This window comes from Lutra lutra, chromosome 7 (genome assembly GCF_902655055.1).
Source record: "Lutra lutra chromosome 7, mLutLut1.2, whole genome shotgun sequence".
NCBI lineage: Eukaryota > Metazoa > Chordata > Mammalia > Carnivora > Mustelidae > Lutra > Lutra lutra.
In genome coordinates this window covers 143,758,130-143,827,280 of record NC_062284.1, presented here as the reverse complement: position 1 = coordinate 143,827,280, position 69,151 = coordinate 143,758,130, and the positions used below count along the sequence as shown (strand labels likewise).

Sequence of the window (69,151 nt, the reverse complement as noted above, 5' to 3'; positions counted from 1 at the left end):
TTAAAATTTTTATTCTACTGTATGTAATTGTGGCTTCTGGTTATTTTTATGACTTTCCTCTTTATTTTTGGTTTTTAGCAGTTCAACTATTGTGTGCTCAGGCACTTTAAAAAATTATTATTCCACTTAGAGTCCACTGAGCTTCTTGAATCCTTAAGTTTTTGCCTTTCATTACATTCGGAAGATCTTAGGCATTATTTCTTTAAATATTTATTCTTCCCCATTTTCTCTGTCTTCTCTTTTTGTGCCTCCAATTATATTTATGGATGGCCTTTCGACATTGCCCCACAGGTCCCTGAAGCTCTGCTCATTTCGTTACAACCCTATTTTTCTCTGATTTCTATTGAACTTTTTGAGGTTACTGACTCTTTCCTCTTTTATTCTATTACAATTAATAAACCAGTCCTGGCACATAGTATTAACTAACAACTGTGGTTCATTTGGACTTCATTAGTTTTTACCCAATATCCTCTTCTGTCCCAGGGTCCCAGCCCATTTACTTTTCATGTCTCCTTAGGCTCCTCTTTGGCAGTGAGAGTTTCTCAGACTGTCCTTTTTTTGATGACTTTTGTACTCTTGAGATGTCCTGGTCAGATATTTTGTAGACTGTTTCTCAGTTAAGATATGTCTGATGTTTTTCTGAGGATGAGACTGGAGTTTGGGGGAAAAGACCAGAGGGAGTGCGCCATTCTCATCACATTCTATCAAGGGTACATAGTATCAATATGACATATCACTTGATGTCTAGTCTACCTTAGTCACCTGGTTGAGTTATTTATCAGAGTCCTCCATTGTAAATTCAACCCCCCTTTTCCATAGTGATTGTAGAGAAGGATGTCACCATTCAGCCCACACTTAAAGAGTGGACACTTATGCTTCCCCTCCCTGAGGGTAAACTATATGAATTATTTGGGATTCTTCTGCAAGGGAGATTTGTCTCTTCTCCCACATTTATTTATTCAATCTTTTATTTATATCAGTATGGACTCATGGAGATTTATTTGTACTTTGGATTATAATCCAGTAGTAATCAATCTTGTTGCTTCAAATGTTTCAGCTTTGGCTGTTGGGAGCTTTTTTAGTTGTCTCCTGTGTCCTTTGGATATCTCTGCATCAATGCAGGTAGGTTTTTGTTTATTTATTTGTTTGTTTTAGCACTTCTTACTTTCTGGCACTACAAGGTGCCCCAGGCTCATTTCATATATTTCCTGCTCCAGCTCCAGAACTGGTCATGTCTTCAAGTTTCCTTTTACTGGAAAGTGGTATCAAAAACCAAGATCTGGATCTTGGATGTACTCATGGTTGTTGCTTCAAGGCCATCTCCGTTGATGGAGTAAGGGATATAGACATGTATAGGAACCCATGTATACACACATATCCATATGTAAGCGTCTGTACCTATCCTAAAGTCAACATGCATTCATGCTGATGCCTCCAAATCCAATCCCTTACCCCACGGATCATTCTAGCCTCCTCCTCCTGCTTATCTGTAAATTCCCAATATTATAGCTCCAAGAGTGAGACCTGGATTCTACCACCCATCATCATTGACTTAACTGTGCAGTTCTACTGTACATGTACAGCAGAATCAGAATCAATACTGTCTCACCATGGGAAACTGGTCAACAAGAGGACAATGTTACATGCAGTTCCTTTTAGAGTTACAGACTCTACTCAACTCCAAACTTATTCTGAGTTAGCCTATTTTCCCTCCATCCCTTTCACCAAGGTTTTTTTTATTCATTTGACAAACACACCTAGATTCTGTTCTTGCAGTCCCATTCCTTCCTGGGATCCCCTGAACCCCTACATGATTTTAAAAATTGGCATGTATTTGGTTTCATTTTTTATGCTGTATAGTTTTGTGGGTTTTGGCAAATGAATCCTGTCATGTATCCACCAACACAGTATCATACAGAATAGTTTCAGCCGAGTTGATTGATAGCACTGTTCAGGTCAAGTATATCCTTAACTGATTTTTTGCATACTTCATGTATTAATTACTGAAAGAGGGGTGTTGAAATCTACAACTATAATAATGGACTTGTCCATCTCTCCATGTAGTTGGATGGGTTTCTTCTTCTTGTATTTGGATACTTTGCTATGAGTTGCAAACACATTAAGGATTGTTACACCTTCTTGAAGAATTGACACCTTGATTTATCATTATGTAATATCTTTCCTTATCCCTCATAATTTTCTTTCCCTGAAGTCTGCTTTGCCTGAGATTAATAAAGCTACATCAGCTTTCTTGATTTGTGTTAGCACTGTATAACTTTCTCCATCTCTTTTCTTTTAATTTATATGTGTCATTATATTTAAGGTTGGTTTCTTGTTGATACTGTGGAGTTGGGTCTTGTTTTCTCAATCAACTTTTAATTGGTGTATTTAGGGCATTCACATTTCTTTGTTTATTTATTTATTTTTTGAAAAAGATTTTATTTATTGATTTGACAGACAGAGATCACAAGTAGGCAGAGAGGCAGGCGGTGGCGGGGGTGGGGGGAGGGAAGCAGGCTCCTCGTTGAGCAGAGAGCCCGATGCGGGGCTCGATCCCAGGACCCTGAGATCATGACCTGAGCCGAAGGCAGAGGCTTTAACGCACTGAGCCACCCAGGTGCCCCTAGGGTATTCACATTTAAAGTGGTTATTGGTAGAGCTGGATGAATATCTACCATACTTGTAATGGTTTTGTATTCATTGCACTCATTCTTTCGTTCTTTTTTCTTCTCTTTTTTCTACCTTTTGTTTTGATTGAGAATTTTTTATGATTCTATTTCTCTCTTCTCTTTAAAAAAACTTTAGTGATTGCCCTAGAGTTTTGCAATATACTTTTATAACTAATTTAAGTCCACCTCCAAGTAACACTATACTATTTCACATGTGGTACAAGGACTTTATAACAGATTATTCCCAATTTCTCCTTCCCATATCTTTTAAAGTTACTGTCATTAATTTCACTTATCCATATGCTATAAGCACAAGATATATTGTTACTGTTACTAATTTAAACACTTATTAGATTAAGAATAGGAAAAAGAAAATATTTTATTTTACCTTTTAAAAGTCCTTCTCTGATGTCCCCCTCCTTTTCAAACATAGGTTCAAGTTTCTGACCTATACATATATATTTTTTTCTTTCTCCTTGAAGAACTTCTTTTAACATTTCTTGCAAAGCAGATCTGCTGGTAATGAATTCCTTCAATTTTTATTTGTCTGAAAAAGTTTTTATTTCTTCTTCATTTTTGAAGGATAGTTTTGCTGGATATAGAATTAGAGGCCAGTGAGTTTTTTCTTTAAAAACCTTTAAATATTTCACTCCATTTTCTTCTTGCTCACTTTCTGAAGAGAAGTCTGATGTAATTCTAATCCTCTTTTCCTCTCTAGGTAAAGCACTCTTTTCCTCTTGCTTCTTTCAAAATTTTCTCTTTTTCTCCATTAAAAATAATGTGTTTAGTTATAGATTTTTGGGTGTTTTTCCTGCTTGGTGTTTTCCAAGTTTCCTGGATTTGTGGTTAGCTGTCTTTCATTAATTTTGGCAAGTTCTCAGCCATTATTACTTCAAGTATTTCTTCTGCTTCATTATCTCTTCTCCTTGTGGTGTTGCTGGTATGCGTCTCTCTTCTTGCAGTGTTGCAATTACGTGTCTTTTACACCTTTTGAAACTGCTCCACAGTTCTTGGGTGTTCTGCTTTCTCTTGTTCATTCTTTACATTGTTTTCCTCTTTACATTTCAGTCTGGGTAGTTTCTATGGGCACATTTTCAAGCTCATTAATTATTTCCTTGACTGTGTCCAATCTACTGATGAACCCATCAAAGGTAGTCTTCATTTCTGTTATAGTGTTTTTCATTTTTAGCATTTCCTTTGGATTTTTTTTGAGTTCCCATCTCTCTGCTGATATTACCTATCACTTATTGCATGTTGTCTATTTTTTCCATTAGAGCTCTTAGCATATCGATCATAGTTATTTCATTTTATTTTATTATTTTTATTTTTTTTAAAGATTTTATTTATTTATTTGACAGAGAGAGATCACAAGTAGGCAGAGAGGCAGGCAGAGAGAGAGAGGGGGAAGCAGGCTCCCTGCTGAGCAGAGAGCCCGATGTGGGGCTTGATCCCAGGACCCTGGGATCATGACCTGAGCCGAAAGCAGAGGCTTTAACCCACTGAGCCACCCAGGCGCCCCAATCATAGTTATTTTAAATTCCTGATCTGATGATTCCAAATCTGTGTCATATGAAAATATAACAAGTGGGTAATAGATGAAGAGACTGTACTTGCAACACCCCAAACAGACTGGGGATTAATATCTAGAATAGACAAAGAATTACAGGAAACATCCTGGAAACCCACTGGAAAAATCAGTGATCAATAATCATCTATATGGTGATCAGTGTTTTCTAGGCACTTACACAAATGTCAGAACAGAACCCAGTAGGACCTGTGAGGATCTTAGGGAGGGAAGCACCACACCTATTTTTGGGTGGGTGTGGTAGGGATTGGGAAAGGATATCTGTATGTGTTGGCCTCTGAGGAAAAATGAGAATTACCTGGGGAAGAAGCTGTGGTACAGGTATTCTAGACTGCAGGAAGCCAAGGAGATGTGTGGAGAGAGGGAGGTGCAGGTCAGGTTTTCCAGAAATACAAGGGAGACAGCCGCAAGAGATAGAGACAGAAAGGCAGAGTTAGGGCATGATCCTATAGACAGTGTTGGAGCCTAAGGAGGTGAGAAGAAGAGAAGCAGGTGTGGCTGGAGGTGTAGGGCTGCATCCTCAGGCACCTTGGCCATCTCAGCTGCATGACTGGGGCTCTGGTCTCTTTGTGGTGACCAGATCTGAGGCCAGAACAGTTGTCTTCTATTTTCTGGGCCTGAGAGGCCAAGCCAGAGTGGGGAAGTCCTGCCTGAGCCAGAAATCTGGCACATGGAGCAGCATAAGGTTTAGATAGAGAAGATGCCCCAGGACCACCCCCTCTGGAGAGAGAGAAGAGTAAGGGCCCCACCCCAGGGTCTTCATAATTGTTCCTCATTCTGCTGAGCAGAGGGGTCTGGGCTCAGCTCTAGGTACCCTGTGTGTCCCCTGCACCTTCCCAGGGTAATGTCTGGGGGTGGCCCCCAAGCGCATCTGTGTGAGCCAGAGCTCTGTGCAGGTCTTGATTTATGCCTCGGTCTCTGTCCTCCCTACCTGGACCCATCCCTTCTGCAAACTTCAGTGCTCCCCCCCTCCCACCTGAAACCTCTCTTCATCCATTTCCTCTTCTCCAAGGATGAGAAAGCCTGCTCTTATGACTTGCACAGTTGACTTCCCATGTAGACCCATTTTTTCTCCTGTTCAACCTGCCCTCCCACCTCTCCTGCTTCCACTTCCCTCCTTGCTGGAACATGCTGAGGCCGCTCTGACTCTGAACCTTCGCCCTTGCTGTTCCTGCTGCCAGGAGCGCCCTTTTGCCACCGCCCAGGGCTTACCCAGGCTAGTTTAGATTGTCACCATCACCCATACCCTCTCTTTCCCCTTTTAGCTTTGTATCTCTGCACCTGTTCTCTTGTTTGCCTGTCAGACGAGTGTTGGTGTGTGGCTGGACCTTCAGCTCTTGCTGCCATTCTGTTTGTGGGATAGAGCAAATTAAAATTTTAACTTCGAAAGACCATGGGAGGGGCGGTCTTGGATTTTGTGACCCAAATCACGCAGTGAGTTTAAGAGTAAAACCATAAAGCTATGTGGTCTCACGCCTTCTCCACTAAGTGTATATTTGGACTGAGAAATTTGGTTTATGTTTGCTGATTAAACTAAGAGCCACAGAGAGAACTTCACTGTGAATGGTTTTAAACATGATGTTGGAGAGATACTTCAAACATGCCATTGGGAGAGTTTCTGATAGAAGTTCCTTAGGGAGGCTGGAAAAGCTGGAAGTGTTTAAACTTTCAGGGAAAAATTGATCTGACTCATTCTCTGTGTCCTCTGTGGACAGAACCAGGGCTGGGGTGAGGGTGGAGAGTTATGGGGCAGATCAATTTTAGCCAAAGGAAAAACTATCTCTCTGTGAAGAATGAGTCAAAAGGCCATGTGCCTTCAGGCCCCTGAAAGTATGAAATTTTTACCAAGGGAGGACTGAATGGAGAGGAGATTGCAGCAGAAGGGTCCAGGAGACAGGAAGGCCTCACAGCCTTAGGTCTGGTGAGGTGGCCGGCAGGGCCCCAACACCTGGAATTTGTGATTTGTGGCTTCTGTAGGGACTTGGATCTCAGAGCCTCAGGGGCAGGGGTTGGGACCCTCCTCGAGAAGCAGAGCTCGGATCCTGCCTACCTCCCTCTCCTTTATCTTCCTTCTCCCTCTCTCCTCCCTCCTCTCTCCTTCCTCCAGCCTCCTCTCTTCCTCTCCTCCCCCTCACTCCCCCTTCTGCCCTCCTCCCTCTCCTCTTTTCTCCTTTGTCTTCTCTTTGCTGGTGGTCCCAGCCATGAGGTCAGACACCCAGGGTTCAGGCTTTGCCTGCAGACGAGGCTGAAGAACTCCTGTGGGGAGGATCAGCCCTACCATCAGGACATAAGCAGGGGAGGGCGTGGGGTGGGCCTCAGAGGCCTGGGCTGTCCTCGAATGCCCTCTGTTCCCTTCCAGGGCTCACAGTCAATTCAATTTAGCAGAAGGCTGCAAGTGGATATGCAGTGCTTAAAGGTCCTGGTAACCTTGGTCCTTGGGCATCTCTGCCGGGTCACTGCTTTCAGGGTCTGGGTGTCCCCATCTGTAAAATGGGCACAAAGTCACTTGCTCCGTCCATCTCTCCCTCTTCCCCTTCCAGCCTCCTTCCCAGGCTCTGGTTCTAGGTTTCCAGCTCAGCTTGTGGGGCTCAGGGCCAAGTGCACAGTGGGACCCTGGGATTGAGCTCCCAGGGCAGCCCCACCGGGGCCTGCAGAGTGTACTCTGTTTCTAGACAGTAGAGACTGTACAGACGGCGGCGGCCCCTGGTACAGAGAGAGTCGGGTATGTCAGCCACCATGCCAGGATTCCACGGGTGCCTGCCTGTCAGGACTCACTGGGTCACCACCACCCTCCCCCCCAAGGAAGCAGCGCAGCTTTGAGGAGCATTTTCCAGAGCCTCCCACCGCTGTCCCCTCTTAGCTGTGCTGTCTTAGGCTGCCTGATGCCATTCCTGCACCCCGACCTCTTCCCCTTCCATCTCCCCAGGGCCTGGGAGCCAGGATGCCGCCCTTGGTTCTTTCTTGCTCTCAGTCCTCCCTCTTAGATCCTTTGCAAGGGTGAGCCGTGGAGAGGGGTGGGGGGGCGGTTAGAGCAGCAATGGGTGCCGCCCTTGGAAGGAGGGGGCTGTGTCGTGGCCTGCCCAGGTCACTGGGCACTTCCAAACCTGGGCTGTCCTTGGGTAGGGCAGGATGTACTGTTCCTGTGTCACAGTTAGGGAAACTGAGGCCCAGAGGGGCAAGGTGCTCTCGAGACCTCTGAGCTATGGGGAGCTGCTGGGGGGTGTAGGTGGGTCTGTGCCTCCTCCGACAGCCCTCTCCCTAGGCAGACACTGGGGACAGAGGGGGGAGGTCTGTGCCTGGCCTGACTCCCAGAGGCCCTTCTGTCTCTGGGCCTTCCTGCTACCTCCTGCGCACCCCCCGCCCCCGGGACTCTCTGATGAGGGTGGGGGTGCCCAGAACACCTGGCCAGGAAGGCTTGGAGGGCGTGCACATCTATTGTTCGAGCATGACTCGCGGGGCAGACTGCAAGTTGGAGCAGGAGCCCTCAGCTCAGCAAGTGGGTGCTCTGGGGTTGGAGGCTCCCGTGGGGAGAGCTTAATGCTGAGCGGGGCATCTGCCAAGCCCGTGCTCCTTGTGCACCACCCTCCCAGGCCATGCCCTACAGGGCCTTTGCACACACAAGGCCCTGCCTGGAACACTTCCTCCTTTGGGAGGCCTGGGGAAGCCCAGGAGCTCCCAGCCACTGTTACCGCTGGCGCCTGCCCCGGTCCCTTTCATCCAGGCTGACCTATATGCGGATCGATCGTGTGCATGGCTGCCACCCCTGTGACATGTGGGGAACCTGCAGCTCAGAGAACTCATGGGACTTAGCCAGGTTTTGTGTGGAAGGAAGGAGAATGCCCAGGTTTTCCCTGTATAGACCCATAATTCCCTGGGGCCAGACCACTGTTGAGTGAATCTAGGAACATGGGGTGAAGCGAGGCTCACCAGGTGGGGGTGTCTGGGCTCCCGGCATCAGCCCTCTTGCGTGTTCCCTGCTGTGCGCCCTTGCTAAGGCCCCTCACCTCCCTGAGCCTCCTATCCTGTTGTTATGGGACCGAAGTGCTCCCACTACGGGGCGGCCCCAGGCCCTGCCGTCAGACGTCCTATGCAGGCTCAGGGCCTCACCCAGGCCTGGATCAGGTGAGACGGAAAGCGAGTAGACTCACGGGATCGACCACCTGGGCTCGAGTCCCAGTTCCTGGGATCCACAACTATGGGTCCCTGGTGAGCCAAACAACCACCGGTGCCTCAGTGTCCTAACCTGTAAAGTGGGTATGGCTCCTGATGTCTGGCATGGGGCCCAGCACAGGGCTAAGCCCATGGGGGAAGTGGCGGGGTGGGGGTGGGGTAGGCAGTGTGGTTCAGGGTGGCCTTGGGGCGTGCAGGTCTGGACCAGGCCACCAGGCCTGCACGCCCCAAGGCCACCAAGGACCTTGAGGTTTGTGGTGAGGCAGCTGCCTTCACCCTGAGGCAATGGGGAGCCATGGCAGGCTCAAGCAGGGTGGTGATGCCCTCCTATTATCTTTGAAAGGTCATCGCCTGAGGTGTGGAGGCTGCATTGCTGGGATAAGAGAGAAGGCCACGAGGTGGGAGGGGACCGTGGTGGCCAGGCCCAGGGCAGCAGCTGGGGGACTGGAGAGGAGCAAGTGGCTTTGAGGGAGATGTAGAAGTGCAGACCAGCAGAATGGATTTGCCAGTCTAGTGGCCTTGTTGGTCATTCGCTGTGTGACCGTGGCAAGTTGCCTGGCCTCTCTGGGCCTCAGCGTTTTCTTTTTTTTTCTTTCTCTTTTTTCTTTTCAGTAGGCTCCACGCCTAGTGTAGAGCCCAGTGTGGGGCTTGAACTCATGACCCTGAGCTCAAGGCCTGAGCTCAGATCAAGAGTCGGACACTGAACCAGCGGTGCCCCCAGCGCCCCTCAGCTTCGCTCAGCTGTAAATCTGAGTCACGACGCCTTCTTCTTGGGCTGGAGTTGGAGGTCCCTGCGGAAACAGATGCGGACCTCAGGGTGGGCAACAAACACGCAGGAGGGGGCAGCGGCGATTACTTTGAAGGGGCGCGGCTTCACTCCGGAGACCGCCCAGGCTTGCGACCTGGGAGACGCGGGGACAGAGCGAGCGTCGGTGGACATGACTTATAGGTTGGATTGCTTGCGGCGGCCTCAGAGTAACTGTGCCCTAAATAAGGCAGGTACTTCCTTCTCACCCAAAGAGGTCCTCGCTGCGGGTCCAGCTGTGCTCTGTGAAGTTGTCATGGCGCCTACCAACCCTGGTGTCCTACCCTCAAGGCTTGGTCTGCGACCACCCGGGTTGCTTTCTAGTGGGCAGAGGCAGGAGGAGAGGAAAGGCACAGAGTCATGCTGCCCCTTTAAGAGCATGACCCAGAAGTGGAACTTGGAGTGCCCTCCTGCTCACATCCCATTGGCCAGAACTAGTCATGTGGCCACACTTGGCTGCAAGGAAGATTGGGAAATGTAGTCTTTATTTTGGGTGGCCGAGTCCCCCACAAGAATTAGGGGTTCTACTCTCTAGGGAAAAAGAGAACTGAAAGTCTCTGCCAGAGACAGGGAATATGGGAAGAGCAGCAGATTGGGGCGGGGAGGGTGGAGGCGATAGATTCATCCCGGGCCGGCATCCGTTTGAGGATGATTTACTTCCAAGTCTCTGGGGCTGGGCCATGGTGCCCCTCCCCCTGTGTTGCCCTTTCCCCTCGACCTTTTGGCACACACAGCACCTTGCAGCACACAGCACGTGTGAGCCACTCCCTGGGTGGGAATCTAGGGCTCACTTGGTGCCCCCAGGGCCGGGCTATGATAATTCCTAGTTTCTCCATGATGGTCTGTGCTGCTGTCCAATCTTGTGGCCAACAGTTTTTTTTAACTTTTTGGAGTAACTTCAAGGATCAGAGTCCCCAAAGCAGGGCAGAGACAAGGTTGAGCTTCCGTCCCCAGCCTGGTATCCTGGTTGCCCCCACAAGCCCAGGGGCTGTCCAGGGACCTCTGCTCACCTCATCAGCTCCAGAGGTCTTGAAACAGAATCCTGAGCACAGTGTTTCCTTTTTCTGTCCCAACCTGGAAATGTCCACACGTCTGGTCTGCAGCTAACAGCTGAAAGGCTGTTTTTCAGGGGATGGGATGGAGGGTGGCCTGGGGACCTGCAGGAGAGGGAGGTTTTTGCTTGACTCACCTGTAGTGGTGCAGAGCCTGACATGGTGTAGGGGCTCCACAAAGCAGCCGGCAAGAGCCTGGGGCTTTTGAGATGGGGATCTACGTCCACCCTTTCAACTCCTGGGCTGGGGGACCAAGGCGAAGTTACCATCCCTGAGACCCTGACATGGCTCCATCCTGTGGGCAGCGTAAATGTCAAAACAGACTGTGGATCTGTTTTTGCTTTGGCTGCTAGGGAGCTCGGTGCCAAAACTGGAGTCCAGTTGGGCTTTTTTTTTTTTTTTTGCCCTTACTCCTTTGTCTACATTTGTACTCTTCTTATTCTGCCATTTCATGTGACCTCACATCTGCTTGGGAAGGCAGTAGGAGAACCTCACCTTCTTATTGCTAAGGTGGGAAAAGTTTATCTTCCTCTTCAGTTCTTCTGCAAGTAAGGGGCCATGCAGAAGACGTTGGCCAGTGGGTGTTGCAGTGATGTTGGGATGTTGGGAGAAGCAAGTGTGGATTCGGTGAATCCAGACTCAGGCTGTGTCCTCGGGCTGAGCCATCTCTGCAGTGGGTTACCTGTAGCTGGCATGGGGGATTCCACCCAGAGAGGCTCCTGTCCCTGGGGGCTTCCAGAATCTTGATTCTATCTATAGATCCGAGATTGGGCTCTGTGAGGGCTGCCCTGAGTCCAGATACAGCAGTGGGAACCAGCAATGAGTGTTCTCGTTCCCTGCTCCTCACTCCATATCCCTCCTCTCAATGGGGGCACTGATGGGTTGATGGGCTCCCCCATCCAGACCTCAAGACAACCCTCCCCCAGAAGATGCTGTTGGCCTTCTCCCTGTGGCTGAGTACCAGCTAGTGGGCAGGATGCCCCACTCCTTGGGCCTCTAGAACTCCAGAAATGGGGGCAACCCCACTTTCTGGAAAGGCTGTGATGTCCTCATATTTGTAAATTTCCTCACCCAGAGATGGGGTTCAGGGTGAGCGCTTTCCCTCTTCCGCTTCTGAAAGATCTCACATGTCCACGGACATAGGAAACCGCAAAGCTGTCTTTTCACAGAGGAAAAAAGGGCTGCATCTGGGAGCTCAAGAACCTGCAAATCTGCATGTCTGAGCTCTGGCCTCTGACTTTACTTTTTTTTTTTTAAGATTTTATTTATTTATTTGACAGAGAGAGATCACAAGCAGGCAGAGAGGCAGGTAGAGAGAGAGGAGGAAGCAGGCTCCCCACTGAGCAGAGAGCCCGATGTGGGGCTCGATCCCAGGACCCTGAGATCATGACCCGAGCCGAAGGCAGCGGCTTAACCCTCTGAGCCACCCAGGCGCCCCAACTTTTTTTTTTTTTTTAACAAGTTTATTTACTTAAGCAGTCTCAGTGCTCAGCGTGGGGCTCGAACTCACAGCCCTGAGATCAAGAGCCCAATGTCTCCCGACAGAGCCAACCAGGGGCTCCTCTAGTGTCTGACTTGAAGCTCATGGAAGCGGGCCACTGTGAGCTGCTTTCCGTTCTTATGTGAAAGAGCCGGGCTTCTGGAGGGAGGCTGGGCAGGTGCCTAGGAGCAGGAAGGGGATCGAGAGCATCCCCCAGCTGAGAGACATCTTGGGGTTGGGGGAGCTGCTTCTCCAGCTTCTTCCCTCCTTGGCTCCCCGTACTTTGTTTTTCTTGGGTCCCAACACGGCCGAATGTTGAAGGCATGTTGAAGGCCTTCCTCTCGGAGGCCGTGAGGGCCCCCCGCTGTGAGGTCATGAGCCTCGGCCTGGTTGGCTCTGACTCTTCGGCAGCCTTGCCGCCGAGCATGTAAAGGCTGGGGGTGCTGGCACACAGTAGGAGCTTTATAATTGCATGTTGCCCGAGCCGTGCAGGGGAAAGCGAGTCTGAGTGTGGCTGGGACTGCAACTTCTGTTCCCCAGTCAGGGGGGACAGACCCAGTCAGACCCAGGCCACAAACGCTGGAGCAGCTTGGAGCTCTGTCTCATGCCCCTGGGCACTCACCTGGGAGACCCGGCCGCGCTGCAGCTGTCACATCCCTCACTTGCACCCCCAGAAGCCCACTGAGCAGCTGAGTGCTGGGCTCTGGGCTTGCAGGTTCCACTGCCCCGGGGCCTTGTCACCCGGACGGCTCACAGCACCCTCACAAACAGCGCTCAGCCCCTGCCCCAGCCTGCCCGGCCTTCTCCTCTCTCCACGGTGGCACTGATACAGCCTGTGACAAGCCTGACATCCCAGGATGTCCCTCCACACACAGTCCACCACCTCGAACAAGACCGGTGCCCCACTCTGCCTCAGAGGTGCCTATCTCCTTCCTCCGTCCACCCCCTGGCCGGGCGGCCGCTCTTCCTGGGCCTGTGGCTTCCCCGCGGCCCCTCGGGCTGCCTCTCGCCCATCCCTCTCCCTGCGGTGGAGTGAATATTCGGAATGGCAGACCCGACCATGTCAGCCCCCACCCTCTCCTGTCCCCTTGTAAAATCATCAGAAAGAGCCCAAAGCCCTGGCCAGCGACTTGGGTCAGGTAGTCTGCAGGCCAACCCATGGACAGGGCTTGGCAGCTTCGGAGGCGGGAACAGGACTGGGCAGAGGGAGAGGCTGGGCATGGAGCCGGCTCCAAAAAGTCTCCATCAGACCAGCTACTGCCCACTGGAGTGTCCCTGACTAGGCCCAGATGTCCGTTGATGACACAACCCCGCTCTCCTGGGACCCTTTCTATGTGCCTTTAGGGAATGAGAACCTCTAGCTCCAGAGAGCCCAGAGGTATAGGAACAGGAAGCACAAGGTTCCCGGTGGGTCACTGGGCCATGACTTCGGTTCCTGGACTGAGGCACGCATGGGTTTTCTCTACCTGTTGGGCACAGGTGCACTTAACAGGTGGACAGAGCGTGTCTGCAGGTGGAGAATGACCGCCCCATCCTTACAGGGTCCTGCCTCTAAGCTGGGGCTGCAGGGGCACGTCTTAGGCAGTCTGACATTGTCAGGACACTGGGTGCCCTGATCCTGGGCTCCGTCCCACAACTTTTTGGCTAGAAAGTAGCTCCCCAGCGCTGATGTGACTCACACGAGATCCCATGCTGACGGGTTAAACCTTAAGCCTTCAGACAGTGATGCGGACTGAGGTCTGGCGGGCAGCAGGGGCAAACCCATGGGGAGACAGGCGTCTCCTCGTGGAAGAACAAACCACTGGTGCTGCTAGAAGGGAGATGGTCCAGGGGAGTCAAGGTGCCACAAAGTGGTCTCCTACAAGAATGGCACCATGTTGGAGGTCAGCAACGGTTCTGTGGCTGTCACATCGGACGTCTGGTGGTGGCAGTAGATCTGACTATCAGGCTTGATAAGTGGGAGGCCATGCCATTGGACCCATGTGTACTCTGCATTTCTGCCGCCATGGTTGCTCCATTCATGTGCCCCATTGTGCCAGCCCCGGGGGTTGGGGGGCCCATTGCAGAGGCTGGCTGGGTTATTTTGTCTGCTTCATTACTTGGGCCTCTCTTATGCTGGTGGTTTGCTGGTCTACCCTTCACGTCTACTCCCCTACGGGTATCACAGCTCTGCCTCAGAATTCCTCTCCCCTCATCTACCTCTCCCCACCCCACCCTTTTCTTTTTTCCATTCAAGATCCTAACCAAGTGACCAGGCCACCTATCACTGCTCCCGAGTCCATATATAACTTCTGTCTGCTCTTCTTTCCATACAAGGTAGATGACTACCTGAAGTTCTCTGCCAATTTCAAGGTCACCCTTGAGTGAAGGGGTAGGGCAGCTGGCAGTTGTCTTTGGCTTCTTACACTGAACCGAAAACCCATTTGTAAACTGCATTTAAGCACTTCCTGCCTCACATGGGGACAGACTGAGCGGAGGGAGAGGTACTGGGAAAATGCCAGTGGGTGCCATGGTGGTGTGGGCTACCTGTTCCTGCCGTGTGTACCCTCTGGTCCTTCTGGTGTCTGGCCCCCCATGCACCATTTCCATGTGATGGTGGACTGCCGCTTGGCCCAGGTGATCTTACATGTTGTTGTGTCTGATAGAGCATATGGTGGGGGTTAGAGCGGCCGGCCACTTGGTGTAATGTGATCAGGCATCCTGTCTCTATTAGGCCAACTAGCACTCTAGGAGTTGTTCTGCAAAAAGTGTAATGTTTGCTAGCATCCAAAGTCTGTAAAGAACTTACCAAGCTCAACACCCAAAAAACGACTAATCCAGTCAAGAAATGGGCAGAAGACATGAATAGACACTTCTCCAAAGAAGACATCCAAATGGCCAAAAGACACATGAAAAAATGCTCCACGTCACTCGGAATCAGGGAAATATAGATCAAAACCACATTGAGAGACTACCTCACACCAATCAGAACGACTAAAATTAACAACACAGGAAAACAATAGGTGTTGGTGAGGTTGTGGAGAAAGAGGAACCCTCTTACATTGGTGGGAATGCAAACTGGTGCAGCTACTCTGGAAAACAGTATGGAGCTTCCTCAAAAAGTTGAAAATAGAGCTACCCTATGACCCAGGAATTGCACTACTGGGTATTTACCCCAAAGATACAAATGTAGTGATCCAAAGGGGCAACTGTACCCCAGTGTTCATAGCAGCAATGTCCATAATAGCCAAACTGTGGAAAAAGCCCAGATGTCCATCAACAGATGAATGGATAATGAAGATGTGGGATAGATATACAATGGAATTTTACTCAACCATCAAAAAAAAAAATGGTATCTTACCATTTGCAATGGTATGGATGGAACTAGAAGGTGTTATGTTAATTGAAATAAGTCAGTCAAAGAAGGATAATTATATGTTGTCACTTGTAGATGAATTTAAGAAAGAAAACAGAGGATCATAGGGGAAGGGAAGGAAAAATAAAAGATGAAAACAGGGAGATAAACCATAAGAGACTCTTAATCATAGGAAACAAACTGAGGGTTGCTGGAGGGGTGGGGGAGGGGATGGGGTAACTAGGTCATGGCATTAAGGAGGGCACGTGTTATAATGAGCACTGGGCATTATATAAAACTGATGAATCACTAAATTCTACCTCTGAAACTAATAATACATTCTATGTTAATTAATTAAACTTAAATAAAATACAATTTTTTTTTTAAAAAAAGTATAATTCTCTGTTGTAGAAGGCCTGGCCTTGCTTCGGGAGCCCAGGGGCCCATGCTGTGATTGTCCCCCCGTGGCTTGCCACCAGCACCAGTGTCATTTTTCCCTACCATGACTATCTCCACCCTGAAGCATCTGCTGGGTCCCATAGCCCAAGATGCATGGTTGGTTGCATGTGTCTGGGACATGTGGCCTTTTGCTGAGTGCAGGCTGTGGGCAGAGCCAAGTATCCCTCCATGTGGGGCAAGCATGCTGCCTGTAGAACCTGAACTCATTAGGCACTCTGCTTCCCTCTTCACAGTAGGGGGTGCAAGTTGAAACAATTTGTCCTTTACCTTGGCAGGATGGCCAGAATGCCCCTGCTCACCACACTCTTTGAAGGAGGAGGCTCTGGCTCCCCTTGAGTCTTCATGCTTCCTCATTCTATCATGAGCGCATGTGTCATACAAGGCCTCTAGTGGTCTGGCTCCTTCTTGTTTAGGTCCCACTGATGAAACTGATGACCATGAGTTTTTTATGGGACAAGATAGTCTAGACTCTTCAGTCTGTATAATGATGGAGGGCAGGATAGTCAGCATAACCCCGGGGAAACTGTAACTGTAACTGTGGTTCCTTCCATGGGAATGTATGTAACTTTTTTTTAAAAGATTTTATTTATTTATTTGACAGACAGAGATCACAAGTAGGCAGAGAGAGATCACAAGTAGGCAGAGAGGCAGGCAGAGAGAGAGGGGGAAGCAGGCTCCCTGCTGGGCAGAGAGCCCAATGCGGGGCTTGATTCCAGGACCCTGGGATCGTGACCTGAGCTGAAGGCAGAGGCTTAACCCACTGAACCACCCAGGCGCCCTGGAATGTATGTAACTTTTGATCCTCATTTTGCCTGGGATAGAAAAGAACGCATTTATACATTGCATCTCTGAGGCCATGTTAACTTGCTTTAACAAAGGCACTGCCTCTGGCCTGGCTATGTGATCGGGCTGTTCCTTAGTGGAACCTACTGTGGTTTCCATCATCCTCCAGGATCTTCGAGGTCTCTGCAGAGCCCAGATTGGTGAATTGACCAGAGATGTGATGTAGACCAGCACATGCGTTTTTTATTTCCTTAAACTTGACACTAATCTCTCTTGTCCCCTTTCCTGGCATGTGGTATTGTTTCTGCTTTATTTTCTGGACCAAGGAGGGATTTCTTTCTTTTTTTCTTCTTCTTCTCCTCCTTCTCCTTCCTTTCCCCCTCCTCCCCCCCTCCTCCTTCTTTCCTTTTTTTGAGAGAGGGAGAGAGAGAGCGCGCACATGAGTGTGAGTGAGGTGTGGGAGGGGCAGAGAAGGAGAGAGAGATTCAAAGCAGGCTCCACTCCCAGCACGGGACCTGATGCAAGGCTCGATCTTATGACCCTGAGAACATGACCGAGCAGAAACCAAGAGTCAGACCCTTAACTGACTGACCCCCGCCAGGCGCCCCAGGAGGGGTTCGTTTCAAACTTCCATTTGACTTCCCTCTGACAGTTCTTAACCTGCAGGCTGAGAACCCAATGTGGGAAATGCACCCATTGCTAAGTATGTCAACCCCAACCACTCATTTGAGCATTGAAGAAATCACTCGTAGGTGGGTGTGTGGACTCCATGATTTCACGGGAAGGTAGACTTTGGATGGGACTCCATTAGCCCCTGGCCTGCGCAGACCCCACTGCAGTAGGGGCCATAACAACCCTTCGTGTCTCTAGTATCAAATCCATTCTGGACCTGCAGCCAGCAGTCCTCAAAATGTTTGGGTGTATCCTCTCCTCCCATTGCATTTTTAGCTGAGAATGTGGCCGTAGGTCCCTTTGATGGAAAAGCTGGGGGGGATATTACCATGTGTACTTACTGCCGTGGTGGGGCCCCTTCCTTGGCGCTCAGCCAACTCTTTAGTCAACGGGTTCTGCATCAACAGATTGACCCGGAATGGAAATTGGGCAAGGGATCATGAGCTTTTCTTGCTGGGACCTCCCCAGTCTTTGGTCCCTCTGCACGTGAGTTCTTCTGTTGGCTCAGACTGAGAAGTGCCTTTGTCCTGTCTGCTCTGGACCCTGGGTCAGGACACTTTGCAGGCCCTGTGGTTGCTCTCTGAACTGGCCTGCCATCGCAACGCCTCCTGGGGCATCAGGGCTGCCACCTGGCCTTTCCTGCTTGGGTCCTACATCCCCCTTGCTCTCAGCAGGCCAGGTCTGGGGACAGCTCTTCCTGCCATCGGCCCTGGCTCCCTGCCAGAGGACAGCCCCCACAAACGCTTTAGTGATGCCAGCACCCCTCAGATCTCCGTAGACATGTCTTCTAGGCCTTTCCCTGGAGCGTGGTCACCTGGCCGCCCTCTGGCCTGATGCAGTGTGTCCACTCCAGGTGCCCATTTCCCCAAGCCCTGCAGTCCCTTCATCACTGTCTGCCATGGCGTCCTCGAATCTCAGCTTCAATCCAAGTGGCCACCACTGGCTTGGGCTCCCAGAAGCCGCCTGATGGTAAGTCTGCGATGTCTCCTGGGCCCTTGCCGGAGCTGAGCCTGCATCTCAGGAGAGTGCCACCAAATCACTAAACTCCCAGACAACCCAACCTTTCAGCCTCTGATCAAACAGGAGTCTCATCTGTGCTCCTTTGGGCCCCGTCAGGGAGGTGTCCTACAGCCCCTTTGGGGTACAGCCTCTTTCCTCCCTTATCCTTAATCCTCATGGCCAAGGGGAGGGTGGGGCAGATCCCAAAGGGGGTCCGAGTTGCTGGGAGGGGAACAGCCCCCTGCAGGGTCTCGCTGTTAGCTCTTGCTAGGGACCTGTGAGTGAGCTCGTTCCACAGACTCTGAGGGGTTAGAGGAGCTGGAGAGGGGGAACCTTCAGGGGCATCTGCCTCTGTCCCACAAGTCAGGGTTCCTGTTTTCCTGGCCCTGACCAAGCGCTGAGTCCTCCTTGAACTTCAGCCACTCAGACTACTGGGTCCTGGGCTTGGTCTCCAGCTTTTTCTGTCCTGCCCTTGCAGGAGACTGGAGCCTCAGAGAGTCCCCTGGGTTTCACATGGGCTTTGCATCTCTTCTTACTCACCCACAGCCCTTGTCACCTTGCCATAGAGCACCGTAGTGCTTAGCAACAGCTACCATTCCCAATATCCTCATGTCGCCTGTGTCCTCCACGCGTCTCAAATGTGTGATCCGTGACACACATCAGAGCTCCCCTCCCACCCCTGCCCTCCTAATTCTTCCCAGCAGTAGCTTTGACACCCAGGCTGTTGTGCCCCTGCCACCAGGCAGGGGTGAGGGGGGGGGGGTTGGTGCTGGTCATGGGCCTGCCTGGTCTCAACTCTCTTATTTGCAGGTAGATGCCAAGGTGTATTTGGGATGTGAGATGGTTATCAGGGTTGACCCCCATGAAAAGGAAGGGGAAGAAGTGGGTTTGGACAGAGGAGGGAGTTGGCTGGGAGGCAGGACAGAGCCTCTACCTGCCCAGTCCCTACAAGTGTCTGGGGACCTCTCCTTGCAGACAGCACTGGCACAACCACCACGTCCCTGGGCCCAGGTGTCCATCAGCAGGAGATTGTGCAAACCTCAGCTTTTACACTGTCTTAGGCATCCCCTCCCCCAACCCAAACTGGTTTTGTCTTCAGTATTCTAGCTCCAGAAAAGCTACCTGTGCAAGTGTCCAGTCTTCCTGCAGAGTGTGGAAAGTGGGGTCTGGGGATTGAGGTCTGGATGCTGGGGTACAGGCACCTTTGGTATGGTATGCTGGATTGTCCGCAAGGCAGATAATTGGAAGGGGGCCTGGCAGCTTGTTTGTGGCTTCTGGCCTCTGTGTCCACTGAGGCAGCCCCTTGATGGAGCTGATCTGGGGCTGATAGTCAGGTGGTGTTGGGCACAAGGTGCTTTCTCTCTAGGCAGCCGTGCCTCCTCTAGTTACTGTGGGAGTCCTGAAGGGAAGGCAAACTGGCTTGGTTCCAGGGTCTCTGTGACCCACCCCTGACCCTCCCAGGTTCCTGGCCCCTTTTCTGTGCAACCTTGGGCAAGCCCGGGACTCTCTTCTTTTGGGTCTCTGCGGCCTCATCTGCAAACCGGGGCCAGTAATGGCCCTCCTGCTGAGAAAACGCAAGAGTACAATGTAATTCCCAGCCTACAGCTGGTGCCAGAGCTGTAAGATTCCCTGCCCCAAGGAGGAAAAGGATGCAGTTCTTTGCATGGGAGAGTGGTTTGCATGGGAAGCGAGAGACATTTCTCTTTACCTTGAAGCTGGAAGAGGGTGCACAGTGTAGGGTCCCAGCTTTGGGGGTGGGGACAGGGCCAGATGGGAGCTGGCCACACAGCTGAAGTCCCACTTTAGAGTCTCACTGCTCTGGGTTAAGCATTGTCCTCTCTAGGCTCTAAAATGCACCCTCCACCCTCCTAGGGCCAGGGTGATGGGCTCAGAGAAGCGGTGAATGGCCCTGGCAGGCAGGCAGGCAGGTGGCCCCTGGATTCCGTTCTAGCTGACAGGCCCAGCATCCTCAGGCAACTGCCCTTGAATCCCAGTCCTCGTTTTCTCTGACTTGGGAACCTGGGGGCATGAGAGAGAGGTGGGAAGCACTGGACCAGGCCCCTAACCTTTCCAAACATCGTTTTCCTTGATTGTAAAATAGGGCTATGAAGGTACTTGCCTTCTGCGGAGTCGTGCCCATTAGCCGAGGTGGAGCACGTGGCCGGTGCACGGGCCGCCCCCGGGAGTGTTGCAGCTGTAGTCATGACTTCTTTATCATTGCACGTGTCACCATTGCAACAGTTAGGCCGGCATCAGCGGGGACGGGGGACGCGTTGTGGCACCTGCACTGGAGCAGCCGTGCTGTAGAGATACGGGGGAATGACCCCTGTGCCCTGTCCCCCCACTGCCACGTGAGCAGTGATCTGCTCCTGGAACCATCCCGATGGCGTTCTGAGCTACCCCATGCAGGGCAGGTGCCAGGATGTCCGTCTCAGAGGGGTTGGTGGGGGGCAGGAGTGGGGAGGTAAGAGCGGGGGATGCGCCCCTTTGGAGACCAAGCAGCGGCTGGAACCAGGCAGACACAGCAACACAGATGGATCTTGAAAACACCGAGCTGCATGGAAAAAGTAAGAGAAGCATGTGAGCTGCTCCAGAGAGCTGTTTATGTAAATTGAAATGACATGCAGACAAAACATAGAGACCCAGTCTGCACGAGCACATGCGATCAGAACGGGGCTCATCCAGCGCCCGGGGAAGGGCTGCCCTTTGTGCGCGGCGGGGAGGAGAGGCCGGGAGAAGAAGCCGGGGCCCTGCGTGGCCCAGAAAGTAGCATGTGCCATGGGACCTGGGCCCACTGACGAGCCCGGCCTCCAGCAGCTAAGTCTGATAGGAGCATGAAGGGGGTGAGGGAGACAGAGAAGGAACAGAAGAGAGGACGGCAGGGAGGGAGGAAGAAAGATGAGTTGCCAGTCAACCTTGTGGGGTCAGGGCTGGGGAGGGGTTTCGGCCCAGGTGGGAGGTGTGGCAGCAGCCAGGGCGCCCTGGAGAGCCCCGGGGGTTTCCAGCCAGGAGAAGGCATTGACCTGGCTTTCTATGACAACGATGTCCCTCCGCGTCCCTGTCCCTCAGGACAGGGACTTTTATTGGGACGGCTGCCCCCATTTTACAGAATAGGAAGCTGAGGCCTGGGGTGGGTGGGGTGACCCAAGGTTCCACATCAGTCGGGGCAGGAGGGTGAAGGTGCCCTGCCCCAGCGGCTGACTCACCCATGACGTGGCTTGCCCCCGGCCTCAGAGAGCTGGCAAGGCTTGAGCGAACCCGGGCCAGCTCCGCTGCCTCCAAATCCTGTCCGCGCCCCCTCGGAGCTGGGGGCATTCATCGGAATCTAAGCAACCAGCTCTCCCAACAAAGGCCCGACAGCACACGCATGTTTTTCTCTGCAGCTCACTGTACAGGGACAATGGGTATTTACAGCAGCTCCGAAAGGCTGCGCGAGCCTCCAAGGTCTCTAGCATCCACTGAGGGCAGAGAGCTGTTGCAGCAGCAAGAGCATTTATGGTGTTAGCGTTCGTGGAAAAGGGCAAGTCCCCATTATCTAAAGCAGCCACATAGCCGAGCCCAGCACCCCAGTCTGGAAAATCCCTACAGGTGCTTTGGAACCCCATGGACGCCCCCACCTTCTGCCTTGCACCCCTCCGGGCCCGTTTCTGAGCTCCTGTGGCCGGCGAGAATGCGCCCAAGGTCGTCATCAGGATACTTGGGTCCCTGCACTGGTCCAGGTCTCCAGGCTGTCACCTCATCTCCCCCAGCCTCCCCACCTCCTCTCAGGTGCCAGGCCCATGGTTCCTAGAATGGAGCCCAGGCAGGCCTTCCCGGCCCTCCCCGGCCTTTGAGGCTATTGCTTGGCTATTAGGGGTTGCTTTAGGGATCCTTGCAGACACTGCCCCTTGAGCGGGATGGGCTGGTGCGGTCAGGGGGCTCATTTACCTGTCCCCGCGGTGTGCAGACCTGCCGCCACCTGGACATGTGGTGACTTCCCACAGGATGGGGGTCCTTCCTCTGTTGAACCTGTTTCAGGGATGCCCGCAGCTGAAGAGAATTCTGCGAAGGTCCTTCCAGGCCCAGGGACGGCTGGGGCACAGCGAGCAGAGAAGCTTTGGTGACACCAGCATAGGGTGGGGTGGCAGGGTCTTTGCACTGAGCAGAGTTCCCCAAGGCAGAGCCTGAAACAGAGCTTGGGTGTAGGGTTTCATTTGGGAAGTGGCCTAGGGGTGGGAGTGGGGCTGGGAGCTGATATGGGAGAGAGGTGAGTCCCCACCTCAGGTACTGGCTGCTCCGTTGCTCAGGCCCACAAGGTGCACAAGGAAGCTATGATGATGTCTTAGGATCATGTGCCTGCCCCCTGCCCCTGCCCCCACCCCCGGCAAGGGAGAGCGAGTTCCTGACTCTGTCCTGCAGTGGTCAGAGGTCGCCCATAGGGAGCTAAGTGCCCTGGACTTTGAGTTGACACCATAATAGAGAATTGGGTTTCCCGAGAGAAAGCCCAGGGTGGGAGCAGGTAGAGAGACTGGGGGCCTCCACAGATGAAGCAACGTCGGGTGGCCCCAATGCGGGTGAGCTACGGCTGTGTGGGTCTGGTGACCACAGCTGGTGACCACAGCTGGAATAAGAGGGGACCCAAGAGGCTCTCAGATGTTGCCCAAGATGGGTCCCCTACTGTGGGCCCCATGCTGCTTTATTTATTAAAAAACAAAAGCCAACTTGTTCCATCATAGAAGATCTGGAAAATACAGACAGTATAAAAAAGAACTAAGGATTATCTGCAATTGCTCTCACCAGAGAGAGCCGCAGTTAATGTTGTGTTTCCTTTCCATCTCTTCCCTCTGCATATATGTACACGGAGCTGGGCCATATGCAGCCGGAGTATGCATTTTATGCAACTTTATTTTTCCTTCGATATTAACTTCCACTTCTGTAACAAATAAGAGAGAAAATGTATGAAAAGTGTTTAGAATAACTCTGCACGGAGTGGATGCCAGAGCTCTTAGCTCCCCTCTTGAAGGAGGAAAAGGATGCAATTGTTTGCATGGGCAAAGTGGGTCTCATTTATTGTTTGTCTTAGTGCCTAGGACAGACCTTGGCATACAAGCGGTAGTTAATAAATGTCTACCGACTGGGAAAGCATCGCCATAATGTATCAGAGAGACCCTACTGCAAACAATAGAAACACAACTCATACTCGTTTAAGAAAAAAAGAAGTCTTTCTAAAGTGGGAAGTCAGGTCTCTGTGCAGCTCTGGCTTCAGGAACAGATGAATCCAGGAGCTTAAGCAGTGTCACTGGGACTGAGTTTCTCTCTCTTCTGTTTTCCTGCCTGCCTCTCTCTTGGCTCTCTGCACAGAGGGGACAAAAAGGCCTTCGGACTGTATTTTTGTCACAGTTTATGATCCCAGCTAAAGTTGACAGACTTCCCAAGGGTTCACAGAGCAGACCACCAGCAAATTTTCAAGGCCAGGCCTGGGTCATGGGCCTTGTCCCGTGGCTGGGGTCAACCCCCTTGAGCTCCACTGCATGCTGTTCCTACAGGCAAAGGGGTTCATTACTGAAGGAGGGGAGGGATGCTGGGCCAAACGAAAACCACGTTCACTTCCAACAGTTACAATGTGGAGCGTAGGACACAGATCATTGGGATGGGGGAGAAACAAATTTCTGAGGTGTCCTTAATGGTGATCCCCCCAAAGCCATCCTCCCCGCCAAGAAGTGCTTCCACCAACATCCCAGCATCTCGATATCCCAACTGGCCAGCAGGTGACTGGCTCCAGAAAGTCGCATGATCCCGCCCCGCTTGGGCTTCTGGGAAATTCCCTCCCCCACCCAGAGGGCCCCACAGGAGGTGCCCCGCCTTGTCTGGTGGGTGGGGCTGGCCGGGGCAGGGGCGGGGCCAGACCCAGCTCCTGTGGGAGCCCCGCCCCCCTCCCCACTCGGCAGGAAACCCGCTTGTGGCAGAGTCAGCCGGGACTCCAGGCAGAAACCGCTCTAATTGATACCAGCTGTCGTGTTTTCCGTGGCACCGAACAGACCTGAGACTTATGTTTCACAATTTACTAGCTGAGTTCATGAGCTTTTGACAGCTCTGTCTCATTTCCGGAAGTGATAAAAATGTTTCTCCTCCGGGAACGGGGGCTGCACGTGCACCCCGCCCGGCAACCTGGGCGAGGAAGGGCTGGAGGGTGTTTTGCTGCACAGATGGGGTCCCCAGGATGTGCAAAGAGTGTTTATGTGGAAGGAATCCCACTTCCTTTCGACTTCCCTAGAGTTTCGCAGCCCAGATCAGAAGACCTAAGGGAGCTGCCCCCTTCTCCAGGGCTCTGCGACCTTTAAGCTCAGGGGAGGTGGAGAGGCTGGGTGACACCCCAGCGCTTGGGTGAAGGGGAGTCACCACATGGGTCTTGTTAATGATTTCAGCCCCAGGGCCCAGCCCAGAGCGCAGGGTCCCTGACGGGTCTGTCGAGTTGATCGCCTTCGCCTCTGCAGCCAGGAGGGCTGCTGAATTGGGTGGGCGGCCGACTGGGCAGGTGGGTGAGTGGATGGGTGGTCGGTGGGTGGGTGGTGGATTTTGGATGGTCGGACAGATGGGCGGAGCCGCCTGAGTCAAGCTGTTTGATTTGGGAAGCAGTTTTCCAGACCTGGTTCCGGCTCTTCAAAATAAGCCCAATATTTTTGCCTCTACTTGAGGAAGGCAGGCCCCTCGCTCACACCCTGAGCTCTGGCAGCTCTGGAAGAGGGACAGGCGAGGGTTCAGTTTGCTAGCTCAGGGCCCGACAGCCTCCCGCAGACACTCTCCAGGCTCTGTTCCAGAGGGCCAGGGAGGAACAGGAGAAGAAGACAGAGGCCCGGGGCAGGGAGGCAGAGCCGGGACGGATTTACTCCCTGCCCGTTCAGACCTAAGCTTCCAATTCCAGGAATAAGTTCTATTAGGAGTGAGTTCTAGAATCGGGAACAGGGATCAGGGAATTGTTTGTGAAGTCCAGGCCTGAAAAACATAGGGAGACTCTCTGTGTAGATTCTCTTGTGGGTGCACATGTGCATATGTTGCCCGTGATTGCGTGGACCTGCCCGTAGCATGTGCGTGTCTCTGTGTTTGCCTGGGAGCAGACCTGTGAGCGTGGGAGCTGCGTGCGCTAGCTGAGCCGCACGAGTCCTGGGGAGCACTTCCAGCGTCTGCTCTGCACGGCTCGGAACCTGCCTCCGGGCTCTGAACCCTACCTCACGTCTACTTACATCTAACCAAGCAGAGTTCTCAGCTTGCCGTGGACAGCCAGGACACATTTCTGAACTTCTTGGAAACAAGAAGCCACATCGTACACAGTCAAAAGCCACCCAGGCCACAGAGGATGGCTGGTCGGGGACATAGGATGGGGGTGGGTCCGCGGACTAGCCCCAGTTTGGGGAGGGGTGTGGCAGCCTCTGATCCTGGAAGCCTTTGCTGACAGTTCCAGCTCTGAGAGGGGCCAGGTACCCCCACAATGGGGTGGGGGGCCCAGGGCCTCTGACTGATACCCCATGGGGTCCTGGGGAACCTCTGTCCTCAGGGACTCTACAGATCCCACCGATTTCCCATAGTTCTCTTGGAGTGACGGCTCTCCCTGACTCAGTCTCCTAAGACTGCCAGGCAAACAGACCTCCCTGCAGGTAGGAGATGCCTGCCACACACTCCCTCTAACCGCTCCCCCTGCCTTCCCCCCACCGTGGCCAGAATGAACCTTCTAGTGCCACTACAATCCCATGTGGATGCTGGGGCACCCTGCTCCGAGGCCAAGGCAGGGCCTCCCCCATGGTTGGAGTGGGCGAGCTTCAGTGAGCACTTGCTGTGGGAGCTGTGTGCCACGTTAGCAGGTAGGTGCCGCTTTCCATCTGAGTTTTTCAGAGAAATCAAAGCACAGAGAGGTTAAGTCACTTGCCCAAGGCCACACAGCCACCAGTAGGGGAGCATAGACCTGCTTTCCAGGGTCTGGTCTCTGGACAACCCAGATATGCCTCCCCTCTCCTGCCCCACCAGAAAGGTGTCCCTTCCCACACACTGCAGCTCTGTTTCTTGCCTTCCCTGTTCCTTCCAAGACTATGGGGAGTGGCCCCGGACTGTCTCTCGGACTGTAACCGTCCCGCACTGGCTTCCCTGGGCTCCACACTGGCTCTCCAGCACGGCACCGCAGGGTTAACGCCCAGCCCGGGCACGGGCACCCAGGAAATGTGGGCAGGACCGGCTGACCCTGAGCAGTTACAAATGAAACAAGTCAATCAGACAGAGAACGTTTCACAGCCAAAAGCTGGACCCTGTAAGGCACGGCTTTGGGCCCTTGACTTTGTACGGGAGCTCCCAGGCTTATCTGTTTATTGATGGGTGGTATGTTTCTCTCTGAAGACAGACATGTTGTGGACATGGAAACAGTTGGAGTGTAAAGAAACCCCCCTTTACCCCTCCAGGGGCAAGGAGAGAGAACCAGGCGCTGGCAGCTGGGTGGTCCTGTCTCTCAGCCCAGATGAGGGGTATCCCCAGTAGGACGGGGGGCTTAGATGAATTTCCCTTCAAGCACTCTTCAGCTCAGGGATCCAAAGGCTATTTATAACTCTTGGAATTATTTGTTGATACCCCGCCGGCTGCTTTTCCTTCTCAAGTGGCCTGTTCAATCTCCGAAAGAATGAAAGATGGTGTAAAAAAAAAAAAAAGATCCCTTCTGTAAATGATTTATTTTCTAGATGTGTGCTGGCAATTGCAAACACCTCTGCCATCCAGAAGCTTTCAGACCTGGCCTGTATTGTTCATGTTGGGTCTCTCTGCGGAGATTGAGTTTTATTCGGAGGGGAGGGGACCGTGTGGGTGGCCATCCTGGAGCTGAAACAGCGATGATGGCTGACATCTGTCCAGTGCTCGGTGTCCACACACTGTCACACACACCTAGCTTTGTCCACCCCATCGATCCTCATAATCACTCACAAGGCAGGTCCTACTTTTACCATCTGCTTTCCCAGATACAATCAGTTTTTCCAAATAAGGCATATTTATCTATTTTAAAAACAGAAAAGTTCACTGTACGAATGAGGAAACTGAGGCTCAGGGAGGCCGTGATTCATCCTTGGTGACACTGTCCATCGATGGCAGGATGAAGATTCCATCAGGGCAATGTGGCCCAGACACTCGGTGACTGTGTTCCTTCCCTCTGCAGGGAGCACTGGACTTGGATGTCCAACGGCCCTGAGCTCAAATCTGGCCCTTGCAGTTTCTGGACAGTGGGAGCCCCGGATTTTGCATCTGGAAGCCCGCCCCCCCGCCCCACCGCAGAAACAGCAGCTTCAAGATCTGCCTAGCTCCAAGATCTGTGGCACTCTTGTCAAGCCTGCGGTGTCTTTATTACCTCCTAACCAAGGACAACAGTGCCAAGGCCCACCTCTCTAGAAGCTGTCCCACAGAAGCACCCTGGGCAGCCGGCTGTCAAGCCAGGAGTGTGTCTTTGTAGCTGACGTGCTGTGTGGGAGTTGGAGCAGATGGACGGAGGCTCCAGGAGCTCTAGGAGCAGTGACTCCTGGAGACCCCAGCCTGTCCAGAAAAGGGGATGGAGCTGGTGGCCTCAGGCAGGCTCTGGGTAGGAATGTCAGCCACAGGCTGTCTGCATACCCCTAGCACAGATGGAAACACTGAGTCAGGGAAGGAAGGAGCTCACCACAAGAACATTCATGGCCATAAAAGTTTGAGAGACCAGCCCGGCCCCTCCTTAGTAATGGCGAAATCTAGAAGTATTTCTACCAGCCACCCATCACCAAGTTCTTGGACTCCTTTTTTTTTTTTTTTTTAAGATTTTATTTATGTATTTGAGAGAGAGAGAGAGAGCACAAGCAAGAGGAGGGGCAGAAACAGAGGGAGAAGCAGGCCCCCCACTAACCAGGGAGCCGGACATGGGGATCAATCCCAGGACCTTGGGATCATGATCCGAATTGAAGGAAGACGCTTAACCAACTGAGCCACCTGGGAGCCCATGTTCTTGGGCTTTTATGGGCATTCTACCCTCACACACCCAGTGGGGTAGATACTACTGCGCCCCTGTCTCAGAGGAGGGAAACTGAGGTCCAGGAAATTGTAACTTCTCATGCTTTGCCCTTTCCAGTCCGCGTTTGTGCAGATGAACCAGACCTGTCAGCTTCTCAAAGTGGACCCTCTTGTTTCACTTTGTCCTATGCCCGCTGCTCATCTCCATCGCACACCCAGTGCCTGGCACCCAGCTGGACTCTGGAGCCCCAGGAGCCTTTCCCTTTGGGGAGATCCTAGGTCAGCTTCAACTGCACATGGGAGAGGCTGAGGCAGAGGAAGCTCCCAGGACGCCTCTTGGCTCAGGGCCCTCCACCCAGGCTCAGAGAAGTGGTTTGAAACTCCTCTTTACGTATATGTGTGTGCGCTCTACCCTGAGTGCAGGGCGGCCAGGGGCCGAGGTGTGGACTGGCCTGGACTGAGTGTGGAGGGCGGTCCTGGAGGCCATTTCAGGACTCTCTCTGGGGGGCCCAATGATTATGATGACCCCACTCTGATCACCTCTTCCTTTGGCTCATGGGAGGGCGGGGTTGTAGAAACAAGGCCCGTGGACACTGGGTTTGGGGAAAGTGACACATATTCTGGAAAGGAAGTACCAGCCCTCAGGGCACGGGTGCAGCCCAGCAGGCAGTCACTTGGATGTGGTTGAGACCTCCCACGTCCCACTCGCTACATGAAGGCAGCTAAGCCTGCCCTTGGCAGCCGGGCTATCGGGGGTGGGATCCTGGCTCTGCCTTCTGCTCGCGGGGACTGTCACCTCTGGGGCTCCAGCTTTCCCATCTACAAAATGGGAATTATAATGGGGTCTTCCTCAGAGTGTGTTGTGACATTTCACTAGCGGAGCCCCTGGGAAGTAGTACTTAGCAGAAAGCTCATACAGGGGGAGCTCCCTGGGGTCTGCCTGTTCGAACCCCAGCCCTACCACCACGTGGGTCTGGGGGCCCCTCGAAGATGCCCTCCCATGTGACTGATGTGGCCGCATCAGAGCCGGGAAGGGTCTTCCAGACATGGATGGCTTCTTTCTCGTTTTCATGGAGGTGAAGTGGGGTAGGACAGCACTCTGTTTTTCACATGAAATTGTGAAATTTTTCAGACCAAAAGAGTACAGAGTACATAAGAGTACATATAACTTGTCTTCCTTCCTTCCTTCCTTCCTTCTTTGCCTTTTCTTTCTTTCTTTCTAAAAAAGATTTTATTTATTTATTTGACAGGGAGATAGAGAGCACAAGTAGGTATAGCAGCAGGGCTCGATCCCAGGACCCTGGGATCATGACCTGAGTTGAGGGCAGCTGCTTAACCAACTGAGCCACCCAGGCGTCCTAAAATCAACCTTTTTAGAGTGCACCCTCATGCAGGACCGGGCTAGGCAGACACCACCTCTGTCTAGTTCCGTAACATTTTCATTGCCCCCGAAAGGAGGCCCCATAACCCATGTTTCTGGGGTGTGACCCTCGTGAGCCTTGTAGATCTAGTCCATTCATTCCGGCGGCGGGGAGGGGTCCACGGCTCCGTGATTCACCAGCCTCCAACCCTCCCACGTGCCATGACAGTGCTTCACTGGGGAGGGGACCTTCCTGTGCCCCTGGGGGCCCCCAATCCAGGCGCTTTCCTTTCCTAAGGCTGCCCAGCGGGTCACCCGGAACATGGCGTGAATGACCATTTTATTGTCTCTCTGCTTCTGGGGGTCAACTGGGCTGAGCTTGGCGGTCTTCCTGCTGGTCCTGCGTAGCGTCCATCCCTCAGTCAGATAGTGGCTGGTGCAGGATGTTCAGAAGACACAGGGATCGCCAGGCCTCTGTCCCTTTCTGGTGGGGTCTCCTGCCCTTTCAGATGTATCTCCAGACACCCAAGTGTGAAAGCAGAAGCTGTCAGGCCTTCCTCAGGCCCAGACGCAGATGCCCACGCTGTCCTTTCTGGTGATCACCGGCAGTGACAGGCAGGCCCAGAGCCAGAGTGGGAGGGGTCCACTGCAGGAGCGGTTCAGGGCTGGGGCCATCTCTGAGGACCAGCCCCACTGCGGGCTATGGGGCTCAAGGGGGCTTCCCTGAGTCACAGGCGTGAGCCCGTGCAGCTTCCCGTGCTGCTTCTGGGGCTCCAAAACTCCTCTCTGATCCAGCCGGCCCTCCCCACAGGGCAGGGCATCCACTCCCGGTCCCCCCAGTCCCCTGTGTCTGTGCCTACCCCAGTGTGAGGCAGAGGGGCCCGGCTGTTGGAGTTCACCTTCCCCTGATTGCTAGCGAAGTGTATCCTGTTCCTATGCTCCTTCTGGAAGCTCCAGGGGGAGAATCCTTTTGTATTTTTCTCTTTCCGGCTCCTGGAGCCTGCCTGTGTTTCTTGGCTCGGGCCCCTTCCTCCCTGCTCATGGCCAGGAGCATGGCACCTGCCGTCCTCTCCCTCTTCTGTGTCTCCTGCCTGCAGCAGCTAATAAGGACTTCATGATGACATTGGGTCCCCCTTGGATACCCCAGGGTTGATTCCCAACTCAAGGTCCTTAGCTTTACCATATCTGCCGAGTCCCTTTTGCCATGTAAAGTGACCCTGTGAGGGTCTGGGGTTTCAGGTCATCAGCCTCACTGGGGCCACTCTTCTGCCCCCCCAAAGGCGGTGGCTTCCATGTTCCTTGCTGTCCTCCTTTCACTCCAGGCACCTGCTGGCTGTCGGTCTCCCCTGCATGTAGAAGCTCATTGTCTGCACTCCTCTGTCGGCAGCAAACATGCTTCCCAGCAACCTGGGTGCTGGCAGGAAATGACCAGCAGCCTCAACTTGGGGGTATGGGGAGAGATGAATCAGGGGGCAACGTGCCAGGGTGCAGAGGAACAAGGAGGGGTGGAAAGGTACCCCAGGCTGGCCACCCTGGAGCCATGGCCGCCCTGAGACCCTTGGGTGAGGAGAGAGCAATTATGTGGTGGACAGAGTCCCTGAGAGGAGGTGGCTCTTAGACACCCAGCCCACCCACGGCAACCCTGCCTCGGGGGGCTAGGAGAAGTCTCCTGCCCTCAGCCTCCTCCCACCTCCCATGGCTCCTGCCTGGCCTGCCATCAGCCAGCCCCAGCCCACAGAGCTGAGAGAAGAGAGCTCATGGATGGAGAACCCAGACAGTAGTGCCGATGGGTCCAGAAGGGCAGGCGTGGACACAAGGATGCAAGTCTCAACTGTTAATAAGCATCTTTGTTTACAGAGAAATTTTTGATTTTGTTATATAGTATTTTTCCTTTTTTTAAAAAAAGATTTTTATTTATTTATTTATTTGACAGATTGAGCACAAGTAGTGGGAGAGGCAGGTAGAAGGAGAGGGAGAAGCAGGATCCCCACTGAGTGGGCAGCCCGATGCGGGGCTCGATCCCAGGACCTGGGATCATGACCTGACCTGAAGGCAGATGCTTAACTGACTGAGCCACCCAGACTCCCTAGTTATATTATCTCCTTTATGTTTTTTTTTTTAAGATTTTATTTATTTATTTGACAGGCAGAGATCACAAGCAGGCAGAGAGGCAGGCAGAGAGAGAGAGAGAGGGAAGCAGGCTCCCCGCTGAGCAGAGAGCCTGATGCGGGGCTTGATCCCAGGACCTTGGGATCATGACCTGAGCCGAAGGCAGAGGCTTTAACCCACTGAGCCACCCAGGCGCCCCTTTTTTCCTTTTTTAAATAAGAAAGTTTCCCCAACCTAAGAACATTGAAATCTTTTTTTTAAAATTGCATGTGTGTACACAATATGTCTATTTTAATTATGGTAAGATACATATAAAATTTACCATCTTAACCACTGCAAATACTGTGGGACAACCATCACCTCCATCCACCTCCAGAACTTTTTCATCTCCCTGAACCAAAACTCTGTCCCCACTTAAGCGCTAGCTCCACATCCCCCCTCCCTCCCCACCTCTCTGCTCCCCTTTCTATCTCAGTGGACCTGAGCCATCTCCGAGCGCATACAAATGGAATCACACAGGATTTGTTCTGTTGTGCCTTCCTTATCTCACTTTGCATAAAGTCCTCTGATTCCTCCGTGGTGGAGCAGGTGTCAGAATTGTCCTCTTTTTTTAAAGGCTGAATAATATTTCGTATATGGACTGACCACATTTATTTACACGTTTATGCACCCGTGGACACTTGGGTGGCTTCTATCTTTTGGCTATTGTGAATAGCGCTACTAGGAACATGGGTCTGAAAATACATATTTAAGACCCCACTTTTCGTTCTCTTGAGTATGTGCCCAGAAGTAGGGCTGGTGGCTCGCATTTTACATGATTTTTGTGGCACCCCCATACTGTTTTCCACCGTGGCTGCACCGTGATATTCCAGCAACAGTGCACGAGGGCTCTGATTTCTCTGCACCCTCTCTACACCCAACGCTTGTTACTTTCAGCTTTTTTTTTTTTTTCCACAGTAACCATCTTAATGGGCGCGAAGCGCTATCTCAATGTGGGACAGAGATACTTTTTTACTAGTCTTCTAAAGTTGTAACAGTTTGCATTTCACTTCAAGTCTTTATCCCACTGGCAATTTACCTCTCTCTCTCTCTCTCTCTCTCTCTCTCTCTCTCTCTGTGTGTGTGTGTGTGTGTGTGTGTGTGTGTGTGTGTGTGTGTGAATGACAGGGATACAATGTAATTTCCTCCCCACTGGTGCTTACAGCCCCCTGATCGCTGACACCCCTTCATTATCAAAAGCATGAGCTTTTCCCTGGGCTCTCTGCTCTGTTCTGGGGTCTGTTTGTCTATCCTGGGTTGTTCCCTGGCTTTTTGATTATTACTTTGTAATTGACTCTATTCCCTTACCCTGGCTGCGATTTTTCCCAAAGACAGGATGACTTAGCCCACTCCCCCGGTGTGACTTTGGCACGTCTTCCATTGCATGGTGGGAGGCTGGGTCCCTTCCCCTCCAGCAGGCAGACAGATTTCTGTGACTACCTGGACAAACAGAGTTTGCAGAGTGATGCCATGGAACTTCATAAGTTGTAACAGGGCCACGCAGTTCTGCCTTACTCTCTTGGGATGTGCGCCTTTGGATCCCAGTTGCCTGATAAGATGAAACCCAGGTGACAGGGGAGGACCCCAGGTAGGCATCTTAGTCACAGTTCTGGGAAGTCCTCAGCGGGCAGCTGGCCACTGTCACCAGAAATAAGAGTAAGGAAGCTTTTGATTTGCCCCAGCCCAGCTCCCATCTGGCTGCAGTGGTCTGAAAGACCCTGGGTAAGACCGCAGAGCAGAGCCCACTCAGCCTCCAGACCCATGAGCATGATGGGAATGCTATTGCTTTAAGCCATTAGGTGTTGGGGTGACCCTATGCATGAGGGAAGCACTGACCTTATTTTTCCTCGCAGCATTTTTTAGGATTCAAAATTGATTTGTCGACTCTTACCACCCAAAGCTTATCTGTTTCTGATTGTTGTCCCCCACCCTGAGTGTGTACTCTGTTTGGGCAGAACTTTATTGATTCTCTTCCTGGGGAGTGGATTACGGCTGGCTCATTTATGATCTGGAATAAATATTTGTCAAAGGAATGAATGGACGCTCAATGTGTCCTCCAATTCTTTCTTCTCCAAAAATTCTCTGGCCAATCCTGGTCCTTCTCTTTCATGTGGATGCTGGGATAAGCTCCAGGACCCTCTTGGGGTTTTGTGTCGAGTCCTGCTGGGTTTACAGACAAATCTGGGAAGAACAAAAGCATGCCAACTCTTGCACCCAAATAGAACTTTTCCAGAGGTGAACCTTCCCTGGAACCCAGTGCATAAGGAGGTCCTTTGTGGTTTCTCCTTCTGCAGTCGGTGGAGGAGGGTGGGTCCCCGCAGCAGACTGCTGTGCAAACGGCAAACACAGGTGGTCAGTGGATTGGAGAGCGCTTGAGTGCTTACGCTGAGAAAGTGGTCATGGGGATTTGGGGAGCTCAGGGAGCCCCAGAGCAGTGTGACTGGGTCCAGCCATCCCAAGGGTAGGGGTGGAGGCGAGGCGAAGAGGCTCAGGCCAGGAAGGGCAGGGCTGTGGCTGGGACAGGGCTGGAGACCAGTATCTTTCTTCAGGTGCTCCAGCCACAAGTAGGGACAGCTACCCTAGACAGACGCTTGACCCTTTCCCTCCCTGCTCCTAGGCATGTTCCTGCCTCTCCCCAGAGCCTTCAAGGTAAAACGCCAGATCCACACACACACGGCCTTCTAGCCTCACCTTTCATCCCCGCCTGCCCCCTCTGGGGCCCCATGGACTTGACTGCCGTTGCCCAAACCTGCCAGGATGTTTTCGCTGCCAAGCCTCCGCACATGTAATTCTTTCCACCCCCGAGGCTCTTCCCACCTGAGCTTCTAATCCTTCTTGACACACCTCCTCCAGGAAGCCCTCTCTTGGGTTACCCAAATCCCGGCTTCCTGCCTTGTTAGTTTCTGTCTCTCTGACCAGCTCAGTCACGATGTTAGGATAGGACCAGTTCTCCCCGGTGCTTCGTACAGTCCTGGGGGGTACTGGCAGCCCAGTGAGGGTCTGGAGTGTGAAGGTGTATACGTCTCATACGTGCTCACACACTCTCTCACACACTAACACACACCTGCACTGTGTCTCTGGCTGAACGCTGCGCTGAGCCACTTCTTGGCCTTTACATGTGTACCCTGCTCTTCCTGGCACCTTCTTCTAGCCATCGCTCTATCCCCTGACTCTGCCTCTGGCCACAGGCTGCCTGAGTCATCCGAGTTTGGGCACCAAGATGGTGAGCATCCATCTGCCATCTTCACAGCCCCCAGCCCAGGCACGCGAATGGCCAGCTAGGGGTCGGGCATCCTATAAGCAGCCAAGTGCAGTGGGGAGAGCCAAAGGCATGGCTTTGGAGGCGGAAGGCATGTATCCTGGGGACATTGGCTAACACAGAGATTCAGTCTCCTCCCAGGAGAACAGGGAGTACCGTAGCGTGGCCCCTCTGCCCACAGAAGGAGCTGCCCCCGCTCCCTAGACTCACGTATGAGCGAGCAGGCTATGTGCAAGTCTGGACTGCTGGTCGGGAAGGCTTCCTAGGCAAGCATCCTGGGCCCCTCCCTTGAAGGACCCTGCACTTGATTGAATGCTCTGCTGTCACTATCTTGAAATTCCAAATAATTTTTGTCTTTGTGTTGTGTTTTGTAAGTGCGGCTGGATGGGACCCTGGAGGATGTGCTTGAGCGGAGCGGGGAGGGGGGCGTGTACGTCCCTGTTCTCTGCTGTTCCTCATTTGCGATGCCCCAGGAGCATGGAGGTCAGTGACCCCACAGCACGTGCCAGCTCCGTGAGACCCAGAGCAAGTCAAGGTGCATGTGTGTTGGAAGGTGGGAGCCACAGGCCCCCAGAGGGATGGCACCGTGGAAAGCGAAAGATTGGGCTCCCCGTGGCTCCTTTTCTTGCCCTGTGTCCTTTCTTATTGGCCAACTGATGGCCAAGAATGTGGGCAAAGTGTGCCCGCACCAAGAAGGCAGCTAAAAACAGACGAGTCAACTCCATGTAGCATCTGCCCTTTTCTGGAGAGGATGAAATGCATGGGCAGGGACATGCGTGAAAGGCAAAGTTGTAATGTCGGTGGTTCCACGTGTGACTTCAAGGCTCTTTCACCTGCATCTGAAGCTGGAGAAGGGAAGGGTAACCTCTGTGCTGCCTATCTGTGGGGGCTAATTTTCTGCGTCAGCTTGACTAGGCCATGGGGTGCCCAGATATTTGGTCAAACATTATTCTGGGTGTGTCTGTGAGGGTGTTTCGAGAGGAGATGAACAATAGACTGCATAAAGTTGACCATCCTGCCCGATGTGGGTGGGCCTCATCTGATTAGTTGAGGGCCTGGATGGAACAAAAGGCGCTGCCCCCTCCATCTGACTGCCTTGGGGCTGGGCCATTGGTCTTCTGCCTTCAGACTCAGACCCGGACTGGAGCCTCCACTGCTGGCACTCCCGGGTCTCAGGCCTTTGCACTTGGACTAAAACTTACATTAATGGTTCTCTTGGGTCTCTGACTTACCAACTGCAAATCCTAGGCTTCTCAGCCTCCATCATCATGTGAACCCATTCCTTAAAGTAAATCTCTCTATCCTGCTGGCTCTGTTTCTCTAGAGGACCCAGAGTAATACATAATTGAAGATGTTAATTTTTCTTTATTTATAATGCTATTAAATAGGAATGAAACAAGTTGAGGTACCATGAAAGAAAGGAAGAAGCTGCATATTTTATGCCTTTAATGGTGCTTTCCCCTATTCTTGAACAAGGGGCCCTGCGTTTTTATTTTGCTTTGGGCCCTACAAATCATCAGCTGGTGGGACTGGTGGTTATTCCTCCTTGGCTCTGGGTCACCAGACACAGTCTCAGGAGAGTTGGGGGCTTCTGTCTGGCCAGAGGGGAAGAGGGAGAGAGTCCCAGAAGTTTTGGGTTTATCTATCCCATGCTTTGAGGCACTTTGACCTCTGAGGTTCTCACTAACAGAGCCTCAGAGAGATTGCACTATTGTTCTCCTTTGCCCCCCATCCAAGCTTAGGATGATCAAATTTAAAACAAAGAAACAACCCAAAATGTCCAATTAAATTTGAATTTCAATTTAACAATGAATTAAAAAAAAAACTTTAAAAAGTATAAGTATATCCCATGTAATATTTGGGGCATACTTATACTAAAAATTTTGTTGCTTACCTAAAATTCAAATATAATCAGGTATCTTGTTTTTTTTTCAGCAACCTTACTCCTCTTTTTCCCCCTCCCAAGTGTCTCTCGTGCCAGCCCTGCCCCCCCAACACTCCCACCACCCACCCCGAACCTGTCCCTGAGCTCACCACCTCCAGCCAGGTCCTCTGTCTGCTCTGGCCTCCCCACCTCCAGGTTTCTACTTGCCACAGCCACTGTTTTTGCTGTTTTTAGTTTTATTTTTTTCTGTCATAAGAGCAATACACATTCACTACAGAAAAATCACAGGCTACAGACAAGCATCAAGAAGAAAGTAAGAAAACACTCATAATCCCACCCACACAGAGACAGCTACTGTGAATTCCTCGGGGTAGATTTTTCTAGAGCTGCCTGTGTGTGTGTCTTTGCAGATATTTAAAAAAGAGCACACACACACTCAGTGCCCAGTTCAGACCCGCTGTCCTGTAAGCTGCATTTTCATGTAACTACAGAGGGAGGGACGGGTCTGGGCTGGGGAGATCTCTAGCGCTCGGACTCTTTTTGGCCCCTCGCGGGATGCAGGGCGGTCTGGTGTTAACCCCCCAGCACTGGGGTGAGAGGGGCCTGTGGTCAATGCCATTTTCTTGTCCGTGGCCTGTATCGGTTTGCCAAGGTTACTGTGACAAATTATTGCACACCCTGAAACAACAGAATCGTTCTCACACGTCTGGAGGCTGCAGATCTGAGACGCAGGTGTCGGTGGGGCGAGGTTCTCCTGAGGCCTCTCTCTTTGGCATGTAGACAGCCGCCTTCTCCCTGTGTCCTCACATGGCCGTCCCTCTGTGTGTCTGGGTCCCCATCTCCTCTTCTTTTAAGGACACCAGTCATACTGGATCAAGGCCCGCCTCAATGACCTCATCCTAACTCAAGCTCTTTAAAGATCGGATCTCCAAATAAGGTCACATTCGGAGGTACTAGGGACTTCAACATTCAGATTTTGGGGAAGGACCCAATTCAGCCCGAAACACCTTGGCCCAGCCATCTCTGACCATGCCAAGCCTCAGTTTGTGTATCAGTGAAATGAGGCCAATAATTGTACTTATCTAAGAGGGTTGTTAGGGGGACCGAATTGAACAATCGTGATACAGCCCTCTGCCCAGGGCCTGGCCCCTCAAGCAAGCATTCAGATATCACTTCTCACTATCCCACGTGTGGGTCGCCCCGTGGTTTGGGACATCACTTCTCTGCAGAGGGGTGTCTGCACGGCATGAGGGAGAGGCCATGGTCACCTGGTACCTCCCTCCCTCTGTGCCCAATAGTCTGACCACCTTCTGCAGGTAGATGCCTAGAAAACAGTTGCTGGGTCAAGGGCCGATGGCAGCCTGACTCCCACAGGTGCACCTGGACCCTCTGTCAGTGGTGGATGGACGTCAGGCCCACCCATCCCCAACCCCATGCGTCTGCTGCTCCTTCCCCTCTCCCTCTGACTTCCCTGCTTTCTTGTCTGAGGTTCCCATTCCTAAGGCTCAGCAGAGACCCCAAGCTGTGGCCTAGGCTCCCCTGGTGGCCCCAACCCGCCTCACTGGCCCTCCTCCTCCACCACGACCCCCTCTGCTTTAAAGCCACATGGGTGGCTTCCTGCTCTCTGAACACAACTTGCCCTTCTTGGCCTCTTTGCACCAAGGATGTCCTTCCCTCTGTCTTTGGAGATGAGACACTTGTGGCTTCAAGGGGCAAATGAGACCCTCTTTATGAACTCTTCTAATGCCCCTCCTCCCTGTCCCTGAACCATGTTGCTGAGCTGACTGTGGACCTAAAAAACACTAATGATGGGGATGATGGTGATGGTAATGAAGGAACAATGGGGGCATCTGGGCGGCTCAGTCAGTTAAGCATCTGACTCTTGCTTTCACCTCAGGGTACGATCTCAGGGTTGTGAGATCGAGCCCCCTTCTCCCACAGGGCTCCATGCTCAGTGCACAGCCTGCTTAAGATTCTCTGTCCCTCTCCCTCTGCCCTCCCCCTACCATGTTCTCTCTCACTCTAAAATAAATAAATCTTAAAAAAAAAAAAAAAACCCAAAACCCAGTAAGAACAATGTCTGTCTCAGCCTCTCATCCCCATTGATTCAGGCTTCCTTGAGGGCAGAGTGTCTCCTGAGGCGGGGGCAGGGGCACAGGCCTCCCACGGGTCTGGCCCAAGTTACCCTGCAGGCACGGAGCTGCTTGGACCTGATGTATGGATGGGTAAAGGGTGCCGGATAGGGACTGGCAGGAGAAAGGTGTGTGGGGGTGGCGGGGGCGGCCATCAAGCACTGTGCATCGTGATCCTGATTATGGAACCTATATCTGGGAATGTACTCATATACCATTGTTAGTAGGCGAAGGAGAGTCTGGAAGGAAACACCCAACAGTTCACAGGGGCTATCCCTGATGAATGGGAACTTTGAAGCATTGGCTTTCAACATTTCCCAACATTTCTGATCCCTCCTTCAGGGAGAAATACATTTCACACCAGCCACCTTGTACACACACACACACACACACACACACCCCTGAAACAGAAGTTTCAGGAAAGCCTATCAGCCTAGGTGAAAGGTATGCTGGTGGTTACATTGTATGCCCCTATCTCAGTTCTTAGAAAATGCTTCCCTTGATTTGCTAAGTGGATTTCAGGACCCACTGCTGGGTCCTGAAATCAGTTTGAAAAATCTGTTTCAGTTTGAAAAATCCTGCTCTAAGTGAAGCTTATTCTTTCTCATCTCCCTTCTTCTGTATTTAAAATTTACTACAGAGAATGGACTTATGTATTAGCTTCATATTTTTCACTTAAAAATAAAAAAGAGACAGCACGGGGAAGACACAAAATAATAAAATCAAGTAGAATTTCTGGAAGGCAATTATACAAGATCTGGCAAACCAGACATCTTTCAAGGTGTGCATGTGTTTTGACCAGGCGATTTCCCCTGTAAGGAATGTTCCAGTGGGGTAAAGCGGCAGGGGGCTCCGCGCACCCGCTGCTCTCTGCGATTCTGTTTATAATAATGAAACCTGCCTCACACTCCAAGCCCCCTGGAGCCATCCCTGGCTGTCCCTTCGCTGGTGGGGCAGTGGTTTCATTCCAGACTTATTTATTGACACGTAAAGAGGGTACCAGGAGTCAAAAATTAATGTCAGGCTACAATAATCCCGCTCTTGTTATTAAAATATATACTTACAAATGTGGGGGGGGGGCGATAGGGAGAGGCATGTTTGAAAGTGCTCACACCCTGAGGTTACCTTGGGTTGGTTTTATTTTCTCCTAACTCTTCTGAGTTTTCCTCGATGAGCACGCACTATTTTTGTAAGAAGGAGAGCTTTAAAGGAAGAGAGAGAAGAAAAGAAAGGAAAGGAAGACACGAGGGAAAAGGAAGAGAGAAAGGGGAAGATGAAGGGGACGAAGGGAAAATGGGAGGGAGAAGAGAAAGAAGAAAAGTGTGTGTGTGTGTTTGGGGTGTGTGTGTGTGTGTGTGCTGGAACCCCCCGGAGCCGGGAGCCAGCCGGCCGCGTGGGCAGTGGCAGGAGCTCCCGCGGGTCTGAGCGTCCAGTGCTCCGAGTTTCGGTCCAGGAAGCCAGACCCGGCCGGGTGCGCAGGCGGGGAGCAGGCTCCGCAGGGAAGGGAGGTCGCACAGCGCGTCCAGCAAGACCCCCAAAAGGCGGACCCGGACGAGGAGCGGCCGCAGCAGGCTGTGGGGCCCGGCGGCGGCTGCGGGTGCTCCCGGGCCGCCCTCCGCTGCCTCCGGGCCACCAAATCTCCGCCCCGGCCAGCGCCTGCAGCGCCTGCCGGAGCTCAGGGCAGGCCCTCCCCGGCGCCCAGCCGCGTCTCTACCGCTGGTTCAGGATTCTTCCTGGGGGTTTTGGGGTGGGGGAGGGGGAGGGGAGGAGATGCAGAAATACCATCTGTGCCAATTTTTTCTTAAAAGTTTTTTTTTTTTTTTAAATTTAAATACTTTTAAAGCAAAAAAAAAAAAAAATCCCAGCTCAGGGTGTCATTTCCAAAAACTTTTCACAGAGGAGCAGCGTGGGGGCTGGGCGCGGATTTGGAGGCGGCGTTGGTGGAGCAGGGGCCTCTCTTCACCCTCCTGCTGCATCCCCCCTCACCCCTGCAGAACCCCCTCTCACATGCGCGCTGCTCACACCCAGGCGGTCACTAGCACTCTCTCCTTCCATCCCGAGACCTGGACGGTCCTGGGTTCCCGGGCGGGAGAAGTTGGGCTGCCCCGCTTGCCCCACTGGCGACCTGCAGACTCCCGCCTCAGCCCTTTCTTCTGCACCCCCGCCCCCCACTGTTCCGCTCCAGGTGTCGCTAACAGAGGGGGGTGGCGGCCGCGCTAATCCCGTGCTGGCAGCGTCGCCCTCCCCCAGGGAGCAGCGGGGGACCCAGTGAGGGCCGGGATTGCGCGGGAGCGCCGGGACCGGACTGCGGACACAGAGCGGTGCCAAACGCCACGGCCCCCTGCCCTCCAGCCCCCGTCCTGGCCACAGGCGTCCCCCTCTTTCCGGTCTCGGTCCTCTCCTCCATCTCGCTCCCTTTCTCCACTTCCCAGTACCGAGCGCGTCGCGGGTGGTGGTGGCGAGGTCTGGCTCGAACTTGGGGTAGCGAACGAGGCGCAGGAGGAGGGGCGTCCCGGGCAGGGGTCTTACCCCGCTCCGCCCCCGCCCCGCAGGAGGTGTTGCTGCTGGAGTGGTGGCGCTGCCCTCCCGCCCTTCCCCGTCTCCCCTCCCTCCGCCATCGTGCGCTTCGCTAGTCGCACCTCCCGCGGACCCCCGCAGGCAGGCGGGGATTGCAGGGGAGGGAGAGACGATTCTGCCGGTGCGGGAAGGGGGCTAAGGGAGGAGCGGGGTGCGGGAACCCGGTGAGGGAGGAGCCAGGTGCGGGAAGGGGGCCAGGGAGGAGCCAGGTGTGCGGAGGCGCCCGCGGTGGTCCGGAGCGCAGTCCTGGAGTGTCCGTAGCCCCCTCTTCCTCCACGCCGCCCCTCCCCCACCCCATGGGAAGGTCGGAGAAGTTAGACGGGCGGCTGCAGGGGCAGCTGTGGTTGCGCGTGAGCGCAAGCGCGCGCGGCGGCAAGTAAGGACCCCCTCGCCTCTCCCGCCTCCTTCCAGGACGCCTCCCGGCTCCGTTTGTCGGTTTCTCTGCCGACCCCACATACTCCACCGTGGGTGTGCGAGTGCATGTGTACACTCCTGGGTACCCGCATCGTCCCCTTTACATATTCCTTGCCCTCCCGCGCCCCTGCCAGCGCCGGCTCCTTCCAGCCACCCTTCCCCCCAGGGTCACTATGGGGACGCGAGGGAGAGATTTGTGTTTAATTCCTGCCGCTATTCAGAGGAAAGAAAAAAAAAAAAGGGACCAAAGGCAAGGCGAAAGCAGTTTACTTCAAGCTTTTATTGTTGTAGCGTAAAAGAAGTTTATATACAGAGAGTATTTCCAGCAAAACACTCAAAAATGGCCTTCGAATCAGGGGCCTCCCACTTCCTGGCCCCACAGCCGGCAGCTCCACCCAGGAGACCCCTCACTCGGGTCTCCATGCGCTCCCCTTCTCTCTCTTCCCGCGGACTCCTCCACCCACACCCCGTTTCCCAGGAGTCCCAGCCTCTTCCTTCTCCCTGGGGCGCTGCGAACCTCGCCAGTGCCTCTCAAGCCGGCTTCCTCTGGCCCCGAACAGTACCCCCAGTCCCCCTCTTTGCCCCCCTGTGTGGCGCTTTCCTCCCGGAAACCCAGAATACTTTCCCTCCCTCGTTTCAGGAGCTGCTGCGAGCCCTCTGCAATTCAGAACCAGCTCGTGGTCAAGACCAGTTAGAGACAGCTCGTCATCAGCAGTGGGGCTCCTGAGCACCCAAAATAAGGGGGGGAACCCTGGCCACCCTTCCCCACCCCAAGCCCCCATTCCCAACTCAGGGACAAGAAATAGACACAAAAGCAGCAGAGCGCCCCCTCCCTGCCAACGACAGGTGTGGGTGCCAGGCACCTAGGGCGAGCGGCAGGCACTGATGGCTGGCCAGAGACTCTCCGCGAGGGCTGCTGCACCTGGCTGAAGGCACAGTGGCTCTTCTCTCTGGGGAGGGGGTGTGAGAGGCAGGGGCCTCCGCTGGGACGAGTGGGGGAGGGGATGACCCAGGCAAAGGTGGCATCCACACTCAGAAGGGGGATTTCGAGCCAGCCAGGCAGGTGCAGGTGAGGGACAGTCACAGCATCAGAGTCCGGGGAGGCGAGGGAGAATTTTCAGGTGCCTTGGCTGGGGGCGCAGACCCAGCTGGCGATACCTGGCTCAGCACATCTGTGTCATGAGGCCCTCTGCACACCCGACTTGTTTGGGGGGCATTTGCACGTGGGCTTCGAAGGCTCGAAGGCATGGCCTGCCAAGTTCAGCCAACTGGCCCATGGTTGTTTACACTCGGCGGGGCTGAGCGCCGTGCAGCTGCTCCTCATAGCGCTCCAGCCAGGTGCGCAGCTCAGACACCTGGTAGCCGTCCGGGCCGCGGCCACCCTGGTACATAATGGTGCCATTCTGGATTACGTAGAGGCGCTCGAAGTAGGCCCCATAGGCCGAGCTGCTGGAGTTGGCCATGGTGTCCAGGACAAGGGAGCAGCTGGGCGCCCCTTGCTGCAATACTTGGGCGGCGCTGACCCGGTCCTCCAGGCTTCGGTGCTGCGGGATACTGTAGGGGGAGTCCGTGGTGACCCAGCCATCCGAGGGGTGGGCCTCCTCGATGTAGATGATGAGGAAGTCGACGTCGCGCTGGTATTTGGTGACCAGGCGGTGGAAGGCGCTCATGCGCGCCATGAACGGTGGTCAGGTGCAGCTGCCGAAATTGAGAACCAGCGGGCGGTTCCCTCTCGCGTAGTCAAGGATGTGCTGGTTCTGGAAGCCGTGGGGCAGGACTACCTCGGAGTTGGGCGCTGGACCGCCCTCATACGCCTGCTTGAAGAAATCCAACTTCTGGCCGTGCCAAACGGCCTTCAGCGATGCCAGGGTGCACAGGCGGTTGTCATCGGACACGCAGACAGGCGGGTCGTCGGGGGGCACCTCCTCGCCGTCACTGTCGAGCTCCACGGCAGGTTCGGGCTGACCCCGGCGGCGGCGGCCCAGGAAATGCTTGCGGATGCACAGGAAGTCCAGGAGCCAGAGCATGAAGGCCGTGCCGAGGAAGCGCGGGAAGAGCACGAGGCACGAGGCCGTCTGGGCGCAGAGCCTCAAGGAGTGAAGCAGCAGGGAGCGGAGCATGGTGGCTGCAGCCCCCGAAGCCCCCTGGGACCCGCTACCTTCACCCACCACCAACCTCGGGGTGGCCTGGCGCGGCATCTGGGCTTTGGCTGTACGGGGAGCTCGATTTATAGCCGAGGCTTCAATTGGCGGGAGACTCCACCTCCGGCCCGGGCCCGCCCCCTTGCAACTTGAGCCCGGAGGGATCACCCAGCGGCGTGGCCAATGCCTTAGAAATCTAGGGCCGAGGGCGGGCGCAGGCGGCCGGGAGGAGGGGGTTGCGGAGCGGCCCAGCTAGGGGCCGGCGGGGGCGGGGCCGGGCCCCCGAAGCGCGCTCTCGGGGGCGGGGGACCCGGGTCGCTGCTGCCACCCGGGACGGGGAGCTGGACCAGGGACCCAGGCGTCCGCCGGGGAGATCCTCCCGCTCCGGCTGGCGCAAGCGCTGCGCGCGGCCTCGGTCCTGGAGGCCCGCCTCCGGCCCGCGCCCCTCTCGCCGCGCACCTGAGCGGAGCTCCCCGGCGGCCGCCGCGCCGCGCCGGAGCTCCGGTTCGCTTCCCGCGCGCCGCCGCCAACGCCGCCCCCGCCGCTGCTGCTCGTGCGGGGCCGCTGCCCAGGTGCCGCGGGAGCCCGGGTCCGCGGCCGCCGCTCTGCCGGCCCCGGCTCCCGCCCCGCCGGGGACGCGGACCCGCGAGGAGGCAACTTTGGGCCCCCGCCGCCTTCCCCGTTCGCCCGCGGGCGCCGCTCGCCTCCCGGAGCCCGCCCGCCCGCTCGCCTCCCGCGCGCGCTCACACTCGCGCCTCGCACACGGCCGCCCCCCGCACCGCACCGCCACGCACACCGCGCTCGGCGCCCCCCGCCGCTGCCCGGGGCCGCCGCGCGCCGTCCCGGCCGCGCCCGCCCCGTCCCATCTCGTCCCGGCTCGGCGCCGCTCTTCTCGGGTCAGCGGCCTCTGGGGCGCAGCGGGGAGGTGCGGAGGGCAGGGCCCGAGGGCCGCTTAGCGCCCGGCGCCGGAGACGGGGAGGGCTGGGGAAAGCAGCGCCGAGACTGCGCCCCAGCCGGTCCCGGAGCGCTTCGGGCGCGGGGCGCCGCGGGCGCGGGGCGCGGGGCGCGGGGCAGCGGGCGTGGGGCGGCGGCGGCCCCGGCGGCTCTCCCACTAGGGGTAGCTGTTGCCTGAACGCCGAAGCGCTCCCCTCTCGCCGCTCTCCTCGCCCGGCGCAGCCCCGGCCGCCGGGCGCACCCGTCCCGTGCGTCCCCGGACGTTGCTCTCTGCCCCGGGAACGTCGAGACTGGAGCGCCCGAGCTGAGCCACCTTCGCCGACCCCGAGCGCGGCAGCTCGACTCACCGCGGAGGCTCCCGGACGCGTAAAGTGCGTACTTTCAACCGAGAATGTGTGTTGAGGCTTTTAGGGGTGCGGGGCAACTCCCCAACTCCGTGGGGCCCTCGTCCGCCCGGCCGCCGAGTCAGCGACCTTCTGATTCCTCGCTGCGTCCGGCGCCGGGCCGGCGACTCGTGCGCAGGGGCGGCGGGGCGGGGAAGTGCCCTGACCTGGGGTCCCCGAAGCTGGGAGCAAACCCCACTTCGCCTTGGTCCGCCTTGCCCTCCGGGGCGAGGCCCGGGCCCTGTCGCAAGCGATTTGTACCGGGTCTGGGGAATGGAGCCTCCCGGTACGCCCTCGCAGTCTCTGGGACTTCTCCGGGGGCGGCGGTGGCCGAATCCCGGGGCCACCGCCGCCTGCGTCCCGTGCGCTGCGCGCCTCGGGGACCAGCTCCTAACTTCTTCCCGGGACAGAGACAGCTCTCGCGCCGGTGGCCGAGGTGGGGAGCTCGCTCGCTGGCTGGATAGGGCGAGGGCGAATCGCTCCCGGTGGCGGCGGCGATGTTGGCGAGGGCGACGGTGAGGGAACGAGGCTGGAGAAGTCAACTGCCGGGCAAGGAGCCCCCACCCGGGGGCCAGCGGGACCCCGCGAGCGCGGGGGTAGGCGCCCCTCCTTGGGCCGAGGTCCTCCTCTCCAGTTTTGTCGACCCTAGTGGGCCCCTTTGCCGGGTAAGTTTCCCGCTGGACCAGTGGCTCCAGCAGGTCAAGACCCATAGAGGAAGGTAGGGGGCACTAGAATGTAGCCCCCCTTCTCTTTCTCCCAGCCTGGCGATTTCTCTGCTGTCGGCTCAGGGATTTGGGGCTGCACAGTCCAGGATCTCCCTGCCTGGAGGAAAGCCAGCCTGGTCCCAGCTTTTCCATGCTCTTGGCACTGCCCCTCATCCCCCTGCGTAGGGGTCCTTCAGGAAGGGTTAGGGAATTCTCTCTGAGCCAAACCTGACTGGAAGGGGGGGGACCGGTCCAACTTGTCTGCCCACCCCACCGCCCGCTTCTCCAGGGCACCTCTGAGTTGGCAAATTGTTTCCTTTCTTTGCCTTGCTCCCCTCTCGGGGGTATGTGGGGAGAGAAGCCTCCTGCTTGGCAAGTGTCTGAGAGGGGGTTTGGCCGTCTGGGGTACCCCTCCTGGGCAGGGGCAAGGGGAATGCCAACTTTGGTTGGCAAAACTTTCAAGGGCCTATTCCTTGGTTTCTTGGGGGGGGGTGCCAGTCTAGGACCTGTGCCCTGCTCCCACCCAGACAGAAGCTGGGACAGGGCCATGGGGCAGCCGTCCCCATCCCATATTTGAGTTTCAGAAAATGAAAAAGCCACTTGGGGCTGGGAGAGCCCTTTGTGCTGCCTGGGATCTGGTGGGGGTGCTGCTGGTTGCTGGAGCTGGTGGGCGTGTGGAAGGAGTGGGCTGGGGCACGTGGGGGACAGGTCCTCCTCGTCCGCTCTGCCAGCCGGCCCTCCCAGCCACCCTGACCCCGCACTGCCTCCAGCCCCAGGGAGGCTCGGGAGAGCAGCACTTGTCCCTAGGGCTGTCGCAGCTCTGGGGCTCTGCTTGTTTCTTGGGCTGACACGCTGCATTCCATGTCTCAGGGTTCCAGAACATTGGACAAGGTGATCTGGCCCGTCTGGCTCCCACTGCCTCCCGTGCAGGTGAGGACAGATTCAAAGTCCATGCCTTTAGAAGCCAGGCCCAGGCGTGGCAACTTTTACTCCATTCCTCTCTTCTCCCTCTCCTAAATCCTCTCGCCTGCCCAAGAGCCCCCACTCCACCTTCTTTCCCTTTCCTCAGGGTGGAACACCAGCTTGCCTTGGACCTGGCCCTTCCTACCAACTGCTCCTCCTGTCCTGACCTGTCCTGGGGAGGTCAGCAGTGAGAGTCTGGGTCCAAGGCCCAGAGACCTGGCCCCGTGGGCGCTGGGGTCACCAGAGTGGGTGCTGGGGCTGTTCCCCAAGCCTCCGGGTAGGGCTCTGACTGTCCCCCCTTCCCGCCTGCCCTCTCACAGCTCCAGCAGGGGGCGGGCGGGGGAAGGAAAAGGAAGGACAAGTTGAACTGGGTCCATCTGGTGTCCAGGAGCAACTTGAAAGGGGGTGGGGGGAGGGGACAGGCGAAGAGGGCTTGGCTCAGCCAACGGAGGGTTGGGTGGCCTTCTCGCTTCCCAGGCCATTCTCACAGGGCTGTCTCCCCGGGCAAGGGAGGGGCTGGGCAGTGTTTGCCCAGGCTCTGAGCCCTCCCCCACAGTGCCCTGTATGGGGCTTGGTGGGTGAATGGGCACAGCCTCCCTTTTTCTCCTGGTGAGCAGCTCCCAGGGACCAGGGAGATGGTTGCTGAGACTTCCCACGGGAGCAGGCTGGGCAGCACGGCAGGAGGAGGTGGGCCAGCCACGTACTGGCCAAAAGTGGCGGAGAACCAGGTGTGTGGTGTCGGAGCCCTTGCCCACCCTCGTGGTGACTCAGCTGCCAGGGCCTCAGCCTTCCACGGGCCTCAGGAATTCCCACGTGCTCCCTCTGTGCTCCCTCCAGGTGGCTCTCCTTCCCCCTCCTCCTCCACCCCTTCCCCCTCTGCCTGTGCTCTGCTTGCCCCACCCTCAGAGGGAGCTGGGACCTCCCTTGTCCTCCCCTGTGTCCTCACCCCTGGGCATTCCCGCAGTGCTGAGCCTCAGGAGGGCTGGGCTGCGCCTTAGGTCCCCGCCCGTCCCTGCTGCTACTCTGGCCCTGCCTCCCCCAGGTGGGCCCAGCTGGATCCTTCCCAGAGACCTACTCCGAGCACCCAGGAGAAGCCCAATAAACCTTCGTGAAATGAGTGAATGAGTGTGGCGTGGACTTACTGGAGACTTGTTTCCGGAGAATTCCAAGGCATTTCATTCTGCCCTTTTTCCAACTGGCGGCTGGGAACGAGGTAGGGCATGCAGGCAGTCGGGGCCCGGGGAGGCCTTGCTGGCCATGGGGCCAGCCCGTTTCCCTTCTGAAGTGAACAGGCCATGCCATGGGCATCCTCCCATCCTATGCTTACACATACTGTTTGCTTCCAGAATCACGTCTTTCCCAACTTCCTTCCACTGGGCTGGGCTGGACGGGGGGGCGGTGGCTGTGGGCTTGCTGGTCTGTCTGCTCTTAAAAGGGTCCTTAAGACAGCAGGTGTCACACCCCTTCCGCCCCTGTTGGCCCCCTCCCGGGGGTGGAAGGTAGGACCGGGAGAGCTGGTCGAGCTCCCCAGGTGGCTGGGCAGGTTGGGAGCCCGGCACTGACAGCTTGGGAGGGCCCCAGAGCCTGGATGGGCAAGGGTTTGGGTAGCATTCCGGGGTTAGAGGTCTGGAGCTCTTGGCCAAGGGGAGGAGAGAGCCCTGAAGGTGACAGCCAGGCCACCTGCTGTGTGACCTGGGCATGTCCCATCCCACCCGTTGGGTCTTACCTACACTGCAAGGGAATTGGGAGGCTACTTCCCAATGCCTTCCCTGTGCTGGCCCTCCACAACTCCAGAAGGTTCAAGGAAGTATTACAGGACCTGTCCTGCTCCTGCGTGCTGCTCTGGGGCTGTGAGACCCCCGCTGGAGGGCGGACCGCATCTCTGGCCTTGTTACTTGGCCCCAGCTTTTCTTTCGCATGCCCAGCCCCTGCCACAAGTCTGGGCCCTCACATTTCGGCCCACCCACTCCTCAAACCCTGGGCGCCAGTGTTCCTGCTGTGACTACAGCCCCAACCGACAACCCCCATGCTCCCTGGTGCGCGGCCAGGCCCCTCTGGGATGGGGGAGGGGAGCTGGTGCCTGCCAAAGGTCCCCCGTGGGTGCCTGGCCCTTCCTGGGGCCAGAGGGGTGCTGGGCTTCTCGAGTGGGGGGCGGCCTCTCTGTGGAACCCTGAGGCCGGCTGATCCGCAGTGTCCATTTCTGACCCTCTCTGGAACAAGGTGGGGTACGACCAGCCAGCCGAGAGACACCCCAAGTCCCTTTGCTTCTCTGAGCCTCCATTTTCTCAGCTGAGAGGGGCGCCCGAGTCATGAACGTGTTGTGTGTGTGGGACCATGCCACGTGTGTGTGTGTGTGTGTGTGTATGTGTGCGCGTGTGCGTCTGCGGGTGTGCGGCTGCTAATCTGTTGTCAACCTCGGTCCAAGGTGCATTTCAAGCCTGTTGAGGGAAGCCATGCAATCCCAGCGCTACCACGTGGGAGACGAAACGGTGACGATGAGAGGAAGGGTCTGCTTCCCACGGGGGACACCGTGATACCTGTGCGTCCCCCACACGGCCCTGGGATCCTACCCTGTGTTAAACCTGAGTGGTTTCGAGTCCCAGTGTCCCAAGGCTAAAAATGCCCATCAGGCCGTGCCAAGCGCCCTGTTGTGCGTGTGGCCGAGCTGGTCGCCATCCCAGTGGCACTGCTTCTCAGGCCGGGCTGGCCTTCGTCTCCGAGTCCCAGGATCGTCAGGGCGCGGACGCCCCAGGGCTGTGTGCCAGTCCCAGGAGAGGAGGCTGTGGCTGGCGGGCAGGGAGAGAGCAGCTTGGAGGGAAGAGGGGCCCCAGGGCATCAGGGCCAGGGCTCTGGGGAAGCCACGGTGTGGCCACTGCTGGTGCTGTTTGAGGCTGAGAGCATCCTCCTGAACCTTTCATTCTTTTGGGACCCCCACCCCGAAGTCCTGGTCCAAGCCAGGCTCTCACGGCCATTCTGGGCACACAGTGAGTTAAGCTCACTGTCTGTCCCCCAGGAGTCCCCACCAAGCCTGGCCGGGGGCCTGGGGAGGGGAAGGCTGGCTCAGGGAGAGGGCACCCTGGGTCTCCCTCTACACGCAGGCCCAAACCGCTCCTCATCTTCCATCAGACCTTCTGGAGTGGGTGAAGGACACAAAAGGCAGGAGAGACTATGTCCCTGAGGCTCTATCTGCACACTCCCTCTGCCGCAGCCAAGCTGTGTGATCTCGGGCAAGTTACTGGAACTCTCTGTGCCTCCATCTCGGTCATCTGTGAAATGGGCAGAGCTTTTAGCCCTACCTCGCAGAAGAGTGGTTGTGAGAAAGGTTTGGACATGTGTGCACAGCCCCTGGGATTGAGCCTGGTGCATGGGGATGCTGTCCGTAATAGTGGCAGCCGGCACCGAGCCCACCACAGCCCGGGCACCGTGCACTAGTGTTAGAACCACTCCTGGGGGTGGCCGGGAGCTCCTGCTCTGGGCTGCTCCAGGAGCCTGTGTCCAGCTTGGTCCGCTTCTTCCCCACAAAGGGGCCTGCTGGAATGCCGCCTGGATACAGCCTGGCCCATAAGTTGGGGTTTCCTCCTCACAGAAGCCCATCTCTGTGAAGCCTTTTGGCCCCCAGATCTTCCCTGTCCTCAATAATTGCGTTCCGATAGGCCTTTTAGGTTTGCACATGGCAGAAGCTCAGTTCATCCTTTGAGCTAAGAAGGTATTTACCCGCTCTAGACGGTGACAAAAGTCCGGGTGAAGCCACGCCTTCAGGCACAGCTCTGTCCAGGTGCTCAGCAGACGGTGGTCAGGGCCCTGCCTCCCTGGGCTCTCAGCTTGCGTCTCTGGGGCTCTGCTCTCAGGTGGGTTCCGCTGTGTTCTCAGGGTGCACACAGGGGCTGGCGAAGCAGCAGCTGGCTGTGACTGCTTTTCCTTTGCTGTGTCTGATGGATCTGGTGGAAGGTGGTGGCTGCTGTCTAGCTCTAGCAAGGGTAAAGTTCACCTGCACTACCGGGGTCAGGGTGCCACTGGTCACTGGGAATGGGGACCGTACGTCACCCACCAAGAAGGGCGCCTTGCTTCTTCCTCCTTGAGCGGCAGAAACTGGCCTCATCCTTCAAGGCCGGCATGCCTGTCCCCTCCCCTCCTCCTTACTTTCCAAAATACCCGGATCAGAGTCCTCTGGTTATCTGTGTCTCCCTCACTGACCACAGGCTCCCTGAGGGCAGGCTGGGCTTGACTCACAGGTCTGCCAGGCCAGCAGGGGCACAGAAAGAAAGCCGCCCCCATGCACGAGGAGCTTGAGGGAAATCGCTGCTCCCTGCGTACCTGCCCACAGCCCCGGTGCTCAAGGACGTCGTGGGGAAGCTGTTGCAGAGCTCCACGGCAAAGCATAGGGTGCAGGGAGGTGTGAAGGAGTGCCTGCCATGGGGACGGAGCAGGACGGGAACCTGGGGCCACTGGCAGCAGATGCCCCCCGCCCCTGTCTCCAGCGGTCTGTGCCCACACTGGACCAGAGCCAGGCCTGTCAGATGGGGAAGACAGTCTTGAGGTGACGTGTTCCCCTGGGCTCTCAGGTTCTCCCTCGCCCTTCCCTGCTCACAGCCCAGCACTGGAGGACCCCCGGCTCCAGGGACCGGAAGAGAGGTACATCACCTGTGGTCTCCATGGCGCTGTGGGCCCACTGATGCCCTTGACAAGTCCTTCAGGGAACCTTCTCGTCATTCTGGGTTTCTGTCCTCACCTATGGGATGGGGATGGGCTTGGTGAGTTCTGAAGGAACTCCCAGGCCAGGGCTTGGGGTCAGGGGTTCTTGGGGACAAAGAAAGAGAGTAGAAGAGTCTGGGAGGCAGGCCTAGTCCTTGCCTCTCACATTTGCCTCTTTCCAGAAGCTTCTCCAGGCTCCCTTTAGTGGGGGTGGGGGGTGCAGGGGTGCAGGAGTTGGGTGTGTGATCTCCTGGGACTCAGAGGACCCTAACATTCCCTGTCGGCCGGCCTTAGGAAGAAGGGCCAGGTAAGGGTGGGGGTCCCTCTGAGCCAGGGCCCATCACTTTGCCTCCCTTCTCTGCCCAGGAGGTACTTCCTAGGTGGGGTGCTTTATCTGGAACAGGAACCTGTTATGGTTAAGCCCTCTGGGTTGAGGGGTGGAGGGGGACAGGCAGAATAGCCACGTGGCTCCTGCAGGAGGTCCCCATGGGGCCAGCCCATGAACACCCTCACCAACCGTCCCGTGTTGCCTAGTAGAGCCGCTTCCTGCCCTGAAGGCTTGGGACCGAGACCAAGAGTTGCTCCTGGGGTGCTATGGGGGGCTGGGGGTGGGTCACCGGTAGCTTGGCCTGGCTGGCCCTTCCAGGCTTAAGCCCAGGAATCAAGGAGTCCATGATTCTGGAACATAGGCTCTAGGAACTCTAGGAACTGTTCCCTGAGGCCCCAAGCCTGCCATAGGTCCCCACTGGGTGTGGCTGGTCAGCAGGTGGGCCTGTTTGCAGACCCCAGGGGAGGGACTGAAAGCCCAGGCGAGCCGATCTGGCCATAGGAAGCTATGGTCAGCAACACCTGGGAAGAGGGCAGTGACCAGGATGGAAGGGAGATGCCAGACCTCGGACCAGGACAGATTTTAAAAGGGGCAGGCGGGGAAGTGTTTAGGCAGGGGCAGTGGGAGCGTGTTGGGACAAAGGCCAGAAGAAGAAGCATGTGCGTCTGTGCGGAAGCCAAGTCCTCCCTAACTTTCTTCTTCCCTCCCCTGCTCTCCCCTCCCCCTCCCCTCTTTCTCCCTCTCCTTCCCTCCTCTCCCTCCTCCTCCTCCCCCTCATCCCCATTCACACCTGCCCCCTCCCTACCTCCTCCTTCCCTTCCCTCCTTTCTCTCCACCCTTCTCCCTCCCTCGCTCCTCTTCTTCCTCCTCCTCCCCTCTGTATCTCCTTCACACCCGCCCCCTCCCTCCCATCTTCACTCTGCAAGTGACCCCCTGTGCCCACAGCCGTGCTCCCCGAGGGCTGGCTCTGTGGGTGAGCAGAGGCTCACAGCAATGCCTGTGCTCCTTTATAGCACGAGCCTCCTGTGACCATCATGGGTCCAGCTGTCACTGAGAGAGGGACAGTCTGGTGGAGATGCCACGGAATTGCCCTGGGCACCTTGGCCAGGCAGGTGGGCTCAGCAGTTGCCTTGCTCTGGGGAGACGGGCGTGCCCCTGCCAGGCAGCCAGGCAGGAGGACAGATGAGTGCCTTCTGAGGTTGGGGCCGGAGGTCACAGGCATGTCCTGATCTCTTGGAGCAGCCCAGCTGCCCTTTGTGCCAGGATGGATAAGGTCACCGTCCCAAGACCCTGTTGGGGGCCCACTGCTGGGGCCCTGATCTCCTGGATGGGCAGCCCAGGCTCTAGCCTGACTCGTGGTGGCCTCAGAGGGATTCTCGGGGCACCTCTGTCCTCAAGAAGGGCTCTTTGGAGAGGAAAAAAGAACACATTTCAACACCTCCAGATTCTGAAAATGGATTTCTCCCAGGGAAACAGAGACTCAGAGCATGTTCTCTTCCCTGAGAGAGAGCCAGGAAAGCAGCGGGGGAGGGGTTGGGGGAGGGGAGAGAGGTCTCAGGGAGGAGGAGGAAGATCGTGGGCACCAGGGCCAGGCAGAGACCTGGATGCAAATCATGTTGGTCCCCCACTGGCTGCATGACCGGGGCACAGGACTTCACCCCTCTGGGCTCAGTTTGTCTTTCTGTTCAATGGGGTAACTCTTCCTGCTTCATAAGAGAGGTTTTGAGGATGTGATGTGGATAAAGCAGTTCTTGGTCTTCATCCCTTTTTCAGGACGAAAGCCTTCCCGAGTCGGGGATGTTGTGTACTCCTGAAGGACATCTCGCAGCCCCAGGAGGACCCATGGTGCTGGGAACTCTGGGTCTGACTACGGAGCCCAAGTCCTTGCTGTGTGGCCTCAGTGAGCCATCAGCCTTCCCTGGGCTCCGGTTTCATCTCTGTAAACTTGGAGCCAGGGTCTCTACCTTGGAGGTGGCTGGGGGGTCAGCAAGGATGTGGGTGTGGTGCCAGGCACCGTGCTCACTCCTGGGGGTGCTCTGCGTGTTTGGGGGGAGGGCAGCTCTAGGGGGAGGTGGGGCTTGTCTGCCCTGGACATCGCCCCTGGCTTCAGCCCGTCTCTTCTTCCCTTGCTGGCCCCGTGGAGCAAGTCTTGCTCGCTGCCCTGTCCGGCTGGCACAACTTCGGGGCTGCCTCCTCTGGGTGGTCTTCCCAGATGCCTGGTCAGACGGCACGGCCTTCTGGCTTCAGTGCTCCTCACCGTATAGGGTCTCTGGGGACTTTGCTGCTGCCTCCTCTCCGGCCTCCACGTCTCTGACCTCACTGCCTCCTCTCCATTGTCTAGAGTCATGTTTGCAAAGCTGTTCTCTGCTCAGGATACTGTCCTGCCATGAGCCTGTGTCCTGCTTCTGAATAACGTCCAAACCACTTGGCCTGGCCTCTTAGGGGGCCTCCCCCTGCTTCCCTTTGCTGTCCCACCTCCTGTCCCCCGCCAGCCCGCCAGCCCACCATGGAAATGTCACAGCCATGACTCTGACGAGTGCCAGGCCCTTCCCAGCACCCGCCTCCGCACAGGCCCGTGACGAGGTGGGATGGAGGCCATCAGCCTTTGAAGGGGGAGCCAACCAAGGCTCAGGGAGACTGGGCGCCTCGCTATGCTGACTCAGCGTCTGGACTTGAACCCGGGACTTCTGCCTCCAAGTTCATGCTTGTCACACTGAACCACAATTTTGTCACATGTGCTCATCCCCTAGTTCTACCATCTTCTCCTTCTCGAACTCCTTTCCATTCCAACCCATAAGTTGTTTTTCAAGTCTTGGCCCATATGTTGTCTCCCCTAGGCAGCCACCTCAGATTTCCCCTCCAATCTCCTGTTCCCTCCCCATGAAGTCTGCTGCTGCCTTTTACCCATGACTTTGGTTCACCATGGTCCTGGGTGGGAGGAGAGATTGTGTTCTAGTGGCAGAGATTGTTAGCTGCCCCCAACATCTTTTCTCCTCTTTTCCTAAACTAAGAGAACTCTGAATTCAAGCTGGGCACATGGCTGCCAGTTCAAGTTTGCAGTCCCCTTGCAGCCATGTGCCACTATTCAACCAGATCCTTGCCAAGGACATGTAAGAAGTGACCTGTGTAACTGCTGGGTCTTGCCTCTAGAGAAAAGAGAGGTGGCTTCCTTTTTCTCTTCACCCTGTACCTACTGCTGGATGTCAGCCGTGATGGCAGGAGCTGGAGCAGCCACACTGGCTATGGGAGGATGGAAGGTGGGTCTCCAGGATCACAGAGCAAACGACAAAGGTAGAAAGAACCTGGGTCCCCAGGCAGGAGCCAAGATTGCTGATGCACACGCTGTGTCATGAGCAAGGGGAAAACCGTGCAGACAGACTCCGTTTTGTCAATCTATTCCCCCTTCCATGGACACTTGGGTTGCTTCTGCCCTTCGAGTGTTGTGACTAGTGCTGCTGTGAACGCACATGTGCAAATATCTCATTGAGCTCCTGTTTCTCCACAGCCTCACCAACACTTGCTCCCCCCCCCGCAAATTTTATTTTATTTTACAATAGTGGTCATAATGGGTGTGAGGAGCTCAAAGCCACCCTTTTTATTGTTGTGTGTGTGTGTTTTTAAAAAGATTTTATGTATTTATTTGAGAGAGAGACAGTGAGAGAGAGCATGAGAGGGGAGAAAGTCAGAGGGAGAAGCAGACTCCCAGAAGCAGGGAGCCCGATGTGGGACTCGATCCCAGGATTCTGGGATCATGACCTGAGCTGAAGGCAGTTGCTTAACCAACTGAGCCACCCACGTGCCCTAAGCCACCCTTTTTAGAGGTGAACTGAGAGCCAGGACTGGTGTTGACTGCTTCTGGGGGGCTGACACTCAGGGTGTGCAGGTCTCCAGGCTCCTCTGGGCACCATGCAGGGCTGAGTCCTCCTGTGGGGAGGGGGAGCCTGATGCCCGGCCAAGAGCCCTGAGCCTCTGAGCTCCCCGCAGTTGGCAGTTGCCAGTGGTGCCTCCTGCGGGGCCTCCTCCTCCAGTTGCCACATCTGGTTGCTTCCTCAGCAGGGAGGCTGCCTAATAAGGGGTCTCACGTGGGGGATGGACTCAGCTGTCTGTCCTTAGGGGGCTCATGGTGGGGTTAAGGACCATGGAGCTGCCAGGGTGAGATGTAGCCTGATAGGGGTGATTTAGCACCCCCTGGGGGGGTATGTGAAGTGGAAGGGTCAGGGGACACCTGTTGATTCTACATTTCTGAAATTCCAGGCTTTTCTGTGGCCCTCAGATCAGGGCAGCACCACCAGGGCTAAGGTGTCCCACCTCATCTTGACCCTGGGTAGGTGTGTAGCCCATGATAAGCCAGGACTTGGGTCGTGAGAGGTAGAGCCCAACGGCTGGGGACAGTCACTGCCCAGCCGCCTGGTGGGGCTCTGCAGGAACTGTCCTTGCATTCTTGAGGCTCAGGCCGTTTAGAAACCCCAGGCTTGTCCCTTTCAAGGTCTGGAGACCACAGACTACTCCTTTACCTTCCTACAAATCCTCATGTGCTTAAGGTAGAGAATCCTGAAGATCTAGAAGGCTCCATTGAGGAAGGGACATTGGGATGAGGTCAGGGTTGGGGAAAAGTCGCTGGCCAGGCTCTGGAAGGAGAATAAAGTCAAGCCAAAGGGACAAGATGAGTGAAAGCCACAGGAGCAAAGGAGATCGAGGTTGTGGGGGAGGGGAGAGGCTCCTTCAAGGCTGGAAGGGACCTTGGGGACCCAAGGAAGGGTTGGGATTTTATTGATTTCCTCTTGCCATACAGCAAATTGCCGCAAATGTAGTTGCTTAAAACAACACACATTTCTCACCTCACAGCTCTGGAGGTCTGAAGTCCGAAATGGGTGGACAGGGCTGTGTTCCCTCTGGAGGCTTTCCAGGTAGAATCAGTTTCCTTGACTTTTTTACCTTCCAGAAGGTAGGAGGCCCATCATGATGGTGTCGGGCTCACCCAGATAATCCGGGATCATTTCCCTGTCTCCCTAACTTACCTCTGCAAAACCCCTTCTGCCACAGAAGATGCCAGGTCCACAGCTCCCAGCGGAGGACGAAGACGGGCCACCTATGGGAGCCATCCTTCTCTCAAACACCGCATCTAGCCTTTTCCGGGAGGTGATTAGCACCTTGAAGGTGTCAAGTAGAGGAAGGCCATGGTCAGACGTGGTTTTGAGGAACATCCCTTTTGGGAGCCTATGGGATCAGAGGGCGGTTGCAGACGTCCCTCCACGGTGTGTGGGGGCCCATCCCCCTCATAGCTGAACCCCTCGCCCCCTTGCAGTGCCCGGCACATAACAGGGGCCTGAATGAAGAAACCCAATGGAGCTGTGGAGAAGGGACTGGAAGGGGGAGGGGTGGGCGGTGACGAGGGGCAGAGGGGAAGGGCTGCCAAGGAGGAGGGGCCTGACGCGAGCTTGTGTTCACCAAGACCCAGGAAGGCTCCGCAACCTAAACATCGGAATGGAAAGTTGGCCCACAGGCTTCCCTGAGCGCTGCACCTCCAAACCACCTCCAGATGCGTCACATTTAAAATATCACAATTAGGGCCGGTCCAGCTGGCCACAGCCCCCAAGCCCTCACCTGCCCAGCGCCCTGCCCTGCCCTGCACGCCCAGCCTGGCAAAGCCGCAAGCCAGGGGAGGCCTCCGATTGGATGAGGGTGGGTACCTGACCCGAGGGCTGGGCAGCCGTAGGCTGGATTTCGGCCCAGGGGGCTGGCCCTCAGTGCTCTGTCCAATAGGGCCTCGGACCGAGCTAAGGCAGTCCGACAGCTTTGTGTGATTGGGAGCAGGGACACGTGTGTCAGCAGGTGGAAGGGAACGTGTGGAGCGGAGAGGCGGTGAGCGCTGGAGCCCAGGGGAGAGCAGTGGCGCCACCCTCTGTACTGGGGACTGTGCGTCCCGGCCTCCATGAGCCAGGAGTTTTCCCATAGCACAGCACATCTCTTGAGGTTCCTTTCCTCTGCCTTCCCCATTTCTCCAGGAAAACTGAGGCTCGTCCTTCAAGGCCTTGGCCCACCGGCTCTAGTGTGAGCACTGTAGTGTGGTTTAAAGCACTAGGCTCGGGGCACCTGGGTGGCTTAGTGGGTTAAAGCTGCTGCCTTCGGCTCCGGTCACGATCTCAGGGTCCTGGGATCGAGCCCTACATCGGGCTCTTTGCTCAGCAGGGAGCCCGCTTCCCTCTCTCTCTCTGCCTGCCTCTCTGCCTACTTGTGATCTGTCTGTCAAATAAATAGACAAATAATATCTTAAAAAAAGAAAAGTGCCTGCTAGTCCTAACCTCTCTCAACATCTCCAAAATTTAAAAAAAAAAAAAAAAAAAAAAAGCACTAGGCTCTATCCTCAGTACTGTGAGCTCCTGGGAGCAGGGCCTGGTCTCATGCCTCCCTGAGCACCTACGGAGGCTAGCGTGTAGGGACGACGTAGGATTGTCAGAGTAGCGTGGAGGGCAGGGGTGGGCGGGAGGCTCCCAGAGGCCCCCCTCAGGGGTCTGCTGAATCCGCTGGTGGTGGGAAGCCCAGGTGGCATCCTGAAGTCTGGGCACGGCAGTCTTCTTAGGGTCAATAGTAGAAAGTGTGGATAGGACAGGTCTGGGTGGGGACGGTGGGGTCCCATGCGGAGAGCTGGGGTCCAGGCTTGCCCGTGGAGAAGAAGTTTGCTCTGTTCATTCCCAGCTGTGAAGTTTGCCCCGAGCTGAACCAGCTTGTGGCCCCAGAGTCCCTGGCAGCTGAGGAGGCAGAGACGGTGAGATCTTGTGGGGACTCTAGCCAGGGGCTGGTGGCTCTTCCCACTGGGGTGAAAAACGGAGCACCTTTGCCCCGCCCCCACCCTGGGGCTCCTCCCCTCGCTCCCTCCTTCCTCTGTCCCCCTCCACGCTGGCACTCAGGGCCCTCAGCTTCCCAGTCCTGCCCCCTGGCAGCCCCGGCTCAACCCCTCTGAGAGTGCAGAGCCCAGCACCCAGCACGTCCCTGGCCTCCTTCTTCTGGCCTGTCGTCTGGCGCCCTCTGCACACGGCTGCTCTTCGGCCCACTGGGTTTCCGGAGGCGAGGTCACAGGTCCCCAGAGCCCCTCCTTTATTATTCGGCAGCGCCCCTGAAGGCCTCTCTGGTGCCAGGCGGGGGCTGGGCGCAGAGACACACAGATAACACAGGCTTTGCCCTCCAGGGATCTCTGCCTCTGAAGCCAGTTTTTCACAATGATAACTGCTTCGGTGGGCCACCGATGACAGGAGGTGGCCCAGATGGACCCCCTGACCCAGGCTTGCCCAGCCAGACTGCTGTGCTCCCGGGCGTTCTACTCACTGGATCCCAGGACAGCACTTTTGGCAAGTCCAAAGCCCCTGAAACCCTGAGATGGGAACCAATCTTGTTCCTGCCCCTGGACCTTTGCACCTGCTATTCTGACTGCCTCGAACATCTTTCCTGAGCTGTGTGGTGACTTGTATGGGTGAGGGTGTAGGGTCGGTTGCCATGGAAAGATACAAAAATACCAGTAGCTTAGACATGGGAGCTTATTCCTTGGTCAAGAAATACCAGTCAGCACAACCTGATTTATGTCATATCCTTGTATGCTCAGGTTTATCATTTACTGTTTTTATTTAAATCAACTGGCTTTTTGAGCTTTAACGCTTCTGACCTAAACAATGGGAATTGGAACTCAGGGTTTGATCTGCTGAGGGTTATACATATTTTCTCAGTACATGTGGGCAGACCTAAGTATCGAAATAGAAAAAAAATGTTGGATACTCTTTAACGTCACTCGCTCCCTCCCTTTGAGAAACTCTGAGCTACCTATCTGGGGAACTGAGGATCCGGAGGGGACGTGATGGGCCTCAGCTTCTAGGAGTCAGTGGTCCAGCTGCCCAGTGGCCACTGGAAGCTGCGATCCTGCCTCCTGGGTGAGCAATTCAGGGGCAGAGTGACTCGCTGGGGACGTACCCTGCTCTCCTGTCCCCAGCCTGCACTGGCCAGTCTGTCCTGCACCCCGAGGGCTCCGTTGAGCCCTTCGGTGGCATCTGTGGCCTTGGGGTGCTGCTGTGTCTGGTGTTTGCAGCCGGCCACTCTGGCCTCACCTCCTTCCACCTTCATGCTCAGGGCCTTGGGGACCTCCCTGTGCCCCCACAGGGCCGGGTCTGGAGGAGGGGTTCCAGGGGGGCGGGGAGGATGAGAAGCTCAGCAGGAGGAAAAGCACTAGCTATGGGGATGCAGACCAGAGGGAAGGTGAATTCCCACTGGGGGCTTGGGGGAGGGCTTCCTGAAGGAGTAGGGGTGCTGGGACGGCATCGCCTTACCTCTCGCCCATGGTGCTCTGGGGGGAGGGGCGTGCCATCCCCAGTTCACAGGGGAGGGCACGACTCAGTGATTCTGAGTTCCTGAAACAGCACGGAGACCATGAGGCTCGTATCTGACCCTGCCTCATCCCCGTGCTACCCCTCCCGGCTGCTCAGTGTTGTGTAACAAAGAGCCCCTGAGCTCGGGGCTTGAAGCAGCAGCATTCTCCATTTCACAGTTTCTGTGGGTCGGGATTCTGGATGTCCCTTAACTGGGTCGCCTGCTCAGGGTCTGGCCCCGGCTGCCACTGAGGTGTCGTCCAGGGTGACATTGGTCTTGAAATTCAGCCAGGGAAGGATAAACTTTCAAGCTCTTTCAGGTGGCAGCTGGTAGCTGGCAGAGGCCGCCCTGGGTCCCTGGCCACACAGGCCCCTCCAGGATGACAGCTACTTAGTCAAAGCGTGCCACCCTTCTGCTGTCCGGCGAGATGGGAGGCCCAGCCTTCTGCAGTCTGTTCTTGGGAGTGCCATCTCGTCGCTTCTTAGAAGTGAGTCTCAGGTCCAGCTACACTCAAGAGGAGGGGGTTCCATAGGGGGCAGACCCCCGGGTGGGGCCATCCTTGAGCTGCCCCCGATCCCATGGGGACACATGGAATTGATTGTCCTGTTTCCTGTCCTTTGTGACTTGGTGAAGGGGGTGGGGGTGGGAGGTGGGGGGAGTGAGGGAGGGTGGCAGGCAGAGAGTAGGAAAAAGCTTTGGGTAACGGCTGCTGAGGGGTTCCAGAACCTCACAGTCCTGCAGCTGGCCGCCCCCCTTGGTGGCACCCCCCCTCCCGGACCCGTCTCCTGGGTCCTGACCACCTTGGCTATTCCTGTCCCTCCAAGGCCTCCTGGGGGTGGGCTTGGTTGAGGGACTGGGAGGCCCCGCTCCCCTCCCCCCACCCGAGGCCTCTTTTCAGGACAATGGGGAAGGATTATGAGGAATTGACCATTTGTTCTTCAAATGTTTTGCAATTTTCCTGGAAATGTAAGGGATTCCAGAGGGACCCAGGGCAGCTGGTCTGACCTCTGCCTGGTCTGCTCCTGTGGCCTTTCCAGGAACTGGCAGTCAGTGGCTGGCCCGGTCCCCAGGGTTGCAGGGCAGCCAAGGTTACGGAGTCCTTGGCTGGAGGGGGAGGGGAGCACTGGGGAGGGGAGAAGATGGGCAGGTACCACCTGCCCAGTTCCAGGGATAAATCCCACACGGGGTTTCCAAACCAGCTGGGCCTCCCTGAGGTTCCTGCAGCCCCCAGTCCCTCCCCTTTCCTTCCAGGCTGCTCCGTTCTCCTGGTCACTGAGGGTCGCCACACAGCACAAGGATAGGGCCCTCCTGAGAGGCGGTCCCAACACTGGCATCGGGGTGACCTGTTGCTGGGGGACCTCTGGAGAAGCCAGCCTGTCCGAGTCTCTGCTTTCTTCTTTAAAGGAGAAATAGGAGAGTTTGTGCTGTACTGCCCACCTGTCCAAGACTCCCAAGCAGCCACCTCCCTGGGCCTCAGTTTCCCCTTCTGTAGGACAGGTTGTTTCAGGGTTCAGTAAGATTGCAAAGATGAAATCTTTTGTACAGGATCCCGCTTGGGTTTAGGGTCCCCCTTCCCAGCAGGAACCTGGGGGCTGAGAAAGAAAAGGCAGGTCTGGAGGGCCTCCCCCTGCTCAGGGGGTCTGGGTGGGAGCTGCAGCTGGGAGGCATGGAGAGGGGTGTTCCCAGGTCCCCAGGCCACCCCCCATCCCTCGAGCTTAGGTGACTGGTCCTGCTCCCAGGTCTACACCTCTGGCCTCCCCCTCTTCTGTCTACACTCTCCTGGGCCTTTTGTCTTCTGGACCATCACTGCCTGCTCATTCTCAGGCCCCCTCCAGTTGGGCCACAGGACGCTGCCCTCAGGCTTGCCCTCCTCCCCCCTGCATGCTGCCCTTCGGCCCCGGGGTCCTGTCTGAGCCCCCCCTCCTGTGTCCCTTCCTGGCCTAGTCACCGTGCAATGCTATCCTCGCCGGGCAGCTCTGTCCTGCCTGTGGTGTCCCCCAGACTTCCCCAGCAGGACATCCCCCAGGCAGGTCACACTCCCGCCACTGCTCCTCCAAAGGACCTTCTGTCTCGTTGTCACCAGGAGTGAAGCATGAGCTGCAGAACCTGCTAGCTGCCCCCCCTGCCGACGGCCACTCTCCTCGAGCCCCGGTTGCCCCAACTTCCCTCATAGCTGGGTGTGGCCTTGGGAGCATCTGTGCCGTTCACACCCTTGGGCTCGTGCCTGGCTGTGGACGGGCCATGCCCTGGGGAAATCACAGTCTAGAGGAGGCCAGACTCCAAGGACTTCGTGGAGTGGGGCTCCTGTTTTAGCCCATAGTTCGAAGTGAGAGGTGAAGCCACTGTCATTTTGGGGTCTGTCACAGGCAGTCTCGCCCACGATGTCCCTGCATGCATGGTCCCCTTCCCAGCCCTGGTACGTCTCCCCCATTGCACAAGGTGGGTGTCTCCCTGCACCTTGGATGGGGTCCCAGTCACTTTACTTAGCTTGCCCATGCCTTTAGGGTGGGGCTCTGCTCCTCACCGGTCATCTCTCTGGGCTCTCATTTCCTTGGGGGCTTCTACTAGAACCCCTAGTCATTCAACAAACCTTGTGGGGCACTGAATGTGTGCCAGGCCCTTTACTGGGCACTGGGGGTTACAGGGGTGAACAAGATGGCTCTTGGCCCTCTGGAGAGAAGTCCTTTATTTCTGGATGTGTCTGCCTATGGGCTGGGGAGGCCTGGAGGACAAGGATGTCCCTAGGCCCCCTCTCACGTACCCCTGCTCGTGAGAGTGGATGGAGAACCCTTGCTGAATGACCGAGACACGGACTCTGAGTTGTGAGGGGAGCTGAGAAGTCTCTGGACCCCGCTCCTAGCTAGGGTTTGGCAGTCACCGGTGTTCGTGATACAGGGGGTGGGTTGCACACGTCTTGAGACAGGACGGCCCCCCTTCATCCTCTTGGGCTCCTGGGGGGCCCCCCAGCCCTTCTCCCTTCTGGCCCAGCTCAATCCCAGTCTCTAGCACCTGCATGTGGGCAGCAGGGACTGCTTCGTCTGGGTCAAGGCTGTGTCCCTGCTGCCCCAGGAAGGAGGCTGGGCCAGAGCTGTCCGCGCAGCAGGTGCCACAGCAGGCTAGGCAATGTGGCCCAGAGCTCCCGGTCCCTGGCGGCAGGCGTGGTGGGGCACAGGGGAGGAAGGCTCTGGTGAAATCATCTGCTGCTCAATCTTTTGAGAAACTGTTTCCTGCTGCACTTCAGGAACTGGGCCGGCTGCTCCCACCCCCGAGGGGAAGCAAAATCCGCCACCCCCAAAATCTGCCACTTCGGCAAATTGATTATTTTAAATTACAGTTACTTAAGAGACAGCTGGTGCAAGGAGGGCACTCTGACCTCCTTTGTTCTTCTGACAGCAGGAAATCCGTCTTCCATGGGAAAGGTGCCCTCCTTGCAGCGGGAGGGAGAGAGGCGTCCTACAGACAGAGACGGGGATTTGGGGGCAGAGAAGGCTGTGCGAACAACCCTATCTTTATCTTCATTATTTGGCTACCAAACCCCTTTGTCCTGTCACTTCTTCACAAATTTATTGCTTCTTTTCCTAAAAGGTGCCAAAGCTGTTTCCTTCCGATGCTTCTTTGAGCCTCGCTTCTTAGAAGTTCCTAGACATATGAAGTTGAATTTGATATTTTTTTTTCTCCTTTGAGTCTGTCTTAAGTCAACTCAATGATTAGAACAGCCAAAGGACCTAGATGGAGTTTTTCTCCTCTTCACCCTGCAGATAGTGGACGGGAAGAGGCCAGGACCGGGCAAGCTTGGACCATGTTCACTGGCCTGGTGGGTACAGACCCTGCGCCTTCCCTCGGGAGGCCTAGGCCCTTGGCTGGAGTCAGAGCCCAAGTCCTGAGCCTAGGGACAGCCCCCTGGATGGATGATGGCCCATTGGCTCTGCTGGTTGAGGCATTTCTGTGGGCCTGGCTGTGAGGGAGAGGTAAAAGACAGTCGCACCTCCGAGAGGCTCTTTGTTTAGTGCATCCGTACTTTTGCAATGACATTCAGTGTGTGCAGGGAGCATGACACAGCCTTAAAGGAGGGCGCACAGGCTCTGGGATCCGAGGGAAAAGGTTGCCTTGGGAGCCGGGAAAGTCTTTAGAGAGGAGGGGTGTTGAGGGATGGATAGGAGTTTGCTGTGTGGGAAAGTGGAAGGAGGGTTTTCCAGACAGAGGGAAAGGTATGGAGTAGTTGGGGAGTCCCAGTCTGTTTGGTGGTGTTGGAGTGGCAAGCCGGGGGCATGAAGATAACCTCCATAGGCTGGCCTCACTTCGATCCTGTGCTTCCCCCGGCCCCCCAGTACTGAGCTCCCTACTCCTGCCCCCACTCCTGCCGTCCCCACTCCTGTCCCCCTCAAGCAGGTGAAGACTCTGGAGCATGGTTTCAGGGCAGGGTCTCTGCAGGGGAGCTGTGGGGCCAGCTCTAGAGAGTAGGAAGTACGGCAGCAGGGGAACAGGGCTGAGGAAGCAAGGGCACTGAGGGTGACTGGGGTTTCTGATGTGGACAGTGGTGGGCCCGCGCTCAGGGGAGGGACCATGGGAAGGACCACGGCAGGTCATGGGCATGGTGGATCCTTCCTTGGGGAGGGTCACCTGTGTTGTGGCCTGTGGCCGAGCCCCATCCATCTGGGCTCTGGGCCCCCTGGGGGGCACTGGGCTGTCCTCTGCCGGAGCTCTGGCCAAGCCTGGCTGGGTTTAGCAGCCATCGGGAGTCTGCGGCTTGTGCCTCGCCAACCAAACTCGGACCTTCTGGTGTTTATGGTTGGCAAAGTGTAACTTCCTGTTTTTAAGAGAAAAGGATTAGAAACGCTTATTAAAAAGCCCTTTGAAGGCATCAAAAGACTTCCTGAGCATCCAGTGACTCTTACAAAAGAACCATTTAAGGATTTAAGCAACAAGAATAGGAAACATACCGGCCAGACCTCCTTGAGAGTCACCAGCTCTCAACTAGGCCAGGAGGGGCTTGGTGGCCACGTGTGGCGTGGGCCGAGGGGACCTGGGTGGCAGAGGGGCTGTTATGGGTGCCTGTGGAGGCCCCCTGGTGTGTCTGAGAGCACTCCCGAGCTCACTCTCCACTCCAGCATCCTGAATCTCCTCCAGGGCCCCCACACTGCCCGGGATTGACCTCCTATTCCCGCTCCACTGCTCACAGCTGGCCTCCAACCTGGAGGCCATGTTCCCTGTGTCTAGGCTGCTTGCGTGCCTGGTGGCCCTCAGCCTGGCCTCTGCCTGTGCGTCCATTCTAGACATCCCTTGTCCCCAGATCCCAGTCCTGGTGTGGCTCGGCTGTGGCCTCCTCCCTGATTTCGAGTTGCTCTCTCTTCTGTCTGTTCATTCCTGGCCCTCCGCTGCCATCCTGGGGTCTCCGTGCTGGACGCAGAGGCGACGCACACCCCGCCCAGCTCTCGCTGCCCTTGCTCACAAGGTGTCCTCTGGTTTGGCCCCTGAGAAGATACGGTGGAGGCTGGGCGCCTTTCGTCCTTGCTGGGTCCTGGGGCCACCCCGGGAAGCCAGAGAACCGTGGGTTGCTGTTTAAGAGGGAGACAGAGCTGTGGCTCCAGGTCCCTCAAGTCTCCGGAAACTTGCTGTCACAGCCAAGCCCCCTGGTTTGAGGACCTCCCCAGCGTCCCAGGGGTGACCCCTCTGCCTGATGTCATCCCTGTCCGCGCAAAGGCCCCTGCTTCTTCCTCTGCCCGGGTCCCCCACTGTTTTAGAAGTCCCCCTGCCGTGAGCCAGACGCCCCTGACCCAGCCACGTTCCAGCCCCTGAGCCATTCCGGGTGCCTCACCCCGGGCCTGGGCCTGTTGACCTCACGTGTCCTCCCAGGATAACCCCAGCTGCCACTACTTGCTCCTGGGTTTCTCTCCAAACAGGATACGTTGTTACTTAGGCCGCTACTAAACACTTCAGTGGCTCCCAGAAAATGCCAAGGAATTCTTGGAATAAAAATAACAATGAATAAAGTTGCCTGGAAATGAGGCTCTGGGGCTGGATTTGATTATGCCCCACTTAGCAGGGAAAGTTAGCTAAGTACAGCTGAAGCGAGGTGAGGTTTCCATTTTCTTCGGTTAAAAAAGATGCTTTCCCCCACCCCCCTCACATCAAGGCTGGTAGGTTGGGGGGTGGACACAGAGGAAGGAGTCTGGCTGGGCTGGGGGCATTCCTGCAGGGCTGTACCCAGCTTGGGGCCGGGACCTCGTCTCCAGCACCTGGACGTTGGGTGTCGGTGTGGACGAGGCAGAGGGGGTGAACAAGGTGACGCCCCAGTCACCCCTTGCTAGGCAGGGCCTGGGATTCCACTACCTTTTCCCTGGTGCTGTCCCCCCTCCACTGCCCTCTCCCTCCTGCTGGACCTGCTCCATCCCTCCCCCTTGCCCCACGAGCTTGCCTTGGCCTCAGGCCTTTGGAGGTCTGAAAGTGTGTCCCTGAAATTCCTGCGGTGAAACTTAACCCCCAAGGTGACGCTGTAAGGAGGTGGGGACTTTGGTGCCTCTGAAGAGATGCCTCGGGGAGGCCGCTCGTCCCTTCTACCATGAGGGGACGTGGCCAGAAGTCCCCGCCTGCCCTTGCCCGCACTCTGATCTCAGACTTCCAGCCTCTGGAGATGAGCCCCGGGTCCACGGTACCCCGTCACAGCAGCCCCAGCAGACTGAGAGAAGTCCCTCTCAGAGGGACCCTGTAACGACATTGGGGCCCCATCTGAACGCTCCAGGGTCATCTCCTGGTCTCCAGACCGTTGACTGAACTCCTTCCATCTGCAAACACCTGGCCTGTGAGGGAGAGAGCACGCCCAGGTTCCGGAGGTCGGGGCCTAGCTTCTGGGGGGCCGTGGTTCAGCACCGTGGGCTTTCCTGTCCTGGCCACGGGGGCCTTCTCTGGGCCCCGCGCCCTGGGCTTGGATGCAGTCGGGCTTCATGAAGGCTCCTTAGGAACGGGTACACGAGTGAGAACCAGAGGCGTTGTCCATCTTCCAGGTGGCCTCCACACCCCGACAGGGTGTCTGTGCTGGGCGAGGGCAGCGGGGTCTTGCGCACCTGCTCACACCGACGTCTGCACCCCAGCAGAGTCTTGGCAGCCCCGTGCTTTTCCTGGAGCAATTCATAGACTGGAGTCTCCTCTCCTTTTCCTTCATTTCCCCATACTTCCTGCCACGATCCAACGTGCACGTGATGTAATAATCTGAAGAAAGGTAATTGTTCAAGCTCCCGATGCCTGTGGCCCTGGGGATCCAGGCCCCTGCCCTGACCAGCCTCCATTGAGCACCTACTGAATGCAGCTGGAAGTACCAGGCACCGGTGACTTTACAGACGGTGCTCAGGCTTGGAGTCCCTTCCAGAAACATCCACGCCCGCCCCTCTCCTCGCTCTGCCCTAGATTGTTACCGGAATTAGTTCTGAGACTGACCCTGTGAGGGGCTCTCCTCATGCCCATGCCTAACACCTGCTGGGTCTCGGGTTCGGTCCCCACGCTCCCCCTGACTCTCCTGTCTTGGACCCCGGGGCTGCCTCAGCTCCCTGCTTCTTGGTTCTCCTTCAAAGACCCTGCCTAGTGCTCAGCCTTTCCTCCACACTCTGCAGTCCCGGCTCTGATGGACCGACTCCGTCCTCTGCAGGTCGAAAGGGCCCGGTTGTTGGAGCTCGTGTGTGCCTGGGCTCTTGGCCACCCTTTGCCCACAGTCATCTAGGGCAAAGCTCAGCCCCAGCACTGCCCGAGGAATCCTGGGTAGCTGACAGCACGGGCTTTGGAATCAGGAAGCTGCATTCAAATCCCAGTGCCTCCACTTTCCAGCTTTGTGACTTTGGATGAATTTTGGGGCCTCAGTTAGTCCAGCTGTAAAAGGGGATGGTGGCAGGGAGTCCCGCCATGATGAGGCTTAAATGTTCCAGGCATGTCAAGCACCTAGCACCGTGGGGCCCGTAGGAGGGACCAATCAATGCTGGCTTCTATCATTATCCCCTGGCCTCTGTGTGCCTCACCTGTAAAATGGCTACAGCAGCGCCACTGCCTCACGGAGTGAGTGGGTGATGTCGAGGCTCATATGAGAAGCTATATGCAGAGTGCTTAGGACAGGACCTGGCCCAGAGGGGCACACGCGGGAGGGTGATTATTGTTGGTGGGATACTATTACTGTGGGAGGGAAGTGGGCAGGGCAGTGGGAGTCGAGGATGTGACATTTCCCGTGTTTTGTTCATGGACACATTCAGGGCGGGGCAGGCCAGGATCAATATCTCTTCGGAAGTGGTTGTGGATCACTGTTCTTGGATCCTGCCTGGAGGGAGGAGAAGGCAGGGCTGCCCGTTGGAGTGGCCTCTCTACACAGGGAGCAGGCCTGGGTGCCCAGGGAAAGGGCACACAGCCTGGGGTTGGCAGCAAGTGAAGAGGACTGGGGTGGGAAGGGGGGGGTTGGCCTTCCTGGGACTTTGGAAAGGGCTGAAGGACTTGATTTTAACCACGAACAAGTGGGTGGTTGGATGGGTTAGTAACAGGTGAATCAGAGCTAAACCAGTCACAGGTTGGGTGGGCAGATGGTCGGATGGGGGGGCACACGGACGGTGGGCGGGCTGGGTGAGTGGACCGTGTGGGAACGGTGGATGGCCCATCAATGGGAGATGTACCCCTAGAAGACTGGAGGGACTATGGGTTAGCCGGCTGGCTGGACTGATGAAGGACTGAATGTTACATGAACAGGTGGGTGGGAGGACAGATAGACAGAGAGATTCAGTCAGTTATGTCCACAGATGTTTACTGGATGGATTTCTGGGTCAACGAACTGATGGACTGAGGCGTGTAGGGATGGATGGGCAGATGGAAGATGATGATGGATGGACGAGGCGCCTCTGAGC

At 55.8% G+C, this 69,151-nt stretch overlaps 2 protein-coding genes across 3 annotated transcripts; one reads left to right on the top strand and one right to left on the bottom strand.

Annotated features, from left to right (window-relative positions):
* Window positions 1-42,025: 42,025 nt before the first annotated feature.
* Window positions 42,026-44,620, bottom strand: DIO3 (iodothyronine deiodinase 3). The gene has a single exon (XM_047737550.1). It carries the CDS (start codon window positions 43,960-43,962, stop codon window positions 43,048-43,050), a length of 915 nt encoding a protein of 304 aa, XP_047593506.1. The 5' UTR covers window positions 43,963-44,620; the 3' UTR covers window positions 42,026-43,047.
* A 334-nt stretch (window positions 44,621-44,954) lies between these two features.
* LOC125103646 (uncharacterized) lies at window positions 44,955-47,934 on the top strand. Of its 2 annotated transcripts, none has more exons than XR_007128454.1 (4): window positions 44,955-45,230; window positions 46,817-46,876; window positions 47,016-47,186; window positions 47,527-47,667. XR_007128454.1 is itself a non-coding variant. In XM_047735323.1 (4 exons), the coding sequence occupies exons 2-4, from the start codon at window positions 45,740-45,742 to the stop codon at window positions 47,905-47,907; spliced, it is 609 nt and encodes a 202-aa protein (XP_047591279.1). In that variant the 5' UTR covers window positions 44,964-45,230; window positions 45,653-45,739; the 3' UTR covers window positions 47,908-47,934. The 2 variants fall into 2 exon arrangements, 1 of the variants encoding a protein (XP_047591279.1); XM_047735323.1 differs by lacking the exon at window positions 47,016-47,186 and adding an exon at window positions 45,653-45,907 and having other exon boundaries at window positions 44,964-45,230; window positions 47,527-47,934.
* The last annotated feature ends 21,217 nt before the right edge of the window (window positions 47,935-69,151 follow it).

What these genes read in the sequence shown, in the direction of transcription:
- LOC125103646 (XM_047735323.1), top strand. Translation starts at nt 45,740, where the DNA reads ATGTTGGCGAGGGCGACGGTGAGGGAACGAGGCTGGAGAAGTCAACTG. An exon ending in CTAGTGGGCCCCTTTGCCGG is followed by an intron (nt 45,908 to 46,816) that starts GTAAGTTTCCCG and finishes TCCATGTCTCAG; the next exon opens with GGTTCCAGAACATTGGACAA. An exon ending in TCCCACTGCCTCCCGTGCAG is followed by an intron (nt 46,877 to 47,526) that starts GTGAGGACAGAT and finishes CCTGGTGAGCAG; the next exon opens with CTCCCAGGGACCAGGGAGAT.